Source organism: Manihot esculenta, chromosome 11 (assembly GCF_001659605.2).
Source record: "Manihot esculenta cultivar AM560-2 chromosome 11, M.esculenta_v8, whole genome shotgun sequence".
NCBI lineage: Eukaryota > Viridiplantae > Streptophyta > Magnoliopsida > Malpighiales > Euphorbiaceae > Manihot > Manihot esculenta.
The window spans coordinates 9,012,639-9,083,250 of record NC_035171.2 but is presented as its reverse complement, the minus strand read 5'-3'; the positions used below and the strand labels follow the sequence as shown (position 1 = coordinate 9,083,250).

At 34.7% G+C, this 70,612-nt stretch overlaps 7 protein-coding genes across 17 annotated transcripts; 2 read left to right on the top strand and 5 right to left on the bottom strand.

The window, feature by feature from the left end:
• Positions 1-1,240: 1,240 nt before the first annotated feature.
• LOC110625762 (40S ribosomal protein S12) lies at positions 1,241-2,885 on the bottom strand. The gene is made up of 4 exons (XM_021771386.2): positions 2,783-2,885; positions 2,406-2,694; positions 1,612-1,677; positions 1,241-1,489 (listed from the first exon to the last, which is right to left on the bottom strand). The coding sequence occupies exons 1-4, from the start codon at positions 2,788-2,790 to the stop codon at positions 1,430-1,432; spliced, it is 423 nt and encodes a 140-aa protein (XP_021627078.1). The 5' UTR covers positions 2,791-2,885; the 3' UTR covers positions 1,241-1,429.
• Positions 2,886-4,015: 1,130 nt separating this feature from the next.
• Positions 4,016-13,839, top strand: LOC110626804 (protein LPA3). 2 transcript variants are annotated; one of them, XM_021772907.1, is made up of 12 exons: positions 4,016-4,372; positions 6,103-6,133; positions 6,415-6,507; positions 6,591-6,653; positions 7,058-7,169; positions 9,069-9,154; positions 11,943-12,001; positions 12,098-12,200; positions 12,290-12,350; positions 12,879-12,961; positions 13,041-13,121; positions 13,571-13,839. In XM_021772907.1, the coding sequence occupies exons 1-12, from the start codon at positions 4,053-4,055 to the stop codon at positions 13,628-13,630; spliced, it is 1,152 nt and encodes a 383-aa protein (XP_021628599.1). In that variant the 5' UTR covers positions 4,016-4,052; the 3' UTR covers positions 13,631-13,839. The 2 variants fall into 2 exon arrangements, with proteins under 2 accessions (XP_021628599.1, XP_021628600.1); XM_021772908.1 differs by lacking the exons at positions 12,879-12,961; positions 13,041-13,121; positions 13,571-13,839 and adding an exon at positions 12,438-12,872.
• An 18,478-nt stretch (positions 13,840-32,317) lies between these two features.
• On the bottom strand, positions 32,318-33,600 carry LOC110626376. Of its 2 annotated transcripts, none has more exons than XR_002489712.2 (2): positions 33,332-33,600; positions 32,318-33,176 (listed from the first exon to the last, which is right to left on the bottom strand). XR_002489712.2 is itself a non-coding variant. In XM_021772219.2 (2 exons), the coding sequence occupies exons 1-2, from the start codon at positions 33,464-33,466 to the stop codon at positions 32,870-32,872; spliced, it is 483 nt and encodes a 160-aa protein (XP_021627911.1). In that variant the 5' UTR covers positions 33,467-33,600; the 3' UTR covers positions 32,318-32,869. The 2 variants fall into 2 exon arrangements, 1 of the variants encoding a protein (XP_021627911.1); XM_021772219.2 differs by having other exon boundaries at positions 33,291-33,600.
• A 1,661-nt stretch (positions 33,601-35,261) lies between these two features.
• Positions 35,262-39,440, top strand: LOC110626377 (ER membrane protein complex subunit 6). Its single transcript, XM_021772220.2, has 5 exons — positions 35,262-35,649; positions 37,511-37,652; positions 37,774-37,969; positions 38,676-38,695; positions 39,114-39,440. The coding sequence occupies exons 2-5, from the start codon at positions 37,540-37,542 to the stop codon at positions 39,142-39,144; spliced, it is 360 nt and encodes a 119-aa protein (XP_021627912.1). The 5' UTR covers positions 35,262-35,649; positions 37,511-37,539; the 3' UTR covers positions 39,145-39,440.
• Positions 39,441-44,682: 5,242 nt separating this feature from the next.
• Positions 44,683-46,562, bottom strand: LOC110626371 (probable CCR4-associated factor 1 homolog 7). Of its 2 annotated transcripts, none has more exons than XM_043961839.1 (2): positions 46,031-46,562; positions 44,683-45,614 (listed from the first exon to the last, which is right to left on the bottom strand). In XM_043961839.1, exon 2 carries the CDS (start codon positions 45,531-45,533, stop codon positions 44,835-44,837), a length of 699 nt encoding a protein of 232 aa, XP_043817774.1. In that variant the 5' UTR covers positions 45,534-45,614; positions 46,031-46,562; the 3' UTR covers positions 44,683-44,834. The 2 variants fall into 2 exon arrangements, with proteins under 2 accessions (XP_043817774.1, XP_021627906.1); XM_021772214.2 differs by having other exon boundaries at positions 44,683-45,791; positions 46,031-46,559.
• A 7,385-nt stretch (positions 46,563-53,947) lies between these two features.
• On the bottom strand, positions 53,948-62,313 carry LOC110626647 (factor of DNA methylation 1). Of its 5 annotated transcripts, XM_021772681.2 has the most exons (8): positions 62,190-62,233; positions 62,062-62,109; positions 59,913-60,810; positions 59,176-59,357; positions 56,043-56,132; positions 55,660-55,947; positions 54,511-54,729; positions 53,948-54,422 (listed from the first exon to the last, which is right to left on the bottom strand). In XM_021772681.2, the coding sequence occupies exons 3-8, from the start codon at positions 60,808-60,810 to the stop codon at positions 54,195-54,197; spliced, it is 1,905 nt and encodes a 634-aa protein (XP_021628373.1). In that variant the 5' UTR covers positions 62,062-62,109; positions 62,190-62,233; the 3' UTR covers positions 53,948-54,194. The 5 variants fall into 5 exon arrangements, with proteins under 5 accessions (XP_021628373.1, XP_021628372.1, XP_021628375.1 ...); XM_021772680.2 differs by lacking the exon at positions 62,062-62,109 and having other exon boundaries at positions 62,190-62,313; XM_021772683.2 differs by lacking the exon at positions 62,062-62,109 and having other exon boundaries at positions 62,184-62,262.
• A 4,009-nt stretch (positions 62,314-66,322) lies between these two features.
• On the bottom strand, positions 66,323-69,757 carry LOC110625974. 4 transcript variants are annotated; one of them, XM_043961476.1, is made up of 2 exons: positions 69,069-69,757; positions 66,323-68,712 (listed from the first exon to the last, which is right to left on the bottom strand). In XM_043961476.1, exon 1 carries the CDS (start codon positions 69,614-69,616, stop codon positions 69,263-69,265), a length of 354 nt encoding a protein of 117 aa, XP_043817411.1. In that variant the 5' UTR covers positions 69,617-69,757; the 3' UTR covers positions 66,323-68,712; positions 69,069-69,262. The 4 variants fall into 4 exon arrangements, with proteins under 4 accessions (XP_043817411.1, XP_043817410.1, XP_043817413.1 ...); XM_043961475.1 differs by having other exon boundaries at positions 66,323-66,896; XM_043961478.1 differs by having other exon boundaries at positions 66,323-66,778.
• Between the last annotated feature and the right edge of the window lie 855 nt (positions 69,758-70,612).

Sequence of the window (70,612 nt, the reverse complement as noted above, 5' to 3'; positions counted from 1 at the left end):
GATAATTTATCGTTTTTTGACCTTTTGGTTCAAGATTGTAAACTGCTTTTATCTAATTATGAGAAAGCAAAGTGAGTTTGGGTTGATGTCTCTACTCCTTACATTGTTTCTATATTCTCTTTGAATTAATAAAGTTTTTTTATTCTTTTAAAAAAATTGTAAATTTATTTTTTAAATGAATTTAAATTTAATTTTTATTTTTTAAAAAATTAAATTTAAATTAGTAAATATTTACCGTGTTATAATTCGAGAATTCTTTAATGTATAGATTTGAAAACTAACTCATAAAATATTTTTATTGAATTAAAATTATTTTGTAAATTTATATTTTTAAATTAAAATTTATACAGTAATGAGTCTTTTGAGATCCATTTCGATTGGAGTATATGATTAAAATTATCATAGTATTGTCAACAATCTAGTTCTATCCTTAAATCTAAGTGTTTTATCTCTCATAAAAAAGTAAAATCTAGAGTAAGAGTTAGCTTTCAAAATTTCATATTGATTATAAAATATGTGTACATGAGATTTACATAGAATCCATAAATGTCAAAATTATCATGATTTTGACTATGAATCCAATCATCTTCCTAAATTATTGTGGTAACTGTCCAAATTCAATTCTATAAAAGCCTATCTCACACAAACTAAATTTAAGTTTGACAAAAAAAATCCAAATTCAATTCTATAAAAACTTATCTCTACGCAAACTAAATTAAAGTTTGACAAAAAAAAAATATAAGGTATTAATATTGGAATATTATTTGTTAAACAAACTAAATTTGAGTTATTAATAATAAATTCTAATTTGAAACAAGCCAATCTCTAATAGAATTCAAGGTTGTTCAGCCCCCATGTTTATAACCGTTCGATTAATGAAATAAATGTGTTGTATCCGATGGTCATGAATGATTATAACCATGCTTTAGGAAAATTTAAAAATAAAAAATAAAAAACTACAGAAATTTTATTGTTTTCAATAATTAACTAAATTTTGCCAAGTTATTTGCCAAAGGGGGAGTACACTCGAAAGTTAAAAATCTCCAGCTACGTCTTTTTATTAGTTCCCTTTCCCTTCCTACTCCATCTCTCAAAAATTATTCTGAATTATCATGCGTTGCTATAAATAATTTAACAAATCAAGATAAAAAAGAAAATCTAACTGCCATCTCAATCATAACACTCTCACCATTCAATATCATCTAAACAATCAACCACGGATTTACTTTCAAACCCAAAATCGTGCTAATGCAGCATGTCATATATCAAGAAAATTGGTTCAACCACAATAGCAAGGAACAATCCAGTTGCAATTAACTGAAGCTAGCAAACACTCAATACCCCCAAAAGATGAGGGTACATGAAAACAACAAAAGGTCTCTACTTGTATAAATTTTCAATTCAGCCCAATAAACGTATCCCCTGCTACTCAGTGAGACTTAACATGTTGCTGGACAACATTGAGACCTTCACTCTCCTCGCCATAATCCTGCAACACAATCATGGAAAAGTAAGATTAACCTCTTAGCACAAAAAGAAAGATACTATAAACATTAGTTTAATCAAAAGAAGGGCCAGTTCAAACATGAACTATGATGAATAGAATCACACCTGAACTACGGCACATGAACAACCCACTACCTTCCTAGCCTTGCCTTCAGTATCAATCTTGCACAGCTGCGGTAATGACCCAAGAAATGTCATCAAATGGTGTTGAAATAAATTTCACAAACTAGATCCAGAAAATGAAGATTTCAAGTCAAGAATTAACGGGAAAAAAAAAAGAAGCAATCTGTAGTTCAACATACAAACATCACAAGAACCATTAAAGAATTCATAATTAAGCAGAAATGCTTGATTTTATCAAAGAAATTAGATAGCTGACACAGTATAGCCATCTCAAGTAATAGACACCGATTCAAACTCTTCCAAACAATTCGTTTCATTTAGGCTGATGCAAAAGTTAGCACATGTACTAGAGCCTTTAATCAATCAACATGACAAATGAAATCAAGACACTCAAAAAAGCCAATTCCAACATATCTAAGCATCATCGAACGTAAACAATCTCATACCCATTTCTCAGACATCATAATTTTCCTACTTGTAGTATAGTACAAAAAATCATAATAAACTGCAGAAAGGATGTCCGCTATTTGTCTTCCAGCAAACTTATACATTCTCAAATGATAAGGCAAACAAGGAATAAGAAATAAAATCTAAATTTCCAACTTACAAAGGAAGCCCAATCATAATATTTGCACCCAGCATCTACAATAAAGTTCCCATCTCATGTATAAATCTATGGATCTCATAGCTACACCTCGAGTAATCAGACAAGCTTCTACTAATTAATTCAGATATAATGCCAGTATATACAAAAACTAGAAATGGGTAATACTCACACCAACCCACTCGCCGAGAGTTTTAGCACTGGGAACTGTTAAGAGGCCAACACCATGGTCAGCACAAAGCCCTTTGACGAGCTTGATATAGTCCGGCTGGTTGCAATCCTCAGCCAATACACAGAGTTGGGCAGCATGCTTTTCGATCACTTTGGCACCTTCATGAAGACCTCGAACAAGCCCACCATGAGCAAGAGATTTTCTGAGGACTAGCTGCAATGCAGTCATCAAGTCCATGGCCTCGCCAAGAGGCTGAGCCGGAGTCTCAACGGCGACGGCGGCATCCTCACTGTTCAAGTTACAGATTCATAATTAAAGCAGAAAATCCCCATAAAAATTGTAACAAAGTGAACATGATAACCAAGAAGAAACCTTACCCTGACATTATTTTCCTGGAAAATTAGAGGATTAGAGGCTGAGATGATGAGGAAGATGAGACGTCTGCGTCTTCTAGGTTTTACTTGAAAAACTAGGGTTTTGAGCATGGTCTCTTGCTTTTAAAGGTGTTCTTTAGATGGGCCTTGCTGGGTTAGAACTTCAAATGGGCCTCGCTCAGAAATGGCCCAATGATAAAATCTACGTTTGAAAAAATAATTTTTTTTTCTTTGTGATTATTTTCATTTTTTTAGTTTAAAAGTAATAATCAATTTTTATATTATTATAATGTAAAAAATAATAGTGAATAATAATTTTAAAATAATTTTAAAAAAATAAAAATTATAAAAAAAGCGCATAATTAATAATATAATATTTAGTAGAAAAGTTTATCATTATATTTTTGATAACAAACATTAAAATTATTATTTATTCACAAGTAATTAAATTTTAAAAAATACATTAGCTACTTTTATTATTATTAAACTATTTTTAATATATATATTTATTTATATTAGAATTATAAATAAATTAAATTACTTATAAGATATTTAAAATTCAGTTCAATAAAAAAGTTAATTTAGCTGTTGTTGAAAAAAATATTTTGAGAAAAACTATTTTATTATTTTAATAATATTATTATTAAATTATATTAAAAATAAATTTAAATTATTTTTTAATATTTTTTATATAATATTTTAAAATAAATATTTTTCTCAACAATAATCATATCAATAATGCTAAACTAGTCCTTACAAATATATAAACTAAAATAATATTATAGACTAATGTAAAGTTATATTATTTGATAATATTAACCCTTATAATAATATTAATTATTTTATTTATAAATAATTATTTAAATAATAGGTAATTAAATATTATTAAAAATTTGTTTAATTATTTTATTGCATTTACTTACCATTAATATTAACCTTGATTATATTTCACGCAAAAAAATTAATTAATTTTTCTATTTTAGATAATAAAAAAATATTTATCAGAATCATTTGAATCAGTGAAATTAATAATATTATTTGCAAAAGTATTGAACTAAATATTGTAAATATCCAAATATATTACTTAATATTTATTATTTTATATTAAAAATATATTATTATCTAATACTTTAAATTTATTTCTCATTGAGTAATAATATTAATTTTATTTTTTATTAAAAATTCAAATTTAGTATATATATATAATTTTATGATATTATATTTCTTTTACGGCCAAGGATGAGTCGGCCTATCTCAACCAACGAAAACTGAAATGACCATGCCACTCATGGCCTTCTCGCTTTCCTCCCTCTCCGCCCCTAGCTCCTCTCTTCCTCTTCTGTCTTTCCCTCGCTCTACGCCACTCTTCTCTCTGTCCCCTACTCTCCCAAAACTTCCTTTCACCTTCAAAATCCACTGCGCCAGCACCAACAAACAACAAGACTCTCAGTCACCAGCGACCTCGAGTTTCGACCCCAAAAGGGGAGTAGCAGTTTACAAGCCCAAGTCTTATGAAGTGCTCGCCGCTGATGCTGCCAATTCTCTCGCTTTTGCTCTCCAGGATGGAAAAATCCGCTTGGAAATTGATTTCCCGTAAGTTTCATTTCCTCTCACTTTTCAATTTTTGGCTTTCATTATTTGATTCTTTTTTTTAACTTTACCAGTTTGATTATGTTAACTTTCAATGTTTTTTAGTATAAATACTTATCTCTTAATTTTACTCCACAAGTATGACATGGCTGAAATAGTGTTGTGCTGGACTCGCAGTTCTTTTAGCTTTAAGCCTTTTGAGAATAAAATTTGTTTGGCTTAAATTTGATTTTGGGCGTGAGTTTTTAAACTCAATTTTTTATGCATATTCTGACCACACTATAAACTTTGGATGGCTTTTAAGTTCTACACAATTGTACCCTATATGTTGTGAGTTTGTCTTCCTCATGATGCTTAAGAGGCAAGATGAGGATAAAGTTATGTGTATCTAGTTGTTAGTAGAATGATAGGAATTCTGCACCTCTTGCTTGGTAATTTTATCTGGGTAATTTACAATTAGTGTGTGACATTTGGCAAAAATATATTTAGTCACATTTATTCTTTATATTTTCAAAATCAAGTAAGTTAGTCCCTCACTTTTTATTCCTCTAACAAAATAATCATTGCTGATAATTTTATGGGTCTATAAATAGTAAATACTAATGCATATAGTTTAAGCACAACTATTCCTAATAATTTAGGATAAGATGCATATAAAACATTTTAATAAAAAAATATATTTATTATATTTTGAAATAATATATTTATCATATATTTTAAATTAAGTATAAATATAATTATTTAAATATAAAATACATTAATTTTTTTAATGAAAAAATACATCAACTATTTAAATATGCAAATTGAAAAGTGATTAAAATTTTGATTTTAAAAATACATGGACCAAATTGTTTCTTTTGTTAATTGTTTCATTTGAAACCTGGGTTAATGGTAAACTAATAGCAGTAACTATTTTGTTGATGGACTAAAAAGCAAGGGATTAGCTTGTTTGATTTTAATACATAGGGACTAAGTAATATATTCTGCCAAATGTTGGGGACTAAATTATAAATTTTTAAAAGTATAGTACATGCTCTTGACTTTGTTTCTTTCCAAAATATCTTTCTATCGTGGATAGAAGTTTCCATTGAGATTGACAGCCTTGCCTCTTGTAATATTTTTGTGGCAATTTGGCTGGTTAAAGGAATCACATCTTTTTGATTCTCTAAGAAAGAGTTCTCTTTCTTTTTTTCTTGCCCTTTCAGCAATCTTCCATGGTGAAAGACTTAGGAATATTTGAAATTTTTTTTCATTTGTTATATGGTGCAAAAAGCTCTCGTCACTTTGGCACAATTGAAAAAGTATTAAGCCATCACTAATCTCATTTAATTCTATAAGTATTTTGAAAATCAAATCTAAAGAACAAGATTTGGAAGTAGGTTAGAGGTCATCACTTACTTTCATGTGTGATCATGACAGTCCATTAAAAAAAAAGAAAGAAAGAATTGCATTACAAAATATCAATTGTGGATTGTGTATATAATTGGAATTGCTCTTTGTGTAAGGATTGGTGGCTGTGGGCTTGAGGAGTCAAGATTTGGGTGGTTGCACCATTCTTTGATTATCAAATGTCTAATCTCCTATAACATTTTCTAGTCAATTGTTTCATATTTTTTTTATTGCTTTTTCATTATGTACTAATTCTCTATAATTTTGCCTTTAGTTGGTTGAGTGCACCATTCTTATGTTTACTCATTCTCTATGTAATTTTTCCCTTTTGGTTTACATCACAGGCCCTTGCCTAGCAACATTTCTTCTTATAAGGTACTTCTTTTTGTTCTCAAGTACATATTGTGGTTTCATTGATTTTGCCCGCTATCATTCACTAATAATTACTTCTGTTCTGTAATGGAACCTTACATGGTTTTGAAAAATCTTAATTCATTTGGCTCATCAGAACTATATTATATGATATTCCTTATCAAGCATGATTGTTGGGGTTCTGCTAAACTTTGTTGTGAAAGGTGGTTTGGTGGATATCATAGCAAAGTCAAAAAAAGTAAAGAATGAATAGATTTATAATTTCAATTCCTAACCATGTGAAGGGATCTTCAGATGAGTTCATTGATGCCAACATTCAACTTGCGTTGGCTGTTATCAAGAAGCTCCAAGAGAAGATGGAAACCAGAGCTTGCATCGTATGATGTGACTTCCATATATTATCTTCTTTATAAATCACATTAGAAATTAGAATGGGTTAATGTAGCATATTTGATTTCAGGTGTTCCCTGACAAGCCAGAAAAGCGCAGGGCTTCTCAGCTTTTCAAAGCAGCTCTTGACTCGGTAACATACTAAATCATATCTTTAATCTGAGCTACTAGAGGTTGGAAAGCTTTATTGGTCTGATGACTGTTCTAATTGGCAGCCTTGACTTTTTCTAGTACTTAGCTTCTCAAGGAGACAATTTTTTTAAAACTGTGGCTGTCACTTATAGGGGGTCAATAGATAGGATTCACTAGTCAAGCCTATGTCAGATGAAGGAAAAGAAAGTTATCCTTTCAGTTTCATGACCAGTATGCTATATTAATTTTCTAGTACTGTGGTGATTGGAACCTAAGATATGCTCCCAATTTCGACATCCTTTATTCAGTTAAACTCTAATTTATTACTATTAACAAGTGAGGAGAGAGAGAGAGAGAGATAGAAATTGATGTGTATTAACTCCTACATTTTCTTTTCTGTTTCAGATTGATGGCATAAGCATAGGTTCACTTGATGATCTCCCCAGTGGTGCCGTCACCACATTTTTCAAGTCAATAAGAAACACCTTAGATTTTGATTTTGAAGATGATAATGAAGGTAAACTAACTGTAGGAATCTATATCAGTGATTTGTTTTCATCTGATTTTCAATTTTTTTGGTGGAAATCTGATTTTGATTTTTCTGTAATTAATTACTTCCTCAATTTATGTTATTTGAATCAATTAATTACTTCTTCAATTTATGTTATTTGAATCGTTTTGTTTGTGATTAGGCCAATTTACAAGGGTCAATGGGTTTGGCATGAATCTTAAGGTGGATAGAGGTTTTTATTGTCTAATGATGCAGTATAGGATGCTTAGAATTTTATTTAGGAATTATGTTAGTTTAATTTTATTATGAAATAAGGAAGTTAATATGTTTTATTATTTAGTAATTCTATTAGTATTAGGATTAGTGTTTTATTTAGCAGTTTATCTTATTTAGTGTTTCTAATTAGATTTGAATTTAGGCTTTCATTATAATTTGGTTAGGACTGCGAGCTCTATAATTAGGGCTAGTTTCTATATTTTAGCAGTTTTGTCATCATTAGTGTTGAGAAAACATAAAATATTTTAGGGAACTAGTTTCTCCCTAATATTTCTTTCTCATTATTCTTGAGAATTAGATTCTTACTCGATTCATGTTCCTTTTGCTCTTCAAAAGTTATGGCTTAGTTTTCTCCAACCAAGGGAGCATGATGCAATATAGGAAGCTTAGAGTTTTATTTAGGAATTATTTTGATTTAGATTTGAGTTTAAATTTAGAAAGTTCATTAGTTTTATTTTTCAGTAATTCTATTATTATAGGATTATATTTCATTTAGGGAGTCTATATTATCAGTATTCCTAATGAGATTTGATTCCTGATCCTCATTTGACTGCTAGTTTTATAATATTGTCAGTAGCTGTTTTACTGTGGTGTTTATTATTACGATTAATAAAACTATTGATGAGTATCAAGATTAATAAAATTTTTGAGAATTTGTTTCTCTCCTGTCTTGTTTGGAGAATTTGTTTTCCCTAGTTTGTTTCTCTTCCCCTAGGAATTTGTTTCCTTGGATCTGTATTTGGCTCTTAGCCTAACTTGTTCTACATCACTCAATGGTTTAAAAAATATAAATTGAGGTGGAATGTGGAAATTCTTTAATGTTTTCACTAAATGATTTACAATAGAGAAGTATTATCCACTGGTAAAATTTTGTGGTTCAATTGGTGTTGGATTTTTGTGACATTACATGGTTCTTGAGTGGGCATGAGAAATGAGTTCGACAGACTATGGATTATTATTTTTGTACCTTCCATAGGCAATACATTCTTATTTTCTTCATTGCAACTAGATAAGAAAGAAAAGAAAAGGCATTCACCTATTTAAAGTATCTGGGTGCAGTAATTAGAACAAATATCTACTTTTGCCTTGGTAGCAGCTCATGAGTCATAGAAGTTCACAGACAGTTAGACATAGAAGTTCCCAGAAAGTTAGACATGATAATCTATTTCAGTTTTTAGCATGATGTGTTTTGATGATTAGGCGCAGAGGTGGCATATTTAAGGAAAGGTGGTATTTAAGAATTTACATATTTAAGGTTCTCGCTTGTTTTCGAAAGTTTATGGGTTATCTAGAATGGAAATGCTTGCAAATATATTTTGAGTGGTGACAAAACGACTTGATGCTCAGTAATTTGAATTTTAGATTTGCAGTCTTCTCATGTCATTGTGTTTCTTATTATAAATACTTGCCTTTTCTTTAACTTGTGTTAAATATATTTTTCCAGCAGTAATGGAAATCCGACTTATTCTAAAGAATTTTTCGCCTTAGATTTTGATATGCTTGCTCTAGTTGCCATTTTTTGTGTTTTTTAATTAAATTTATTCGTATTTCTCTCAAACCTCCTAGAAATATTAAAGAAATAGAAAAGATTTGAGCTGGAACATTCTTTGCCCTCTCTTCCATTTGCAGGTCGATGGCAGTCCAATGAGCCACCAAGCCTTTATGTATTTATTAATTGTAGCACACGTGAACTTTCTGTTATAGAGAAGTATGTGGTAAGGTTTCCTTCAAAAATTACCAATTTTCTATCCATTGATTTTGATTTTGATCCCAGCAGTATTATCTTTTAAGTTAACATATCTGCAGTTTTCAATACTTGTACTGCTTTGTTATTATTATATTTTTTTATCCATTTATTACTTGATAAGCACATCAATTATGGTCTCACAGACTCCAATCCTCTGTGTTGATTACTTGTAAACGTTATTTCTGCCCATACTAAATTCGAATGATGTTTGAGCAGATGAATTTAATATGCATGAGTTGGTAGACTAATGGTTGCATTAGATAATATAAGAGTTGAGATGATATGTAAAGCATAAATTTGTATGCAAACTGTTACAGTCCTTTGCTGTGGATCGTGTTATGGATTGATGAAGAGCCGACTAGGAATCAGGAATAGGAGCTGAAAGCACTGATTTTTTTTTTTTGACCTATGGTGACAGTAATTCAGGCTTGTTAAGAGAGAACCGGTAATCTCTTAGAGACAAACTCTATTTTGGAATTTTTCAAGCTGGTGTTTATTAATCTGCTGTCAACTTAAATACAAGTTGTGGTTTTAACTACCTCCTAAAAAAAGGAATTTACAACAACATTTTGGAGGCTAACCTCCTATAAACCAGAATTTGGAAATAACTAAACAAAATATGACAGACGACATGCATAAGACCCATGATCTTTGCCACTATCCACTACTATACATAGACCCATGATTTATAACACTACTCACTACTGGATCGCTTCCCACTACTGCTTCAGTTGTGGATAACGTGGATAACTATCCACTACTGCATCAGTTGTGTGATTTGCTGACATTACTCCCCTCCACTATATGCTTGTCCTCAAGCGCAAACTCAAGAATTTTCTAAGAATTGTTCAGCTAATAGCTGTTCCGTTATGATATCTCTTGGGTTATCATCTGCTAAATCTAGCTAGAATAATTTCTTGCACCGGTATTCTCGAACAAAACGTTTGTCTCAATTAAAACAAAGTCCGTTCTATCATCGTTTCTTCATCTCATCGCAATTCGAGTGCTTAATTATTCGGATACCTTTTGCTTCCATCGTTTGTTGAGATGAATGATTGGTTGAAGAATTTATGGCGCGTGTGGACCAATTTTTTCGTTTATAGAGTCTTGAAATGCTCATGCCTGTGACTAAGTTTAGTGGTCGGTGAAGTTCCACCTCCACAGCTATTCTTGCAACCCATTGAGATAAAGTTTTTTTCTTTTTATCCTAGAGGAGGCTTCCAGCTCGAGAGACTAACTTTAAATTGGGTTTGGTAATCAACAATTGTTCATTTCTGCTTTAATTTTGCTAGCTCTACTAATTTGTTACTACGGATCGATGGTCCAAAATGGAGATTGCATTGGTACTTGAATTCTTTCCAAGTCAAATTAGGAAAATACTGCATTAACTGCAAGAACCACAATTGAGTTGTACTTTTCAAATGAAAAGAAGGAAAATTGACCTTTTCTTCTGCAGAGGTTTGTTGGTGTTAAAAGAAGTTCTTCACCTACTCAGCCATCCTAGTGGATTTTCTTGATCATTTAAACAAGGAAAATCTAATTTGGTGAATTTTTGCAAGAATAAGGCAAGAATTCGATCAAATTGCTGTTGAATTGAGTCGCTCATAACCTCTAGCTCTGATATGAAAACATTACAGCCTTTTGCTGTACGTCGTGTTATGGGTCGATGAAGAGTCGACTCGGAATCAGGAATAGCAGTTGAGACTATAAGGGACACATTATCCATTTCCATAACCGATGTGGATTCAACAACAGTAATTCAGGCTCGTTAAGAGAGAACCTCTAATCTCTTAGAGACAAACTCTATTTTGGAACTTTTCAAGCTAATGTTTATTAATCTCTTATCAACTTAAATACAAGTTGGAGTTTTAACTGCCTCCTAAAAAAAATAGGAATTTAAAACAATATTGTGGAGGCTAACCTCTTATAAACCAGACTTTGGAAATAACTCAACAAAACATGGAAATAACTAAATACCAACACATAACATGGTGATAGCATGCATAAGACCCATGATCTTTGTCACTATCTTGATCTTTGCCATTACGCACTGCTATGTATAGACCTATGATCTACTTTAGTTGGGTGGTTAATAACTACCCACTGTTGCATCAGTTGTGTGGATTGCTAACACAAACGCATTTGCAGATCTTCTTTCTGGCCCCAAGTAAAAAATTGAAAAATTATTTTCTGACATATTTTTAGAAAATGCTGGCCTATATACGCATGCTACAACTACGTATTTTGTATCTTCATTGATTATTTTAGAACTAACTCTGTAAAACAAGCAACTTTTTTTCCTAACTAGGGCTCTTGATCCACATCCATGTCTTGTCTGTAAAATTCACATAAATCAATTAAAATGAATGCATGGACATATTTATTTATTTCTAGGAATTGTACCATTCATGTTTACTTAGATACTGCAACATTGACATTCAATGACATTATATGCTTGAAAATGATAGATCTGGTCTCCAAAAACAGAGAAAAGGTTTGGGTTTAAATCAATATCTGGGTGTCTTTCATCATTATTTACAACATCTTCTCTCAAAGTTGTTAATAGTCTCATTTCAATTATTCGGAAAGTCTATAAAATCTTGAAGTTATCAGTTTCTTAATTCTATCAAGAACTCCAGAAATAATATGATATCATTGTTAGTCACAAATTTGTCAGATATAGGTGGCAGTTATCTCTGCATGCATCCAACAATTTGTAAATGATTTTTCACCTGATTTCACTAATTAATTTGCAGGAAAAATTTGCCACTTCAACCCCAACACTTTTGTTCAATCTTGAACTGGATACATTGCGGTGTGCTTTTTTCGTGGCCTAAGTTTGTGTTAAACCTAATTCATTATTTTCGAAGCTAGACCTTTTCAATTAAATAAAGACTGCATCCTTTTTCAGTGCTGACTTAGGGCTTCTGGGATTTCCACCCAAAGCTTTGCACTTCCGATTTCTATCTCAGTTCACCCCTGTATTCTATATTCGAATAAGGGAGTACTCAAAGGTTTCTCTTTTTCCCATTGATCTTAATATCTTCTCTGTAATTTATTTTTGTAAATTGACGTCTTCAGCAATTGATTGTTCTTAATTAAGACAGTAGCAGTAGCACCTTTTATCGTCAATTACAGTGGAGCATTGTTTCGTCAGTACCCTGGTATGAACTTAAATCTTAGAGTTGAATCAGTTTTGTTGATTGAATAGACAGTTTATTTGTTTCTTCTGACTTTGAATTTGCTTTTAGGTATTACATTGAGTGATATTGAAAGCCTACGGTTTCATTTTATAATGGTGAACATAAATGGGAGAACAATAGAGCAAGGGTGCAACTACGTCAGTTAATCATTATACTAGGAGCAGAGCTTACAATCAGCCACCACCACTAACAACATACATTAACTGCTAGCCATCATTTGACAAAAGCTAACCCAAATCACAGCTATTGAACAGAGAAAAGTTGCTCATAGTTATGGGGAGTTCATAGACTAGCCTTTGTACTTAGGGAACAAAAATAATCCTTTTGATTGTCTAGCCTGATGGTCCTACCAGTAACTGTCGGGCGGTTCTTCTATTTCATAGTTGATCACTGATTTCATCATTATTAATATGTTTCCTATTACCTCAATTTAGATTTTAATTTTATTTCTTGTCCATTGTTTAACTTGTAACATGTGCAACTGTGCAGGTCCTTGGCAGGTGATGCTTAAACAAGCAGATGGTTCTTATGCTTGTGTAGCTGAAAGTGCAACACGCTTCACACTTGGCGAGGTATTTGCTTGTTTAACTCAAGAAGTTCCATTCACTTTGTGTGGTTACAAATAACTTAAGGTTGTTTGGTGTTCTCCAGACCAAAGAGGAACTACTGAGAGTCCTTGGGCTGCAGGAGGAACAAGGAAGCTCACTAGAATTTCTTCGCAGGGGCTATAAGGTAATCCTGACTATCTGAGTAGTTTCTTCTGGTCATAAATTGCTATTTTTACTTTCCTCTAGAAGACATAAGTACAAAAAGGGGAATAATAATAAATTTTGTATTCCCTATTCTTATGTTATTTTCAACCAGCATCAAGTTGGAAAAATAAACAAATCTACAATGGTCGCAACTTTATTTTCCTCTTCACTGAAAATTTTGAAATGCATGTGATGGATGCTTGGAAAAATAAATGTGGATTTTTGTATTAAAGGTGTGGACTCTAGGAAGTACATTTTAGTTTCCAAATATTGCTTGCAATAAGACTGCAATCTCATTTCTTCTTTAATCTATACTCTAACTGGGTCACAAGTTGAAAACCTCAGCCTTCCCTGGTTGTTTATGCGGATTTGTACATGTATATTCACTTGGGAGCTCCAATTTTTAAACTGAAATTATTGACTTTGCAGTCTGCAACATGGTGGGAAGAAGATGTTGAATTGGAAGCGTCTTCTGAATGGCGAAGTTGAATACGAGGAGCAGCAGCCAGAGAAGCACCGGTAAAAAAGAGTGAAAAGATAGATGGCATAGTTATAGACATAATGAGGCCTGAAAATTTTCATATTATTTCTTTTTTCATTCATCTTTTCCCATGATAGGAATTACATTATAACTTAAATGTAGTTATCTATGAATTTTATCATCACCCTTTTAAACTATTTTATATTCTTTTATGCAACCAAGTATGTAAAGGAGGCAAAGAAAATTTATAACTTAATGTAGTTATCTATGAATTTTATCATCACGTACTTTGCAAGTTGACACTTAAATTGGCCAAACTCTAAAGTTATGCGCGATATTTAATCTTTCTTAGAGCTAAGTCGGCCTTAAAACTATCAAAAGAATCCAACAAAATAGATGAACTAAACAAAGGGCGACTACAACGGAAGCAAAATAATCACAAGGGACTAAGAAAGAAATTTGGTGTACAAGAGTTGCAAAGGGGATACTTTAATTCACTAAAAAAGATTACAAGGACCAAAAGGTAACTTTACAAGAACTACAAAGGTTACACTGGGAAGTGGAGAAGTTGGTTTTCTACGTGCTCAAATGAGAAGGAGGTGATGAGTATTTATAGGCCTCCATCACCTTTGGCCAAGAATTTTTATAAGGAAAAATTGCTATTTAATTTTTATGATTTTGAAAAAATTTATTAATTAATTTATTAATTTTAAAAAATATATTAAAATATATTTAATATTTTAAAAAGTTTAAAAGTCAGTCCTTTTATTAATTTTATTGTTAAGTACTATATTATTTAGCCTTTATAATTTTAAAATATTTATTAGTTGATCTTTTAATTTTTTTAAATTTATTAATTAATTTTTAATATTTTAAATTTTTTATAATATTTAACGGTTAAAATTAACAGGGAGACTAATTAGTAGAATTTTTAAAATATTAAAAATATTTTAATACGTATTTTAAATTAAGAGATCAACTAATAAATTTATCTTCTTATAAGAAGTAAGTAATAATTTTTATTTTATAATTATTAAAAATAGACTTATTAGTTCAAAAAAGCTATAACTTTATAAGTTTTTATATTTATAGCTAAAATTTTAATTTTGAATAAAAAATCTTAATTTTAAAATTATTATAATTATAATAATTTATTAAATTAATTTTGATCATATTTAAATTAACTCACGTATACACTATGTGAGTTAGAATTTTAAATCTTAATTAATTTAAATTAAATTTTGATTAAGATTTTATATTTCTAATTACCTAAAAAATTTTAAATAAAATTTTTATTTAAATAAAAGAGAATTATAGAATTTAAAAATTAAAAATTAATTTTAATTAATTAAATTGCTTATATGATAAAAAATAATAATATGTATGAAATTTAAATTTTGTTAAAATTATTATAATTATAATAAATTTAAAAATTAAAATTTTTATTTAAAATTAAAAATTTTAACTATAAAAGTGAAAAATTATTGTAGTATGTTTGAACCAACAGACTTTAAAAATATAAGAAAATATAAGAAATTATGCCATCCACGCAAATATACCTCTAAGTGACCCAATTAAATTTTTCCACATTAAAATCTGCCAAAAATCCCTCAGAAAATGCCAAATTTTTCAGTTTTCCAGATTTGTACCTTCCATAAATTGGCCAACTCAGCTGTTTGGTCAGTGGCACAGTGTAGTACTGTTAGGCTTAAGACAATAGGGATGGCAGGTGGGCGGGTTTTTGCGGGTACCCGATCCGTCCAAATCCTATTAGAACGGATTTGGATATTTACAAAACGAATTTGGACAGATTCGGATTTGAAAAATTTTACCCGTCTCGGATTCGGGTAGGGTTCGGGGTTAGGTGATCGGATACCCATTACCCGAACCCGATTAACTATACTTTAAAACTAACCCTAAATTCCCTTATTCCTAATTCATTTTCTCATTTTACTCGAGCTTCTCTCTCTGTCGCCTCTCTCCCCCCTTCCCTTCCCATAATTTCCAATCGACACCTCTCCCCCACTTCACTGACGACTGTCGGCAGCTCAGTCGGCACCGGCGACATCTCCTTTCTCTCCCTAGCGACGATAAATTTTCTATCTCCCCAGTCAGCGATATCTCCTTCTCTCTCTCCAGTCGGCGATATCTCCCACTTCCCAGTCAACGCCTCTCTCCCCAACTTCCGGTCAGCGATATCTCCTTCTCTCTCTCATCTACTCGTTCCTCTCTCCCCCACTTCACTGACGACTGGAGACAACCCGTGCCTCTCCCCAATCGGCGTCAGCAACATCTTTTTTTACTGAAATCTCTTCGGGTATGTTAACTTCATTTTTTTATACTGCATAAACACATCAAAGATACATAGAAATAGTTTTTTAGAATTTATAGACTATTAATCTAATTATTTAGATATTGTTAAAAAATCTAACTATTTGCTATTTGGTTACTGTTGATTGTTAGAATTTATGGACTATTAATCTGATTTATGGACTAAAAATTGCTATTAAAGATTTTTTAGAATTTATAGACTATTAACCTGATTATTTAGATATTGTTAAAAAATCTAACTATTTGCTATTTGGTTACTGTTGATTGTTAGAATTTATAGACTATTAATCTGATTTATGGACTAAAAGTTGCTATTAAAGATTTTTAGAATTTATAGACTATTAATCTGATTATTTAGATATTGTTAAAAAATCTAACTATTTGCTATTTGGTTACTGTTGATTGTTAGAATTTATGGACTATTAATCTGATTTATGGACTAAAAGTTGCTATTAAAGATTTTTAGAATTTATAGACTATTAATCTGATTATTTAGATATTGTTAAAAAATCTAACTATTTGCTATTTGGTTACTGTTGATTGTTAGAATTTATGGACTATTAATCTGATTTATGGACTAAAAGTTGCTATTAAATATTTTTAGAATTTATGGACTATTAATCTGATGATCTGATTATTTGCTATTTGATCACTGTTAATCTGATTGTTAACTAGGTGAACTTTAGTGGTTATTTTAGTTTGTGGTTATGTATTGATTTGAATAAATTTATATGTTGATTAAGTTACTATATTTGTTCTTATATAGGGATGGCAACGGGTAGGGTACCCGCGAAATTGGGAATACCCAAATCCGAACCCGATTATATATAAAATTTCCAAACCCGTCCCAAACCCGTTTAGTGCTTTAATTTTACTACCCGTACCCGTTCCAAATCCGTTTAGCAATACCCGCACACTACCCGAACCCGACCGAACCCGATTTTTATAATTCAATTCAATGATAAAAAATTAAAAATTTACATATTATAACCCAAATAACAAGCTCCCTATTTTTATAATTCAATTCAATGATAAAAAATTAAAAATTCACATATTATAACCCAAATAACAAGCTTGAATTAGGAAATTTAAATATACTAAAAGTAAATAAATATATTACAAATTCATCATAACACAACCATTAATCAATTATTTATCCAACATAACATTTTGAACAAATGAAATGTTTCAAAAGTTCATTAAACTACATTGATTGAACATAAAATATATTTAATTGGTCATTTCAATCTCCAACATCAAATTGTGCTTGAAAAGCTTCAAAAAAATAAATACAGAAAAATTAGAATACCACAGTTGCAAAATAATACACATTATCATAAAAAATAATGAAATAAAAAAAGAAATAAAAATCAAACTTACATATTAAAATTATGAAATACATGATTTAATTCACATCATCCTCAGCATCCCGTAAACAAGATTTACTCTCATTTGAACAACCAGCTACATAGTAATATAGAAAAAATTATTAACATTTATTAGTTTTACATTAAAATAAAATAAAATAAAAATAAAAATAAGAGTTTATTGTTGTAATTACCTTCAATTTCTGACCATAACCAATTTTGTGAGCACATCAATGCTTCCAAAGTATCTTCATGGAGTCTACTTCTATGAATACTAACAACTCTACCTCCAGTACTATAAGCAAACTCAGATGCAACTGAAGACACAGGTACAGCAAAAAAATATCTAGCAATCATTTGTAATGTAGGATATTTTATCCCATTTGTCTTCCACCAATTAAGAATATCAAATTCTTGCATCCATGGCAAAACAAGCTCTTCAAGATAATGATCTAATTCAGATTTCACATGAACACTAGTGGAAGAAGAGTTAAGAAATGCAACTAGATTACTAAAGTCTTTCTTCAAAGAACCTTGATTTTCTGAAATTGAAATAGGTGGAACTGAAGATGAACTTTGAGATTTTGGCTTGAAAGCTCGAGATTGGTAATCATTAAGTAAGTTGTAACAAGTAACCTTAACTTGCTCAATCTCATGCGATGCATTATCACCATAAATCATTGGAAAATAGTATTCCACCACTTTTATCTTGTACCGTGGATCCAATATGACAGCAACAGCCAAAACAATGTGAACCACACTCCAATATTTTTCAAATTTTTCAAACATTCTAGCAGACATTGACTTTATAACATCATCATCAGAACTCATCCATTCCATTATTGAATTTCGCAATTGGCAAATCGAAATGAAAAAGCAATTAGAAGTTGGATATTTCCTCCCAGAAAATATTTCAGTGATGCTATGAAAGGTTTCTAATTTTTCTGCAACTCTTTTTGCCATTTCCCAATCATCATAAGTAGGCACATCCTTGTAACTTTTTTCCCTAATTTTCAATCTAGGAAAAACATCTTTGTACTCAATTGCAGTTTGAAGCATATGATATGTTGAGTTCCATCTTGTTTTACAATCTAAACTCAACTTTTTTGTACAAGTAATCTTCAATTGTCTAGCCATTTCTTCAAATTTTTCTACTCGTTGAGGAGAAGCTACCCAAAATACTACACTATCCCTAATCCTTGAAAGTGAACTCTCAATAGTGGCCAACCCATCCTTAACAACAAGATTTAAAATATGTGCACAGCACCTCATATGCAATACAGTCCCATCACATAAAAGATCACCAAACAATTTATCAACAACAATAGAAACCATACCATCATTAGTAGAGCAATTGTCTACAGTGATTGTAGAAATTTTGGTCTCTATATTCCACTTGCTAAAAGCCTCCATTAGATATTTGGCAAGCTCCTCCTTAGTATGAGGTGTTGGGACATACACAAATCTATATAATAAAAATAAGAAAAAATTAATAATCCATCAATTTAAATCTTATTGAAAACAAATCTTCATAATAACAAAGATAGAGAGATAAGAAATTTACCGCAAAATCTGATTTTGTAGCACCCAAAAGTCATCAATATAATGTGCTGTGATAGACATGTAGCCTTTCTTTTGATTTGATGTCCACATATCAGTAGTGATTGCTATTCGACTCTTGAGTTTCTCCAAAGATTTGTATAATTTATTAAACTCAACATCGTAGATATTCAAAATATCTTTCTTAATGCTATTTCGAGAAACCATTTTGAAGAGTGGTTGAAGGCTGGCAACAAACTTTCTAAATCCCACATGTTCAGTAATGGAAAGTGGATACTCATGTAATATAATGGCACATGCTAACTCCCTTCTTGATTTTTCTTGAACAAATGTAAAGTTTCCAAAATGCACTTTTCCATCATTTCTTATATCCATAGAAATCTGCTTTTGCTTCTCTAGACATTTGACTATGTCTTGATTGCCTTTCTTTGCACATTTCTCTATATGATTGTGCAAAGACTTAGTCCCATTTTTGCTATTAGCTTTGAGGCTTGTTTTACAATAACTACAAATTGCCCAATCATTCCCACTATGATGGACTTTTTCAAAATGATCCCAAACAGTTGATGTCAACTTCCTTTTCTTTCCCAAATTGCTAATTGGAGGAAGACTTACAGTTGGATTTGAAGCGGCTGGCAATGAATGAGAGGGATTGATTGGTGTAGATGGCTCCAATTGAGAATGGGTGGAACTATTAGCGGGCTGAGTGGTTGAAGAAGGTTGAGAAACAGTAGTAGCTTTACAGCTCGCTACATCTTCGGAACTATTAAACGTTGACATTTTAAATATCCTAAATATGAAGAACAATAACATGTATTAGCAAACAATACATAACCATAAGAACAAATATAGTAACTTAATCAACATATAAATTTATTCAAATCAATACATAGCCACAAACTAAAATAACCACTAAAGTTCACCTAGTTAACAATCAGATTAACAGTGATCAAATAGCAAATAATCAGATCATCAGATTAATAGTCCATAAATTCTAAAAATCTTTAATAGCAACTTTTAGTCCATAAATCAGATTAATAGTCCATAAATTCTAACAATCAATAGTAACCAAATAGCAAATAGTTAGATTTTTTAACAATATCTAAATAATCAGATTAATAGTCTATAAATTCTAAAAATCTTTAATAGCAACTTTTAGTCCATAAATCAGATTAATAGTCTATAAATTCTAACAATCAATAGTAACCAAATAGCAAATAGTTAGATTTTTTAACAATATCTAAATAATCAGGTTAATAGTCTATAAATTCTAAAAAATCTTTAATAGCAATTTTTAGTCCATAAATCAGATTAATAGTCCATAAATTCTAACAATCAACAGTAACCAAATAGCAAATAGTTAGATTTTTTAACAATATCTAAATAATTAGATTAATAGTCTATAAATTCTAAAAAACTATTTCTATGTATCTTTGATGTGTTTATGCAGTATAAAAAAATGAAGTTAACATACCCGAAGAGATTTCAGTAAAAGAAGATGTTGCTGACACCGATTGGGGAGAGGCACGGGTTGTCTCCAGTCGTCAGTGAAGTGGGGGAGAGAGGAACGAGTAGATGAGAGAGAGAAGGAGATATCGCTGACCGGAAGTGGGGGAGAGAGGCGTTGACTGGGAAGTGGGAGATATCGCCGACTGGAGAGAGAGAAGGAGATATCGCTGACTGGGGAGATAGAAGATTTATCGTCGCTAGGGAGAGAAAGGAGATATCGCCGGTGCCGACTGGGCTGCCGGCAGTCGTCAGTGAAGTGGGGGAGAGGTGTCGATTGGAAATTATGGGAAGGGAAGGGGGGAGAGAGGCGACAGAGAGAGAAGCTCGAGTAAAATGAGAAAATGAATTAGGAATAAGGGAATTTAGGGTTAGTTTTGAAGTATAGCTAATCGGGTTCGGGTAACGGGTATCCGATCACCTAACCCCGAACCCTACCCGAATCCGAGACGGGTAAAATTTTTCAAATCTGAATCCGCCCAAATCTGTTTTGTAAATACCCAAATCCGTCCTAATAGGGTTTGGGCGGATCGGGTACCCGCGAAAACCCGCCCGCCTGCCATCCTTATTCTTATGGTTATGTATTGTTTGCTAATACATGTTATTGTTCTTCATATTTAGGATATTTAAAATGTCAACGTTTAATAGTTCCGAAGATGTAGCGAGCTGTAAAGCTACTACTGTTTCTCAACCTTCTTCAACCACTCAGCCCGCTAATAGTTCCACCCATTCTCAATTGGAGCCATCTACACCAATCAATCCCTCTCATTCATTGCCAGCCGCTTCAAATCCAACTGTAAGTCTTCCTCCAATTAGCAATTTGGGAAAGAAAAGGAAGTTGACATCAACTGTTTGGGATCATTTTGAAAAAGTCCATCATAGTGGGAATGATTGGGCAATTTGTAGTTATTGTAAAACAAGCCTCAAAGCTAATAGCAAAAATGGGACTAAGTCTTTGCACAATCATATAGAGAAATGTGCAAAGAAAGGCAATCAAGACATAGTCAAATGTCTAGAGAAGCAAAAGCAGATTTCTATGGATATAAGAAATGATGGAAAAGTGCATTTTGGAAACTTTACATTTGTTCAAGAAAAATCAAGAAGGGAGTTAGCATGTGCCATTATATTACATGAGTATCCACTTTCCATTACTGAACATGTGGGATTTAGAAAGTTTGTTGCCAGCCTTCAACCACTCTTCAAAATGGTTTCTCGAAATAGCATTAAGAAAGATATTTTGAATATCTACGATGTTGAGTTTAATAAATTATACAAATCTTTGGAGAAACTCAAGAGTCGAATAGCAATCACTACTGATATGTGGACATCAAATCAAAAGAAAGGCTACATGTCTATCACAGCACATTATATTGATGACTTTTGGGTGCTACAAAATCAGATTTTGCGGTAAATTTCTTATCTCTCTATCTTTGTTATTATGAAGATTTGTTTTCAATAAGATTTAAATTGATGGATTATTAATTTTTTCTTATTTTTATTATATAGATTTGTGTATGTCCCAACACCTCATACTAAGGAGGAGCTTGCCAAATATCTAATGGAGGCTTTTAGCAAGTGGAATATAGAGACCAAAATTTCTACAATCACTGTAGACAATTGCTCTACTAATGATGGTATGGTTTCTATTGTTGTTGATAAATTGTTTGGTGATCTTTTATGTGATGGGACTGTATTGCATATGAGGTGCTGTGCACATATTTTAAATCTTGTTGTTAAGGATGGGTTGGCCACTATTGAGAGTTCACTTTCAAGGATTAGGGATAGTGTAGTATTTTGGGTAGCTTCTCCTCAACGAGTAGAAAAATTTGAAGAAATGGCTAGACAATTGAAGATTACTTGTACAAAAAAGTTGAGTTTAGATTGTAAAACAAGATGGAACTCAACATATCATATGCTTCAAACTGCAATTGAGTACAAAGATGTTTTTCCTAGATTGAAAATTAGGGAAAAAAGTTACAAGGATGTGCCTACTTATGATGATTGGGAAATGGCAAAAAGAGTTGCAGAAAAATTAGAAACCTTTCATAGCATCACTGAAATATTTTCTGGGAGGAAATATCCAACTTCTAATTGCTTTTTCATTTCGATTTGCCAATTGCGAAATTCAATAATGGAATGGATGAGTTCTGATGATGATGTTATAAAGTCAATGTCTGCTAGAATGTTTGAAAAATTTGAAAAATATTGGAGTGTGGTTCACATTGTTTTGGCTGTTGCTGTCATATTGGATCCACGGTACAAGATAAAAGTGGTGGAATACTATTTTCCAATGATTTATGGTGATAATGCATCGCATGAGATTGAGCAAGTTAAGGTTACTTGTTACAACTTACTTAATGATTACCAATCTCGAGCTTTCAAGCCAAAATCTCAAAGTTCATCTTCAGTTCCACCTATTTCAATTTCAGAAAATCAAGGTTCTTTGAAGAAAGACTTTAGTAATCTAGTTGCATTTCTTAACTCTTCTTCCACTAGTGTTCATGTGAAATATGAATTAGATCATTATCTTGAAGAGCCTGTTTTGCCATGGATGCAAGAATTTGATATTCTTAATTGGTGGAAGACAAATGGGATAAAATATCCTACATTACAAATGATTGCTAGAGATTTTTTGGCTGTACTTGTGTCTTCAGTTGCATCTGAGTTTGCTTTTAGCACTGGAGGTAGAGTTGTTAGTATTCATAGAAGTAGACTCCATGAAGATACTTTGGAAGCATTGATGTGCTCACAAAATTGGTTATGGTAAAAAATTGAAGGTAATTACAACAATAAACTCTTATTTTTATTTTTATTTTATTTTATTTTAATGTAAAGCTAATAAATGTTAATAATTTTTTCTATATTACTATGTAGCTGGTTGTTCAAATGAGAGTAAATCTTGTTTATGGGATGCTGAGGATGATGTGAATTAAATCATGCATTTCACAATTTTAATATGTAAGTTTGATTTTTATTTCATTATTTTTTATGATAATATGTATTATTTTGCAATTGTGGTATTCTAATTTTTCTGTATTTGTTTTTTTGAAGCTTTTCAAGCACAATTTGATGTTGGAGATTGAAATGACCAATTAAATATATTTTATGTTCAATCAATGTAGTTTAATGAACTTTTGGAACATTTCATTTGTTTAAAATGTTATGTTGGATAGATAATTGATTAATGGTTGTGTTATAATAAATTTATAATATATTTATTTACTTTTAGTATATTTAAATTTCCTAATTCAAGCTTGTTATTTGGGTTATAATATGTGAATTTTTAATTTTTTATCATTGAATTGAATTATAAAAATAGGGAGCTTGTTATTTGAGTTATAATATGTAAATTTTTAATTTTTTATCATTGAATTGAATTATAAAAATCGGTGTGGGTATTGCTAAACAGATTTGGAACGGGTACGGATAGTAAAATTAAAGCACTAAATGGGTTTGGAACGAATTTGAAAATTTTATATATAATCGGGTTCGAATTTAGATATTCCCAATTTCGCGTGTACCCTGCCCATTGCCATCCCTATCTGCAAATCAGCTTGCGTCGCCAACAATCACGTCCAAACCTACACGCGCGCCTTCATCCTGGCGATTATTGTCACGGGATAAGTGTTTCAATACTCGAAATTCACCTAAACCGTGCGGCACTTGGTTGCTGGAACTAAGTTCAGCCTATCCAACTGCTCAATACAAGAGCTGTAGTGGGTGAATATGGCAGCAGAAGCTAAATTGGGAAGGAAAGATTGCTAGTGAGCACAAGAGAATGATGTGGCAAGGAAGAAAGATTGTATTGCTTGAAAGAGAGCTTTACAAGTGTGAGTGCTTTAGCCAAATCTTCAAGGCTGTCCAAATGAATCTCTATGGGGGGTATTTATAGGCATCCCCCACCTCCTATGTACAATGACAGAATTGCCCTTTTCTGGAACATTCAGGGGCTTTTTGGTAATTTTACAACCTATGGAGAATTCTAGAATTGTCTGGCAAAGCTTCCCAACAAAGTTCTGGAACCTTCTGGGCTGTTCTGGCACTCTCTAGGCTGGTCTGGGAGCTTCTGGGCAGTTCTGGGCTAGTCTGGAATCCTCCAGTGGCCAACCAGATGTTTCTGGCCAATTCTTGCACGTTCCGGGCCCGTCTGGAAGTAGCTCCGCTGGCCAACCACGGTCCGCTGGCCAACCACGATTCGCTGGCCAACCACGATCCGCTGGCCAACCACGATCCGCTGGCCAACCACGATCCGCTGGCCAACCAGCTCTGCTGGCTAACCATACTCTGTTGGCCAACCACGGCCTGCTGTGGCAATTCTTCCTTCGCCGAAAATTTTTGGATTTTAGGGAGACTTAGGAAATGGGGTGACATGCTCCCCCGGCTATTCCCGCGACGCCCTCGTCGCGTTCTCCCAATAATCTTGCACCTTGTCCTCCTGTTGCCACAGGGAAAGTTCACTTTCCCAGCTCGCCTCAGCATCGGGGAGCCCTTTCCATTTTACCAAGTATTCTTTATATGCTGCATGAGACCCCCTCTGCGGTATTTGCCTATGGGCTAGGATGGCTTCAACATCGTGATCCAAGACGGTTGAGACAGCGGTTGGTGCTCTTTGTGACTTATTTCGGCTTGGATCACTTTCATCCGGATAATAGGGCTTTAGAAAGCTCACATGAAATACTGGATGGCACTCCAAGTAGTGTGGCAACTTGACCCGATAGGCCAACTTCCCAATTCGTTTTTCCACTGGGAATGGCCCCTCGTACCTTCGTAGCAGCCCCTTGTGGATCTTTTTATAATTTCGGATAGTTTGAGGGAGGAGTTTCACCATAACCAGATCTCCTTCCTCGAACTCTATATGTCTTCTCTTCAAATCAGCCCACTTTTTCATCTTTTTGGCTGCTTTTGCCAAAGATGCTTTTGCTAGCTCAAGCTTTTCTCTCCAAGCTTTGGCAAAACGGAAGGCACCTGGACTTTTTCCCCTGTATGGCACTAACATGTCGTAAGGTGCAAGTGGCTGCTGTCCCGTTGCTAACTCAAATGGGCTTGCCCCGGTTGATTCACTCTTCTGCAGATTATAGGAGAATTGGGCTATGTCCAGCAGCTCCAACCAATTCCTCTGGTTGGCAGTAACATAATGCCTTAGGTACAGCTCCAACAAGGCATTTATACGCTCGGTTTGTCCATCTGTTTGGGGATGGAAGCTTGTAGAGAAATTGAGATCAGTCCCCAAGATTTTGAACAATTCTGACCAAAATTTCCCCACAAATCGAGTGTCCCGATCACTGATGATGGACCGTGGTATTCCCCAATACTTCACCACGTCCCTAAAGAAGAGTCGGGCTGTATCTTTGGCATCGAATTTTTCTGGTAGTGCAACGAACACCGCATACTTGTTGAATCGGTCGACTACTACCATAATGTTGCGGTACCCGTTCACCCTTGGCAATCCGATGATAAAATCCATAGAGATACTCTCCCAAGGTCGCTCGGGAATTGGGAGAGGATCCAGTAACCCAGCTGGCCTTTGCTGCTCTATTTTATCCTGCTGGCAGACCAAGCAGGTTTTTACATATAGCTCAACGTCATCAAACATCCTGGGCCAGTAGTAAGCACGCTCCAGCAAGGCCATGGTTCTCCTGGCCCCAGGATGGCCTGCCCACAGGGAGTCGTGGCACTCCCTCATGATCTCCTTCCTTAAGCCCCCCCACCTTGGCACAAAGACACTGCCCTTCTTGGTTCGGATCAGGCCATTATCCAACCAAAATCTCCTGGTCTTCCCTTGCCTTGCCAGCTCCACCAGCTGCTTGGCTTGATCGTCATGCATCATTCCCTCTTTGATGCGATCCAGTAGGGAAGAGCTGGGTTGGGCGGCAGTAGCAGCCAGCTCTGCCTTTCTGCTAAGGGCATCAGCAACTAGGTTGGCCCGTCCAGGCTTGTACTCCATCAGGAAATCAAATTCTGCCAAGAAGGCTTGCCAACGGGCTTGTTTTGGGGAGAGCTTTTTCTGCGTGAGAAAATAACTTGTGGCCACATTATCAGTCTTTACCATGAACTTGGAACCCAACAGATAGTGTCGCCAAGTTCGAAGGCAGTGGACCACAGCGGTCATCTCCTTCTCCTGTACGGTGTATTTTCTTTCGGTCTCATTCAGCTTGCGGCTCTCATATGCGATCAGATGCCTTTCTTGCATTAAGACTCCCCCAATTGCGAAATCAGAGGCATCCGTGTGTACCTCAAAAGGCTTAGAATAATCTGGCAAAGCCAGTACTGGTTCTTCCATAACAGCCTTTTTCAATGCTTCAAACGCATTTTGACTTCGGGCATCCCACTTCCATGGTTTGTTCTTCTTCAACATGTCAGTGAGGGGTGCAGCAATGGCAGAATATCCCTTGATGAACCGTCGGTAATAGTTCACAAGGCCAAAAAAAGATCTCAACTCGGGCACCCTTTTCGGTGGCTCCCATTCTTGAATGGCACGGACCTTAGAGCTGTCCATTCTAATCTTGCCATGCCCGACGATGTGCCCCAAGAAAGGGATCTCTTGTTGTGCAAAGGAGCATTTCTCCTTCTTCACATAAAGCTCATTGTCCCTCAATACCTTGAAGACTTGCTTCAAGTGTTTGACATGCTCATCCAACGTTCTGCTATACACCACTATGTCATCCAGATAGACCACCACAAAGCGATCCAGGAAGGGCTGGAACACTTTGTTCATCAAAGTGCAAAACGTGGCAGGAGCGTTGGTTAGACCGAAGGGCATGACTCTGAATTCATAGGACCCGTACCTTGTAACGCATGCTGTCTTCGGCTCATCGCCTTCCGCAATTCTGACTTGATAATAGCCTGACCGAAGATCCAGCTTTGAGAACCAACGAGCCTCACCAAGCTGATCGAATAAATCGGCTATGAGTGGGATGGGATACTTGTTCTTCACAGTCACTTTGTTCAAAGCCCGATAGTCAATGCACATTCGAAGAGAGCCGTCCTTTTTCTTTTGAAAGAGGACCGGTGCACCGTAAGGAGCTTTGGAGGGCTGGATATACCCAGCATCCAGCAACTCTTTCAACTGTCTGCGGAGCTCTTCAAGCTCGGGAGGTGCCATTCTGTAAGGAACTCCAGCAGGTGGTTTTGCCCCAGGCTCCAGCTCGATGTGGTGATCAACCTCCCTTTTTGGTGGGAGTTTCTTGGGCAACTCCTGTGGCATAACGTCAGAAAATTCGTCCAGGACTTGCTTGATGGCAGTAGGCAATTCTGGTGCAGGGGACTGCTCTTCCTCGGGTTTCAACGCCACTAAATAGGTTGGCTCGGACCTCTTCACGCCTTTGGAAAGCTGGAGGGCAGAAAGAGTGCTGGTGCCAGCCTTCCCTCTCACCAATGAGATAGTGCAAGTGTTGTCTCCTTCTAAGATGCACATGCTATTGGTGAAGGGGATGGTGACAGCCTTCACTCTATCCATGAAATCCATTCCAAGCACACAAGAGTAGTCATCCATGGTGACAATGGAAAAGTCAAGAGTTCCAGACCACTCACCAATTTTTACTGGGACATTGTGTGCTACTCCATGTGTGGGAGTTGGTTGTGAGTTTACTGCCTTCAGCCAGCCTGTCTCCCTTTGGAATGGTATACCCAGTTTCTCTGCCGCCTCCACTTTCAAGAAATTGTCCGAGGCACCAGTATCAACCAAGGCCTGCAACATTTGTCCCTTCATGCACACAGGAGCAAATAGTCTGCCTTTGTGCTTGGCTGGAGCTTCAGTTGTCTTGGCTGGTTTGGCTGCCACGGCTGCCAATTGTAAGGAGCCCATGCTGGCACCCTCCTTTGGCTGCTGATTGGATTCTTTCTCGGTAACTATGGCCGAGAGGGTGTTGCGTTTTGGGCAGTCATAGACCCGGTGTGGCCCATCACATAGGAAGCATTTCATGGGAGGCCTCTCGGGTCTCTTCCATCCCTTGAAATTCCCCTCCTTTTGTCCCTCCTTAGACTTCCACTTCTTTGGAGGACCTTCTTTGCTTTTGGGTGTGGCTTCAGTAGTATTTTTGCCTTTGAATGGCTTTGTTGGACCCTTGCCCTTGTCCCCCTTTTTATACTCAACAAGGGATTATGCTATGGAGATAGCAGTGGCAAGGTCTTGAGCTCCTCTACGCTCAATCTCCATTTTAACCCAGTGCTGAAGCCCATCCATGAAGGCAAATAGGGCCTCCTCATCGGGGTAGTTGGGGATTTCCAGAAGAATTTCAGAAAATTCTTTAACATAGTCGCGAATCGTACCTTTTTGAGAGAGCCTCCTTAATTTTGCCCTTGCTTCCTTGGCAGCATTGTCGGGGTAGAATTGGCGCTTCAGCTCCCGCTTGAAGTCTTCCCATGTGGCCATGGTGCATGTACCCTTCTCTATATCAGCCTGCCTCCTTCTCCACCAGACCATGGCAGTGTCAGCCAAGTACAACGGGGCATGATCAATTTTTCGGGCATCCTCCACGATCCCTGACGCCTTGAAGTACTGCTCTATGCTCCACAGAAAGTTGTCAATATCCTTGGCATTGCGCGTCCCTTTAAACGCACTAGGCTTGGGCACTTCCACCCTTGCTGTAGGAGCTCCCAAGGTGGATGATGTGGCTGCCATTCCACCTTGGACTACCGCGGAGCGCATCAAGGCCATCTGCTCCTCAAGCTCCTTGATCTTCCCCATCATTCTATCCAATTCTGCCCGCAAGAATCGGTTTTCCTCCCTTATGGCAGCATTATCTTCGGCGTGGGCATGCCTAAGAGACTCCGTCTCACTTGCTAGCTTGTCGACGGCGGCGTCGAGGGCACCCTGCAACTCCTCTCGGAGCTCCTCCATCCCTGAGCTGAGCTCCTCAATGCGGGTGTCAACCTCCTCGAACTTTTCCTCCTCCTCGATAAGAACTAGCTCAACCTTTGCAAGGCGGGTCTCCATGTCGCCGAGCTCTTCCCTAGCCCGGGCAGGTTCCCTTGACTTGCCCCTGCCTTTCCTTTTGCCGCCAGCATGCTCCTCAACCATGGGAGCAGCGCCTCCAGCAGTGATCTTACTTGGATCAGACATTTTCACCCGAAGAGCAAACCTAAGCTCTGATACCACTTGTCACGGGATAAGTGTTTCAATACTCGAAATTCACCTAAACCGTGCGGCACTTGGTTGCTGGAACTAAGTTCAGCCTATCCAACTGCTCAATACAAGAGCTGTAGTGGGTGAATATGGCAGCAGAAGCTAAATTGGGAAGGAAAGATTGCTAGTGAGCACAAGAGAATGATGTGGCAAGGAAGAAAGATTGTATTGCTTGAAAGAGAGCTTTACAAGTGTGAGTGCTTTAGCCAAATCTTCAAGGCTGTCCAAATGAATCTCTATGGGGGGTATTTATAGGCATCCCCCACCTCCTATGTACAATGACAGAATTGCCCTTTTCTGGAACATTCAGGGACTTTTTGGTAATTTTACAACCTATGGAGAATTCTAGAATTGTCTGGCAAAGCTTCCCAACAAAGTTCTGGAACCTTCTGGGCTGTTCTGGCACTCTCTAGGCTGGTCTGGGAGCTTCTGGGCAGTTCTGGGCTAGTCTGGAATCCTCCAGTGGCCAACCAGATGTTTCTGGCCAATTCTTGCACGTTCCGGGCCCGTCTGAAAGTAGCTCCGCTGGCCAACCACGGTCCGCTGGCCAACCACGATTCGCTGGCCAACCACGATCCGCTGGCCAACCAGCTCTGCTGGCTAACCATACTCTGTTGGCCAACCACGGCCTGCTGTGGCAATTCTTCCTTCGCCGAAAATTTTTGGATTTTAGGGAGACTTGGGAAATGGGGTGACATTATGCATGCCCGTGTTACTGTTAATCTCTTTACGTAGTGCATCGTGCTCCGAGTGCACGCCCCATGTGTTCCTAGTACGCGCGTCTCTAGCGCGCTTGACAGCCAAGTGAAGTTTAATCCACATCTATAGGCCTGTGAAATCCTGCGTTGTGCTTGGCCATTTCACCCTAGCGCTCTTTGCGCGCCCTGCAGCGCCTGTTGGTCTGGCTATCAAACGAGGTTCACCTTGGTCTCTCTGTAGGCCTGTCATGCCTCAGCACCTGTCTGGACGCCAGTCAGGTCCTTTCACTGCAGCTACTACCACCCGTCTCCAACAGAATTGCTTCTCTTACAGTTTTAGCAAGTCCAACACCTCAATCATATTCCAACCTCAATGATTAACCTGGTCTTTCTTTTGAAAAGTTGTTCAATATAACGTTGACGTGATGGAAAGAAAAGATGTATATTTATTAATAAAACTTTGAAAATAAATTAATATGGGTTTGAGCTGACATTCAATTAAGAAAATGATTAGATTTTTACATGTTAATTAGGGGTTCTCAGTGGAATTTTCTAGGCAACAATTAGCAAATCATTTTCGATAGGGGCCTAATTGAGAATGGTGTAAATTTAAAAGTACAATACTTCAATTTGGTTAATGATATTGTTATCTACAAATTTTTCTTTAAATGGTTTAGTACTTAATAATAAATTTATATATCCATTCCCTCTCTATCCTATACAGATAGAATAATTTTTATTTTTTATAATATTTTTTATTAGCTTTCTTCTATATTCTATTTAATTAATTTGTATTTAAAATAATAAAATTTATCAATCTTAGTAATAATTTAGCGATAAAAAAATATTGTAATCTCTTCTAGTTAGATATTAATGTAAAGTTGCTTTCTTTAAAAAATCAGATATTTTAAAAAAACATTCTTTAAATATTTATATCTTGAATTAGCTTTAATAAAAATGGAGTTCATAGGGCTCGCTTTATAAAATGGGACAAAAATAAAAATAAAAATAAATATTTTTTTAGATCTTTAACCTTTCGTTTAAAATAGAAAAATTCATAATAATTTAATTTAATTAATTTTCTTTTTAATAATTATCTTATTTAAAATAGAGAAATTCAATTTTTTTAATTTAAAAAATTTCATTTAAAAATAAATATAAATTTTATATAACTCTAAAAGAATTAATTCAATTTTTTTTATAAAATAAATCATACCAAATAAAAAATAAAAAATTTAAAAAAATGCTTTATTATTATTATTTCGTCTCTCTTTTTTAAGTAATTTTATTTTATTCTTAAACATTAAAATTTTAAAAGTACACTTTTAAGACTAAGTTATCTATTAATTTTTATTACTATCTAATCTTTTCATATTGTATATTTCTTTTAAGTAGACACTTGGCATTCACTGTAAAAAAAACAATCAGCAGATTTATTCAAAATCCGTCGTTAAAACGACGGATTTTCTACCGTCAAGGTATTTAATCTTTACATATATATATAGTCTTAAAACTTTAAATTCAATATTAATGTTAAAGTTGATCTCATCACTCTTTATATATACTTATAGAAAATCTATATTTGCTTCACAATTATTTTCAAAATTAATATTGTCCGCTTATTTATATAAATTAAAAAATAAATTATATTTTAATTTTTAAATTTTAATATAATTAATGAATCGGTTCTATATTTTTAAAATTAAACACGTACGCTTTTTTATTTTTATTTTATCTAAATATAACGTATCTTGTGTATTTTTTTTATTAATTCAACTATAAATAGCTATTTAAATATTTAAAAATTACTTTTTTTTCAAAATATTCTTATAAATTATATAATACATATAAAAGTAATTTTTATATTTAAAAATAACTTCATGAAAATACAAGCCATTGCTATGCTAGTTCTAGGCCACCTCCAAGAGCTGTCCTTTCACAGCAGCAACAACAGGCTTCTTGCAATCTGTACTAGTGAAAGAACATACTAAAAACATACTGATCTAAAAACACTATCAAAAAAATTTCTCCAAATTCATTTTAAATTGTAACAATGAATTCAATAGATGATAACGGATTAAAGTTAGACAAGTATCTTCAATGGCCTTAACGACAAGATCAACATATATATCAGGCACAAGTGAAACATCTCTCGCCAAAGCACACACAATAATTGAAAGCAACTTAGAGCAATCAAATTTCAGGACCAGCTTCTAAAGTAGCTAAATTGATCAAATCATACCAATATAGTGAACCTTCTACATAACACCGATGTCCAATCCACCAAAAAATTTTCTATTCTTGCCTTCATCGATAAACAAGAGATATATTACCGCCAACTAAAGAGTTAATTCAATTAACAAACAATTGAATACTTGTTGAAAAATAGATACTGGCCTGCCAAAACGATAGCTTGAACGTCGTTTCTCCTTGTGGCCTCATCGAACTTCTCCTTAAACCCGCAATAACTGCCGTAGCAAAATTCGACAAAAATGAATCACAAAGGAAGTTTAGCTATGCAAAATTCATAGCGATAATCCTATAAATAAAAAGAAACAAAAGAGGAGGAAAGTAAATCAATCAGGTGTTTATTTGGAAGAGCTAAGGCATTAATGGGAGGATTGAACATGGAAATGACAGCTACGCCGTCGTTTCCAACCTTTAAGGTGACGTGAGGCTTTGCCAATTACTTCTGGTGAAAAAAGGAAGAAATTGGGAGATTTTTCTTGGGAGGGAATGGTGATGACATAGCTTCGGTTTTTGGGAGATCTCCGGCACGCAAATCATCACCACCTCCAGGCGTGTCACTACCTCCACCATCATCTTAAATTTTAATGCTAATTGCTTTATGGATTCGGGAGTACTTTCACCTATCTCTTCACCTTCATGGTCGAGGTATTTGGTGAAGTGTGATAATTGTGGGTGTAGCTGTTCTTTAGTAGCTTCCTCCACCAGGGATAGTTCCAGTCTGTGAAACGAAAATATGATGATGAGTTTGAGGAAGGAAATCGATTCTATATACCTGGATTTGATCTCTTCTCAAATCCACGTGTGCAAATTGAGAATGAATGTGCTGCATTACGTGAAACAGTTAGTAGCAACAGCAGGCAATACAAGATTTACATGCTGAACTGGAAGAGGAGAGAAATGCCTCTTCAACGGCCGCAAATGAGGCAATCTCAATGATACTGAGGTTGCCGAGGGAGAATCCAAATGGAAGCAAGGCAATTCAAGTGTTTTGCAGAGAAGATGGCTCATGACCAGCAGGAGTTTTTGCGTGCTGGAGATGATGGGATCGCTTCGGGTGCAGGAGGTGATGGGATGGTAAGGGAAGGGTTGGGGATGATGGAGATGATGTGGGTGGAGATGGGATGATGTCTGTGGAGATGGCGATGGTTTTATTAAAGGATATTTTTAGAATTAAAAATATCTTTTCTTTTTTTATCACATTTTAGAATCGAACAGAGAGAATAAAAATATAAAAATTTAAGTATTTATTTTTTTAAAATTTAAATAATTTATTAAAGCTATTAAATAATTTAACTATTCCTCGTACAATTATTTTTTAAAAAAAATTAAATTTATTTTTATAAATTTAAATAGTTTAACATATAATTTTAATTATATAAATAAAAATAACTATCACTTATTAATAATAAAAAAATAATTATATAAAAATAAATTAGATAATGAAGGAATGACTTATATTATAAATATTTTAAAAATTAATATATATATATATACACACGTAGAAGTTGAGAACTTAAAAATTATAAATAATTTTTTTAGATTGAAAAATAATAGAGAAATATAGTTGGGATTTTATTTATAAGAAAAATACTATAAAGTTTTAAAAAATTTATTAATTCGTTTCAATGAAATATCAAAATCACTCAAATAATACATTTTTATATGTTATGAAATTAAACTGTTTAATAATTTATTAAAAAATCATTAATCAATTTATTTTAATTTTATTAAAAAGGTAAATAATAAAAATATTTAAATTAATAAATACTAAATAATATATATAGTTAAAATTATATGAATTAAATAATAAAAATATTTATGATAGATTAATGAATTTTTTGATAAAATAATTAAAGAATTTAATTTTATAACATATAAAGATGTTTTAATTATATAATATTAAAATAGCGATAAATTAATGAATTTTTTAAAAAAATTTTAGATATTTAATAATAATTTTCTTCTTTATTTATAATTAAAGAAAATGGTAGGTAATTTAAAAAAAATTATCTAATTACTTTTTAGAAATGAAAAATAATGTATAAAAAAAATTAAATATTGAGTAGATAACTTATCATAGATATTTGAAAAGAAGAAAAATCTAAGTAAAAGATTTTAAAGTTGAATTAGAAAATAATAAATGGAAAAATCCTCTAAAAAATTTTAATAAGAAAGTTTTATTATATCCTCTAAGAAAGGTAATATATTATGAATTGCTGCTCTAATATTGTAATTTATGGCTTAACCTTGGTGATGTATGTTGATTTAATGTTTTTAATTTGGGATAAATTAATTAAGGATTTTTAGTGTTAAAAGTTGGGTGTATTAATTAACAGCGGTATTACGTTACACACTACATGATATTTAACTTATTTTCAATATTTAAAAAAATACTGTTATTATTACTAATAAATTAATTTCTATATTTTTAAAAATTTATTAAAATATTTTTATTATTTTTTATCAATAAAATATTATTTCATCTATCTATTTTTATTAAATTTTTAATACTCAATTTTACTTTTAAATAAAATTTTTTATTTAATATTTAAATATTATTAATGTCAATTCTATATTTTTTTAAATATATTAAAATTTTCCTATCTTTTCTCCAAATTTACCGAAAATCTATACTGTATTCTACCAAGATCAACGCTTTGATTGGAAAAATCAAGTTGTTTATGTGTTTAGTTCCCACCAAAGAGAAGTCAGACGCAATGCAGACAGTTTTAACTGAGGGTAAATTGGTCTTTTAAGCTTTGATTAACAGAGGAGGTGCTCTTACCTATCATATAATTTCCCTCGCACTGTAATGAAATACACTTTGCTTGCACTGCCCACCTCCCCTTCCCCTTTCCGTTTGTTTTTTTTCTCACATCGTGTTTTCTTCTCAATCTCCCAGTCCTAGTTGCCGCAAGCTTGTTTTGATGTCCATGCGATAGTCACCGTTGCTCTTCATCGCCTTTAACAATTTATTCATTGGGACAAGGAGCAGCTTGTTTCTTAGTCAAATCTATTCTTCGATTTCAGCTGGACAAGGAGACGCATCACCATCTGCACCGATTCTGTCGGCTGTGTCTTCAGTGCTTCGATCGTCTGCTGCTATCAATTCTTCTGTGCTTTGGTCGTTTCTTTCATCCAAGCAATCTATCCTTAGATCGATTATTCTTTAGTCGGCTATTTGGTTTGAGGTATTTTTGTGTTTTTCTCTATATTTTTTTTTATTGTTCTTTGATTTGAGTTATATGAGTCATACTCTGGTTCCTTCTTTGTGCCTGTGTGTGAACGTAGCAGCCACAGTTTCTCTCTCCCATGATATCTAAATCATTTTCAGTCAAAGAGGGAGTGAATGAGAGAGAATTATGACTCTTCTACAATTCTATTAAGTTATTTTCGAGAACAAAATACATGTATGTTTCAGCTGAATGGAATGTGCACAAGTAAACGAGAAAAACTATTGATGTTTTTGGGATTTGATGGCTGGATCCTTGAGGTGAAGTCATAACATTAATGGATGGAGTAGAGCAAAATTAAAGGAGGACCAAACTGGTAAAGGGAAATGAACAATGCTGCCATGCCTGTAGGAACATATGTGGATGAAATAAGCAGATATTTGACTAGAAAATCTTGTACTGTCTGCCCCCCATGTTATGGGTCAGCTAAACTAACCTGATCATTCAAAATTCATGCATCAAAAGCTCTTTATGGATCTCTCACAAAATCCAATTCTACTATGCCAAGTTCTTCTTGATAAGCAATCAACATAATTGTGATCAAGTATAATTTCTTATGCCAATGCTGTGTGGGATGAAACTGCATTGGTATTGGAAGTAAACTTTAGAATTGATTTTTCTAATTGGCTGAAGAGCTGCTGCTGGTGAAAGTTATAGCAGATATTTGCTTTATTTACTTCCCATCTTCCCCTCTTTATGGTTGGATAATTAGTATTCTGTTATGAAAAAAAAAATTGAGGTGCTAATATAAGTTATGATGCATTCTTTATTGCTTAAATTTGAGATGTATAATTTAAAGTGTAATTACTGTTAATATACAGTATGTATTAGAATTTGTATCATTTGACGGATTATTTGTTGTTTACACGCTTCATGTTTTTGTAATTTGTATTTTCTTTTTATCTTGTAATATGTTATAAACTCTTTCTATTTGTTCATGTTATCAGTATCACTAATGCTTAACAACTCATGAGAATGAGAATTTGTTGTGAAAACAGATTTGGTTAATCTCTAACTCTAGATTGAGCTAGAGCTCCATGTTATTGACTATCCAGCTCGAACTCAAAATTTCTAATGAGCTCATTTTCAAGCTTAAACGTGCAATCAACTAGTAGAATAAATGAGTTGAGCTCGACTAAGGCTCGTTAATGTGATAGACAAGCTTAGGATGAGCTAAGCTCAAAATGAGCTCATGCTCTAATTTTAGAGCTCGAATCGAGCTCCAGCCTATTATTTTTTTTTTTTTTTGAGCCGAGCCTAACCTTTCTGAAGCTCGGCTCCGCTCGAACTCAATTACACCTCTATTTCCACCACTTGACTTCCACATTGCAACTCAACTCTTGTTTCTCCATTAAAATCTGGCTCCTCCATCACCTCACCAATCCTTCCAGCCATCTTCACTTCCAATTCCCAGCTGAAATCTTCATATCAACTAGATCTCTCTCCCACTAAGCTGTACCAGTTTTCCCTTTACCAATATAAAAGGCCAGCTCACAAGACCTGCACAACAACCGTCATCTCCTTTTCGATGCTCACTCCCTTCTATTCCAAGTCTCAATAGCTTCAATACACATTGTTAACAAAAACCCAGCTCCTTCCGCATCATTCCCATTAACTTCCTAGTCTCACTACTGTCTCTCCATTCAAAATCTGTTTTCTAGAGTCCTGACATCTTCACTTTATTTGCTATTGAGTTTTTCACATTGAATCTGTATGTCATGGTTACTTGAGTACCTGTTTCTTTTTGTAATGAATAATTAATAATGCCATCAATGTTTATATGACATGAGCTGTACATTTGTTTTGCTTCTTAATTCAGCATATATTAGTCATTTTAAAGTAGAAGGTATGGGACATAATGATTCTGGTGGATCCGAGAAGAAATCAAGTGAATCTGCTAATGATATACAAACTTTCAATGCTGAAAATTTGCAAAGTAACATGAAAGTTATATATTACAGGTTTGTTTCAACAACCTAAAAGGACTCATCTTTCTGATGAAATTTGTGATGTGTCTCTGTTGATCAATATGGAAAGAGGCTCTGCCTGGAGCATAAATTCTAAGCTTTATTTTCTTTGCAGCCGGACATTTTTGGCTATCATCAGTGGGGTGATTGCTGGAATTTTGGGATTCACGGGTTTGACTGGATTTATCTTTTATGTCCTTATCATGGCCATCACTTCACTAGGACTCGTAGCCAAAGCAAAGTTTTCTGTTCATTCATACTTTGACTCTTGGAACCGAATTATACTTGATGGCTTTTTTGGTGGGCTTATGGTATGTTCCTCAATTTAATTACTAGTTTTTTTTTCTTTATTTGTAAATTCTTATTTTTCATTGGATAAGGTTCTCCTCTTTGGTAACATTTTCTCTTTGTATTGTCTGTGATTATTGTATTTTTATAAGTAAAGGCCTTTGTTGTATGTGAGTATTCTTTATCATATTTGAAATAGTTAGTATCACTTGTAGTTCTACTTTAGGAATGGATTCTCCACAAGTTGATAAGCCGGTCTATCAATTATTACCTGAGAGTGACTACTGTCACATTCCTTGCAAATTGACTTAGGCACGTAGTCAATTCACAAGGGATGTGACTGCTTTTTCTACAAAAAGTGAATAGCAGGGCTTGTTTTTACTTTGAGATTTTACAAGTCTTGAATATTAATGCTAATTTGTTGTGTAACAGAGCTGAATGGTGATAAAAGTTCCATAAAGCTGACTCCAACTTGTTTGGGATTAAGGCTCAGTTGTTTTAGTGGTGTTGTTGAGATATGGCTTTATATTTCTTAATTTTTCAGATGCCACTTTCTGAAAATTCGGTTGGTCATCCATGTCTGTTTCTGAATTTTATGTGGCAATTTCAATAAAATTACTATCGTAATGACATATTCAATTTCTGGGTAATATTCTTCTTCTTGATATCTTCTGTTTGGTACTTCAATAACTGACAATATCTTCTCTTTTTCTTTCTGTTTTTATGCAGTCGTTCGTGCTATTCTGGACGTATCCTTCATGTTTCACTTTATTATTGATATTTTACAGAAAACTTTCTGAAATCTATGATAGCACAAATCTTTAAAGTTGTAATCTTGAAAGCAAAATGTGAGCTACATGAGTTTTATTGAAGATGACATTATCATTGCATTTGCTGGTGGTGAATCCTCTATGGGTAGCTGTAGGGATTAATGAGTATAGTTCTACGCTGAACATGTGATGAAAACCGCACAAGAGGTGGGAAAATTATGTGCTCTTTGGGTGTGTTGCTTTTTCCATTTAATTCTCAATATTTGAAATCTACATGAATTTTATTTTTCCCTTTTGCCTCGTCAATTGGCATTATCAACAGTGCTTTAGGGAACTTTAAGCATCTTTTGTGTAAATTTTCTGAAGATTCAGGTATTTATTTCCTTGACATGAAAAGCTTTGCATATGATATCGTGCATATATTCTGACAAGGGATCTGTTACATCTTGATGGAAGGAAAGCCAGTGCTAGTGCTGCTGCCGCTGCCGCTGCTGCTGCTTGTGACCTCCAGTTTATATCACACACCAGAGCTTGAACGTATGTTTGATGTTTCTATCAATTACCAAATTTATCCTTATAATCATTTTTGAAGTTTGGTTCTGTGGATTTCATACTTATAGGCTTGACTGTAGAATATTGCAAGGAAGCTGCTTTGTGTTGTTTCTGATGCTTTTCTAAGTTATACGTTGAGGATTGTTCAATGGATGTATGTTTTAAGCTTTAAGCTTGTCTCTGTATTTGCTTCTTGTTTCTTACTTTCTCATCAATTAAGATTATGGGGAAGACTGCTTGTTGAAAGTTGCAGAAACTGCACAAAAAAGCTTTTAATTATTGTGGGAAATTGCTCCCTGAATCTCCGACCTTGGTAGTTGGACTAACTTCACGCTTTCATGGGACTTGCATCAAAATCAAGCTAGCAAATGTGAATTGCTACATGCTGTCTCGCTTTGACAATATCTACGTTAAAGACCTCAAACTGATGGATGTTGCTTAATCATTGAATGGTATGTTTTCAAGGTTCATGGTGACTCTGGGACTGGTTATTCACATTCCATAATTCTTATCTGGTTCCGTGGGAGCTGCTCCTGTACTTTATGCTGTGTGCAAGGCCCTTGTCTCTTTTAAGACACAAATGCTATTTTCAAATGTATTAGTCAAATCAAAGAGTCTAAGAAACCTGCAGACGAGAGAAAATAATAGCGAGTTGCTGCAAATATTTTCAGCATATGAGACTATAGCATTGCATGCTTACTGCAACATATATGGAAGTAGTGAGACCAATATGTTCAACACATATGCAAATACCCAATAATTTCTAATATGAAGAGAATATTATGAAACTTCACATTATTTAGAATATAATAAAATATAAAATATTAATAAGAGAATATTATCAAATTCAAGATATCATTACTTCAATAAAAACTCAAATATACTTCAAAACATTAGAAATATATATCATGATATTCTGAAATGAATTAATAATAATAAAAAAACATACTCTTAATAGATTTACTTCAAGAAAATTAAGAACTTAAAAATATTAAATCATGGCGTTTTCAAGTTTATATAGAATTTTATATCTAATGATAATATGTGTATTGACAAATATCTTATTTAGAGTTCTCAATATCTTAATTGTATCATGTTATGATAAGCAAATCGACAAATATAATATAACACACATTATCTTCTAATATTTAAATAAATAAAAAAATCCTCTATAGTTATAAAGGAAACATTTTTTCTAACAAGGGAAAGGAAAAATTAGATAGAAATGCTAATTATCGTCATTATTACTAAAATTAAATAAGCATTTTAAACTTTAATTAACATAAATGTATATCCTATTATAAATTATTATTTAGTGTTTATATGTAACTACAAATAAAATAATTATATATATATATATATTAATGGAAAAATAAATAGTAGAAATATATTATATTAATTTATTTGTAAATAAATAGAAAAAGACAAAAAAAAAAAAAAAAAAAAAAGAGAAAACTCTTCAAAATTTTACTTAGCCTAATAAAATTAATATTTTAAACACAATTTTGAAAATCTATAAAAGCCTAGAGCCTACAAGAGATCAATAACTACAAAGTCCGCTTCCATTCTGTTTCTTCTCGTTTTCTTGCTTGATCTTCTACAGATGAGTAAGGCTTTGCCACTTTCTACTGGCCTTTGGATTGTTGATGCTTACAAAGAGAAACACAGAAAACAGGGAAGCCATCAGGTAAGCATATGATATAATTCTCAAGTAAAGCACATAAATGCCTGGATGAACAAATCAAGGCAACCAAAATCAACAAAGTATGGATTAGCATCTAGCACCTGGACTGGCACGCACACATGGGACTCAGAACCGTGCTGGTTGGTTAACTACAGAATATATCTTATGGAGGACCTAAGACTTTCAAATTACAAAAAAAATCAACAGCATAATACATGGAGCTTCAACTGGACTTCAAAGGGTGATTTCAACTTAATTTTCCTGGCGTGGAACTACAGTGAATATGTATATTAATGCATTCAAATATGTACGCACTATGCACATTCTTGACACAACCCTAATACTGGCCGTAACGATGTCCATTCCCTTTTTAAGAATGCAAAAGAAAGAGTGATCTGGGAATAAACCTGATAGCAGATACCATTTTCGTCAGAAGAAGAAATAAAGGGGTGCCCGAACTGATTTGTAGAATCACTGAGAAAGTTCAGACAAAAAGCAATACCTCACCTTATGTGAGAGGTTAAAAAAGCAGGCAGATATTATTCTTTTAAACGGCTCCTGTTCAAATTATTGATGAGCATAATTCCTCTTTCGCCTCCCTGTAACTGTTGAAATCATCTTTCAAGCAAGACCATCAAGGGTTAATGCAAATTACTCCACCCAACAAATATTAAAGGTATTACTCAAGGTTAGCAACGACTGACATTGTTTTATCAAACAGCTCCCAGATTGAGAGCAATCTTGACTTCTCAATATGAGAAATAATTCACAAGCAAAGCATACTGGATACTAGAACAAATCAAGGCAATCAAAATCAGCAAAGTATGGATTAGCATCTAGCCCCTGGACTGGCACACACAGAAAAGTAAAACCTCAGAACTATACTACCTCATGCTTTCAAATTACAAAGAAGATCAACAGCATAATACATGGAGCTTCAAATGGACTTCAAACAGTAATTTCAACTCAACTTTCCTGGCTGGAACTATGATAAATACGCATGTAAATATGTATGCACTAAGCACATTCATGACACAACCCTATTAACGGCCATAACTTTGTCCACTCCATACAAAAGAAAGAGTGATCTGGCAACAAACCTCATAGCAGATACCATTTTTGACTGAAGGAGAAATAAAGGGGTGCCGGGAACTGATATAATATAATCACTAAGAATGTTCAGACCAATTCTTCAATTATGTGAGAGGTTAAAAATGCAGGTGGACGTTAATTCTTTTAAACAGCTTCTATTCACATTATAGATGAGCATAATTCTTGTTTCGCCCCCCTGTAACTGCTGAATCATCAGGGGTTAAAGCAAATTACCTCCAGCCAACAAAATATTCAAGGGTATTACTCATGGTTAGCAACGACTGACATTGTTTTACTAAACAGCTCCCAGATTGAGAGCAATTTAGACTAATTAAGATGAGAAATAACTTGATAAATAACTAACACCATCACTATTGCACCAAGTACAAAGTCATCCTATACTAACATATTCCCTCAATTTTGTTGCAAAAGAAAGACAAAACAGAAGTGCAAGGAATAACAAAAGTAAAAGGAGAACAATTAGAGTTCAATTCAGAATCTAGGATCCATGTACAAGTCACTAAGAAGTGCGGTCAGCTTACATTAAATCTCTAGGCCAACAACTTCACCAAATATTTCCTTAGCATGGTTGTCAAATTGAAATTCATATAGAGAATCAAAATCTTCGAGAACCGAGAATCGAATGATATGATTCACTAAAACTTTTAAAAATCAATTAAAAATAATACATGTTTTAAAAATAAGTAAAAAAAATATCATAATGACATACTTTGATAAATATAAAATTATTATTTATTAAATTAGAAATATTTTTCATAATAGAATAACATATATGAATTATATCATTTTTTTTTTCTTATAAATTATGAACTCTGAAATTGTCAACGATAGTTACCATTATACATATACCGGAATTCTCATTTAAATTTAATCAAATGATTAAATAGTAAAAAAAAGATAGCATATTAAAATATCATAAATAGAAACTGTTATAATTTAACAACTATAATTAATTAACTTAACTGAAAAGAAAAAAAAAAGACAAAAAGAAGGAGAGTGAAAAGAATGGTTGGTGGAAGAAAAATAGCTAAGAGAAGGTTTTATATATACTTTCTCCAGTAAAAATGAATAAGATATTAAATTTTGAATATTAAATTTTGAAAATATAAGGATGTGAAAACTTTTTTGATTCACCTTATTCACTATCAATTTTTTTTTATTTAGTCATAATTCATGTACTCTATAGATTTGAATCGCTAGAATATAGAATCGAATAGAAAAATCATAAGATTTGAATCAAGAATTGTAAAAATCAGATATATTTAAGATTCACCCATAGATTCGAATCGATTTGTTGGAAAATAGATTCGAATAGAATTGTAAGATTCTGACAACAGTTCCTTGGTTCAATTCAAAGCCATGAAATTAAATTTACTTCTAAATCTGATATTTTCAATAAGCATCATGTAACTTCTTCATGCATCTCTTTCGAAATAAATAAATTATAGAGGAAGTGGAAAAGTCAACCCAATTTGTCAAATAAAACTAACAGGTTAAGATGAAATACCGAGACTAATGCCCAGACTAATAACAATATTACACAGCAATCGAGTTGTGGACAGACAGAGACAGAACATATTAACATTCATATAATCACCAAAGTTACAACAGATATCAGCTTTCTTGAAATGTGGATGGAGATCAAGTATAACAGGATACTGAGACCAATAACCAAAAGAGAGCAGATGCTATTCATTAGAAAAACACCAAACTTGATTAGCAAGTCATAAGATGTCATATAGAAATATGAAAAATACCTGAAGAGTGATTTTTCAAGTCAGTAAGCAGGACTAGCTGATGAGAGCTGAATTACCCCAAATGACAAAGCCTAAGCCACCCCAATCAAAAGTCATAATACTAAAACATTGTTTGAATTATAAATATAAAGAACAAATGAAATCAGATATACAAATAACAAAACAAAAAAGCAAATTGAAGTATTCCTTAATAGCCATTGTACTTTGACTTGCCAAATAATAAAGCCACTAAAGTGTGAAAATTGCTTTATAACTAGAACTAAAATAGCAACTTACTGACAAGATGAAAGAGAGAGAACACAGAATAATTGAAAACTAGAAAAAAGAGTCCAGATGCTTTTGCATGTAGATAATAAATAAAATGTCATATCATTTATAAAGAAGCACCAAATCCATCTAGCATAAACCACCAAACAGTTCTTACGTTATATGTGAAGTTAAACCCATTGATTAAAACTGCACATAAAGATGCAGCATGCCACAACAATTGGTAACAAGTCAGAAGAAAGGAAAGCAAAATGCACATACATAAAATAAATAAATAAATAAACATCAAGGAGAGGGAAAAACAAAGATGTTGACAAGAGAAAGATGTACAGTGTCAAACTAGACTTGTGCCAAATAATCACTGAAATGACCAACAAAGAAACATGGCCCTCGAATTAAATTAATAGATCACAAAGTAAAATTTGCTGTTTGTACTGATAAAGAGAATTATCAACACTGTATCATCATTTGCTCTATAAATTTTATGTTCACCATGAAAGTTGAAATTGCATGGATTAATTGATATTTGCAAGCAACCATGATTCTAGCAACATGCCACAGTGACCAACAAGTGCTGCACAAATGCAAGAGAATATTAAAAATATGAAAACATTCATAATAAAGAAAATATGATGACAAAAGTTTACACGATTTGTTGGTGTCCAGCACACATATACAGTTGAATGAGCATCTTTCTAATCATAATTTTCTCCTTTTTTAATTTTTTTCATAATCAACGAGTATTCTATTCATTCTCAACACCTAAACCATACAACACTCCTGTGTACTTTTCCAAGGAGCCGCTAAAGAAAGTCTCCTTTAATTTCCTGAATGTACAAGCTGTGAGCAAACTATCTGAACCTGCTTGATGGCATATCCCAACTCTCTCCACTTCTAACAACTCTGCGAGCTTGTTCAACCCTCCATGAAGGCTATTGCTAAACCTCATCAAATGCTTGATATCATATAAGGTTGGGAAGTACATGTTGATCAAGTTAAAGAATCCCACTTGCGTGTCGGGCAAATTCTGGCATGTCAAGAGCTTAAGCAAGTAGCCAAAATCATAGCCACTATGGAAAGTCACCCAGTGCACACTATCATTCAACACAATCCCTGATGACATCAAGAGCTCAGAAAATTGCATCGCATCAACACCCTCCTCATTATTCTTCTTAAAATCAATCCCACTTTGGCGCAAAAGTTCGATTGAATCATTTGCAAAAACATCCTCGTTCACATTGAATTCTCGAAAATTGAACTGCCAAATGCAATATTTGTCGGTTCCACATGTGGGTAAATTCCCTTGATCGTCTGAAAATGTAAGACCCAATTGAATTAACTTCAACAAATCGACATTATCCTTCAAAGTTTGATAATGATACTCATTGCTGTTCCTGAAATTGCCCACAGGGCGCAACACAATGCCTGGGAATTCCGTGTCCATCGCTATATATGGATAGTCGTCAACAATTTCACGGATAAGTGCAAATTCTTCTTCAAGATTGTCATTCCACACCTCGCGAATCTGGATAGAATCGCCTTTTAGCAACAGCGACATTGGACTCAATAAGCGGAACAAGAGCACGCAAATAAAGAAACAAAATTGCTCAACTCAATCCCAGGTCTCTAATCAAGTCAGGAATCCAATATTACGAAGAAAACCTACTAAAATCTATTGCAAACTCAGTTGATATCGCTAAATCTGCAACAAAAGATATCAAAAGATTCAGCTACGAATACTAAAACCCCTTAATCAATAAGAAAACAACAAATACCAAGGCCTCAAATCTTAAGACATAAGAGATCTTAAAAACTATAGTTAAAACAGCAAACCCATGTAAAGAAATGAATAAAGATCTATAGAATCTCATGATAAACCCAAAAAAAATAAGAAAAAGAAAAATACCCAATAAATGAAGAACAAATAAATGGAAATCTGACCTGGAATCAGAGAGATTTAAAGCATCTGATTGCAGATCTTAACCTGCAGATTCTAGAGAGAGATACGAACATTTATATAGCCAAAATCTTTAAAAAAAATGGAAAAAGAAGAGGATTAGAAACGACGAGGAGGGAGAAGAGGAAGGTCTATACGCTTTCCCTTGTTGAATGGGAATATAAAAAGCAGCAACAGGAGGAGATGGCGAAAGCGAAAGTGATATTATCAAATTTTTGTAAGGTCAAAAATGAATTGGTGCTGGGTTTTTTTTCTGATTTTGAATTTTCCTTTTTTTTTTTTTGAATTTTCAGATTAATTGGTAGTGTAACTTTCATTTGTTTGCAGATAAAAACAAATAATTTTCCCAAGAAAAAGCTCGAAAGTAAATTTTCTTTCTCCTGGTAAAAAGAGAGAAAGCTTAGAGGGAAAATGCGCTATTGAAGGCTTTTTCCCCTTTCTCACCTCCTCATCAACATGAGAAGGGAGACGATTTCTCTTCTTACTTTTTATGAGAAAATTAGGTTTAGACAAGACAACTCTCGTTTGTTTCGGGACAATCTATTTACTTCATTTCCCCCCTTTTTTTCCTCTTCTTTTAAAAAATAATAATAATAATAATAATAATAATAATTAATAGAAAATTAATATTATTTTATTTTATTTTTATTGTCAATTTTAGAATAGTTACACGTGCCATTCCTTAGATTTGGGCCGCAGTTCAATTTCGAGCAAGTTCCGATTTGATATTAGTGATGTTGAACCGTAATTTAACTGAGTTTTGAATCGAACCGTTTGATCTTGGTTCCAATAATTCTAAATTAATAAAATCAACAAATGTTAAGGTTGAATCTGATCCATGAGAGGACTGATTTCAAAAAAAATATCATTAAAAATTGCACTAATAAATTTTATAAAATTAGTTTATTTTTATTGAGATAAAAGAGTTTCAGTTAATGGGATTTAAATAAATTAAATGGTTCATATTAAAATATTTTTTTAACTTAATTATTTTTTATATGAATAATATTCAAACTTATATGTATTAGATTGAGTAGAGTTTGAGAGTTTAATTAGTTAATATTTATTTAAATAAAATTATTTAATTTTAAATTTATTATTTTTAACTTGAGACTAATTAAAGTCGTAAATTAAACGAGTTGCTCTTAAATTATTCAAAACATTACTCAATAAAAACTCACTAATTTTGACTCAATTTTTATATAAATTAAATTTGAGTTTATTAATATTTAGTTTGAGAAGTTTGAATTTAAAAAAAAAATTAATAAATTAGATTTAATTTTTTTAAAATTTGACTTTTTTTTTTTGAGGGAAATGCGTTGTTTTATTAATTTAGATCAGCTAACAAAACAACATTTAGAAAGTTGGGTGGAACACCTCTCCACGCACCAACAGAAACAGGATTTCTAGTAGCCTGAGCTAAGCAATGGGCAGCCGAATTAGCTGTTCTTGGAACTGCAGCAACTCCACAATTACCACGCCAAGATCTTACAAGAGTTTTGATATCATTAATAACAGCACCGAAAGACGTTAAATCCAGCAAAAAAGCAGACTCAATCGCATGAACAACATCCAAAGAATCACCTTCACAGCACACATGTGTCCAACCTTCAGCTTGAATCCAACTAAGAGCTTCTTTGAAAGCAATAGCTTCAGCCACTCTAGGAGAGAAGAGACCAACAATTCGGCTATTCCTAGCAGCTACGAACCTGCCATGTTCATCCCGAGCAACAAATGCCACACCTGTAAACGCGTCATCCACGTTCGTAGCAGCATCAATATTTACTTTTATCCACCCAAGATCAGGGGGTTTCCAAATTCGTGGCCTAGCAATTCTCGCACCTTGTTCTCTCTTCTCTTGAACATTCTGCCAGTCACCTAGAGTGCGTTTCGCAGCAAACCAAGTCGCAGCAGGAGTTTTAAATTTGTTCGCCCAAATAACAGAATTACGGCTATTCCAGATAGCCCAACAAACAACCAAAATCATACAGACATCCATATCATTAAACAATCTCATAACTGCCACAAGCCAATCAAGAAAACTAGAGCACTGCGGCCGAAACCAACCAGAGTTAGAGAAGGACCAAACCTGGCTTGCAAAGTCGCATTGGACAAGCAGGTGAAGAGATGATTCATCGTAGAAATTACAGAGTGGACACGTCAAAGGCACAGACACCCTCTTCTGATGGAGAGCTGATCTGGTTGGGAGGATGTTGTTTCCGGCCCTCCAAATAAAATTCTTTACCTGTGGTGGTAGATGGAGACGCCAAAGTCATATCCACATAAGGCTAGCACTTTGTTCCACTCTCGATGGGATCTCTTGAATAAGACTGCGATAAGCAGTTTTTACCGAATATATGCCATTTCTGTCCAAAAGCCAGAACCATGAATCCGTTGCACTCCTACTAACGGGAATCGAGAGAATATATTTAGCGTCCCTCTCATTAAAACTCTCCTCAATTAGCTCCTTATGCCATCTACCATCTTGTAGCAAGTCTTCAACCATAAATACCCGTTTCTCTGGACTGAACTCAGTAGTGACTCTCATATTATCAACATCCTGGATCCAAGGATCGGACCAGATAGAAATGTTTCGCCCAGAACCAATTCGCCAGCAGAGACCTTTCCTCAATATCTGCCTACCCGCCAATATGCCCCTCCAAGTGTAACTTGGGTAAACCCCTAGCTCAGCCTCCATAAAACTCCTATTTGGAAAATAACGCGCCTTCAAGACCTGGGCCATCAAAGACTGGGGATTTTGTATTAACCGCCAGCCGATCCTACCAAGCATAGCAATATTAAATTCATGGACCCTCTTAAATTGCATCCCCCCTCGAGACTTATGTTTGCATAAGCGTTCCCAGGACATCCAATGAAGATTAGGATTTCCATGCTCATTCTTCCCCCACCAGTAATCAGCAAAAATTTTCTCTAGCTCCTCACAAGTACCAATAGGCAATAAGAACAATGACATAACGTAATTTGGGATAGCTTGAAGGACAGTCTTAATTAGCACTTCTTTACCCGCTTTAGATAACATCCTATTCTTCCAAGAATGAATTCTCTTCCAAACTTTATCCTTGACAAAAGAAAGGATCTCTTTCTTATTACGACCAATTGAGGTAGGAAGGCCCAAATAATTCCCAAGATTCTCATTCTCCCTAACATTAAAAGTTTGGCAAATCTTCTCCCGAAACTCCACTGGGGTATTCGGACTAAAATATATTAGGGACTTAGCAAGATTAACAGCTTGCCCAGAGGCCATTTCATAGGTTTGTAGCATATCTCGAATTATCACAGCCTCATTTTCAGTAGCTTTAAAGAACAGAACACTATCATCAGCAAAAAACAGATGGCTAATCTCTGGGGCCCCCCTTCTCACACAACAACCATGAATTTCCTTCGCCGCTACTCTACTAAGAATATACCTGGACAGCACCTCAGCACACAGTATAAACAGATAGGGGCTTAACGGATCACCTTGTCGTAAACCACGCGAAGGAATCACCGGTCCAATCAAATGTCCTTGTTGGTAAATTTTATAGCTAACTGTGGAAATACAGGACATAATAATTTGAACCCAAGCAACAGAAAACCCCATCTTAATCATAACATCTCTTAGAAACCCCCACTCTAGCCTATCATAGGCTTTACTGATATCTATCTTTAAGGCAGCCTCGCCCGCTCTACCTTGTCTCTTACCACGCATGTGATGCAACACTTCATAAGCTATAATAGAATTGTCTTGTATTTGACGTCCAGCAACAAAGGCGCTTTGATAAGGGGAAATTAGTTTTGGTAGCAAGTGCTTCATCCGATTCGCTACCATCTTGGCCATTATTTTATAAAGGACTTGGCAGAGAGCAATCGGTCGTAGGTCCGTCATCTGCTCTGGAGTTTGTTTCTTAGGAATCAAAACAAGTAAAGTTGTGTTCACCTCATCTGGAATTCTCCCACTCGCGATACAAGAAATGCAAAAATCAGCAACATCACTCCCTATAATATTCCAGAATCGCTGAAAAAATCCCGGATTCAGACCATCATCCCCAGGAGATTTCTCTGCCCCCATATCAAAGACTGCTTCACGAACTTCTTCTCTTGTGAAGCCCCGAAGCAGCTCCATATTATCCTCATCAGAGACAGCTCTTGGCAAGTAGTTGAGGATCAACGAAGAATCAGAGGCTTGGGATGTATACAGCTCCGAGAAGTAGTCAGAAATAACTCCTTGTAGACCATTTTCCCAATTACACCACACACCCTCCTTATTACGCAACTGCTCAAAACTATTTTTCTTTTTCCGCTCAGTGGCTCTAGCATGAAAATATTTTGTATTTCTGTTCCCCTCGCGTAACCACTCAACCTTAGCTCGTTGCTTCCAGAAAATTTCTCGTTGCTGGAGCAGCTCACCAAATCGAGCCTTAGCTTCCAAAAATTTACGCCGATCCTCAGTCCCCCTCTTCCCTCTAAGACGAGCAATCTCTTGTCGACAAGAATCAATACTATCCTTAAACTTACTCTTATAAATCTTCCCCCAACGGTCTAGGGCTCGACTACAAGATGCAAGTTTAGGAATGACATTCACAGTTTGCAGGTCATGCCAACAATCCTCCACCAGAGCAACACATTCAGGTTCCTTGACCCAAGCATTTTCAAATCGAAACAATTGAACTCGCCCTCTTCGAACATAAATCCGGAAGGTTAATAATATGGGCAAGTGATCAGAGGAAGATATATCAAGTACAGACGCAGTAGCGTGGCTAAAGAGTTGTTTCCAACTAGCATTAATCATACAGCGATCAAGCTTAGCTTCAACGTGGTCCCTGCCTTGCCGTCCGTTATCCCAAGTAAACTTATAGCCATCACACTTAATATCCACAAGCCCAGCATGCCCAACTGCCTCCCTAAATCCCTGAATTAGATGATTAGGTTGGCCCAGTCTTCCAACCTTCTCACTAAGCCCCATAATATCATTGTAATCCCCGATGCAGACCCAGGGTAATGTATTACAGGAGGCTAGATATTTTAATACATCCCACGACAAATTCCTTCGGTTCCTATCAGGCTCCCCGTAAAAACCTGTCAACCGCCAAGGATCAAGACCAAAAATTCTAACTTCAGCATCAATATATCTAGGTGATGATCCCAATAAATGGATAGCGTCAACACCTTTCCAGAGGAGGGCAAGGCCCCCACTACGCCCATGACAATCAACAGCAAAGAAACCATCATAATGCAAAATATTTTTAATTTCCTCAAGTTTCAAAGACAAACAAAGAGTTTCAATTAAAAAAATAAAATTTGGCCGTCTCTCCATAGTAAGCTGTCGAAGGAATTGGACAGCTTTATCATTATTGAGTCCTCGGCAGTTCCAGCTTAAGCAACTCATTTCTTGCGGCGGGTCTGGAAACCAGATCCCGCCTTCCCCCCGTTTTTTGAAGCATTGGGTCCCTTGCTTGAATGGTTACTTGTAAAACTAGAATTATCATTAAAAAGATTATCATCTTCAATGGGCTCAACATCACCTCCCGATGGGCCAATCTCCTCTCCCTCCAGAGGCTCTCCAAGCCCAGTTCTCCTTCTTTTAGGGTCATTAATTTGGATAGAATCATCCAGAATCTCCTCTTCTATCATTGACTTATCTGCATTAACTAAAGAAGGATTCACTTCTTTTAAAACCCCCTCATCCCCGCCTTTCATTCCTCCCGAACTATTGGGATTCTTTCCTTTAGCGAGATGGTTGACTCCCTTCGAATCCGCCTTTCCTTTTCCATCACCTCCACCACCAAACCCACATTCCTTCCCGCCGGTAACCGCCTCCTCCATGCCAGGCTCATCCCGGAGCCATTTCGAACCAATCAAACTATTAGTTCGCCGGTAGCTATCCCGTAAGTGGGGGCCAAATTTTCTGGGTATGAGAGCACCATTAACACTAACTAGGAGAGGGCAGAATCGTTCTCCATGGCCAATAATCCCACATAAAAAACAGAATGTAGGGATTCGTTCATAGGTAAAACTGATACCCATAGCCTCTTTTGTTTTCTCCTTCTTCAGTGTCATCGATTCTTTGATTGGTTTACTGAGATCTAACCGCACTCTAAGCCTCCAATACTCACGCCATTTCATCGTAAAATTTTCTGGGTCTGCCTCGATAAACTCCCCCAACGCATCCCCCAAAGTCTTCATCACACTTTCCGAGCGAAACCCAGATTTCAGGCCAAAGACCTTTACCCACATATACATATGATTCAGTGGAACATCCCATGGATTCTCAAAATCACCAAGTTTCTCCATTATAAGAGGATTGTTATTAAAGGTCCAAGGACTCATATCAAGAATCCTATTCATATCGACTTTATGAAAGAACTGGAATACATACAATCCTCCATTGATTTCTCTCACAGACATCCCCATGGCAGGTTGCATAAGTGCAGCCAAAGTATGCTTCATTGCCGTAAAATTGACCGGTCGAGCGTTTAGGAAACGACCAACAACGCAAAGGTCCGAATCCCCATACTCCTGCCCCACTTCGTCATCCACAATCACCACACCCTCCTCATCATCTTCTAGAGTCAAACTAGCCATATCAACAGAGGCACGATCCGTCTCCATCCGTTCATCAGCCATAACAGAAGTCAACGAGACATACAGAAAACGATAAAACTAAGAAACTTGTCACAGAGACAAGACAAAAAACTTGTCACAGAGACAAGACTTACGCACGTGAATTTTAAAATTTGACTTAATTAGTTAAATTCCTATAGATTAAAGATAAAATTACAAAATTATATGTGGGACCAGAACGTTAATTGAGTTTATGAGTAAAAATTATGGGTTAAAATATATATTTAGCTAAAAGTAAAAGAATCCTTCATTAGCATTAATTTAACTGTTAGATTTTTGTAAAATCAGAGAAATTGTAGTTTGGCATTTTAGTTAATCTAATTTAATGGTCACTACATATATCTGAATAAATTGATATACAGTGCGCATATCCCTCAGATAAATTCCGTACATCTTGTTATACTTTAAATTTAACTTCATGATTTTGCAATTGTGGGTTTAAATATTCTGGATAACTAATATTTTTAAACTTGCTAAAATTTGAAATTGAATCAAATCAAATTTTTTACATGAAAAACCAAACCAATTTAATTGAATTGATTTAATTTGAATTTTTTTTTTCAGTTTTAAGCTGAAAATTGCACAGGCCTATTCCCTGCAGTTGCGATCTATTAACGATTTTAGTAATTCAAATTTCGCTTTTATCGATATTGAAACAATCCAACAGTAGAAACAAAATTGCAAACTTTTCTTAAAAACAAAAATCTCATAGTTCGGACCAATCCACTGTTTACAATCTGATTCAGGTTCAACGAGAAACGGGTCCTGATTTCAGCTCATTGATCAGTTTGACCCAAACCGAAAGCTGGCGAGCTCTACGAGTCTTCCAGTAAAAACTAAAACAAATCTACTTATAGCAGAGACAGCAATAGTGATGAACCAGGGATTTCCTCGCCTAATTTGATCAAATCCAACTTTTATTTTTATTTTTTCAAAAAAAACAATTGTAAAGATGAAAAAAAAAATCCAGATTTAAACCATGTTCCTCTGGCACAGACTGATTTTGACCTGTTTTGCTCTGGTTCTGGAAAAATTATTACATGTATGTACAACAGTTACCTGCTAACTATTGATTATAGTAAAACCTCCCTGAAACCCAGCATAATCAATAGCTATAATACAACTGTTTTATATACAACAGTAGTATTATAAAATTTCTCATGGTTCTGGTAAAACAACCCAGTTCAGACCAGGCTGTAATGGGTCTACTCAGAGCATTCACCTCACGTCTCATTTGTTCATTTCAATTACTGATTCAATAGCTAGCTTCACAAATCAAATAGCAAATTCCTTCCCAGGAGGGGGAAGAACTGATTAAAATAGTGCAACCTCACATTAAAATGAGATTCAGGTGGTCCAGGTGGCATTATGATCCAGTGCATCTGATGCACTCGATAATTTAAGAGAGAAAAATAACAATACTACTGACAATATCAGTAACCCAACCAAAGGCGAGATACTAATGCTAGTTTATCCAATAAAACAATTACAAGCAATGGCTGTTCTAACCTTAGCATCAAGGTCTCTTCATCTCTTGCGCTTGGGGCTCTTAATATTCTTCACAATAAAAGCAATCACCTCCTTCAGCGTGGCTTTCCTTCCATCTTTGAAGTTCCAAAGCTCAGGAACTACATATCTCCCACTCGGATTATACTCATTTAACTCTTTCAAAGCAGTAATAACTGCCATGTATATCTCATTTCCCCACTCCTCCTTGAGATTTTGCAGCTTCTCATCTTCTTCATTTATTATTTCCTGCACTAGGTACATCGCATGCAATTAGACTGAAAATTGAGCCTCTCAAAGGGAGGATGAAGACAGAAGACGAAGATGAAGTTTTTACCTGATGATTCCCTTCAATACTGGTGATGATTTTAAATGGATGCCAGTCAGGATTCTTTAAATTCTCCTGCCACAAGCTGCATAGAGTAGTGGCCTGAACCTGAGCTTCCTCTTTTGGAAATCTTTGCGGGCATGTTTGAAGGAACGCCCTTTCATCAATTTCTCCCATTCTCTTTATTCCAATATTAGTCCTAACTGAGGACAATGTATCTTTCAAACCCTAAAAGAGACAAAAAGAAAGATTTTGATATTATTCCCTTACACCACAAAGAAAATTTATCTAAAATCCAGGTCCCTTTGATATAAATTTTAGGAAGGGAACATTAACAAAAAATATTACAGATTCATCTTGCAGGCCAGAGAGTTAAGTGGAACGAAATCATCAGTTTATTTCAATTGATCAGTAAAAAACATCCCAGAAGAAATTGTGACAATTGGTTGTCTTGTCACAGTCATTCTGTGTTAGATACCAGCTTCTACGTGTATAAAGACTACAACTAATAAATTGTTTTTAAGAGAGAGAATCCATGTTTTCCCATACTTCTCTCAAATATGCAATTCAGCTGCATTTTTCTTATATTGTCAATTTGGTCATCAACTACTACCTTTACTATGGGGTCCAATTACTTACTAGTTAGTAGTTACCCATAAGTAGCTATTGACTTTGCCCTGTGACCTACTGAGTGGATCATTTAAGTTAAATTCCAAGCCTGATGTATGAATTTGCTCCAGAATTAATCAGGAACGGACTATTTAATCCTTGATCTTATCCTTGGTCTTTTATTTTCAAGTACAACCTATCTGCTTCCTTAACTTGTATTTTAGTAACTAATAGACTCAATTTTTCCAACATGCAATATAATTATGCTACATGCACAAATGCAAGCAGAAAAAATCAAGCAAACCAACATGGCATTTTATTTCTGCATATAAATACTGTCTCTTATTCAATGTAGTGACATACAATCCATGATGCGGGCATCCATATTTGGGTTACAAAAAACAATAAGTTGAAATAGAACAACAATGATAGTTAGGATTTTCCCATTAATGAAGGAAGAAATTTAAGTATATGGGCTCCGTTCCATATTTGCAAAAAAAAAAAAAAAAAAAAAAAAAAAAAGAGGAAAAAGGATTAGCAAATGAATACCTGAATTAATTCTTTACGTGCTTCTTGAAGCTCATCATTGCTTTGGCGCTCTTTCACAATAAGAGTTTGATTCAGAGATTCCACATCACCCAAGTCCTCTACTTTCTGCTCCAACTCATCATTCATTTCCTTCATCTTCTCTTGAACAGCACCATCATTGTCATCACCAAGATGCTTCATCACCTGAAGTTTTCCTTTTAACTCTTCAATTTCCATTTCCAACTTTTGTTTGGCATCTAACTGCTTTTCCAACACAAGTATCTTATTTAGACACTCTTCTTTCTCCCTCTGAAAATTTATAAATCTCCATCAGCAAAAGCAACAGAAACGCTATCATGATAAAGCAGTGTAAATGACAGTGTGCATTACAATAAGAAAAGCACCTTTTGCTCTTCAACCAGCCTTAAGACATTCTCATCAGCCTTTTTCTGCTCCATGGATGCCAAATGAAGTGAATTGTTTCTCACATCATTCTAGAAAGATAAAAAGATGTCGTCACTTGTGAGCACAAAACGTCATCAAACATTAACAAGTTATCGATATTCTCTAAAACATTCTAACTTGTTATAGATTATAGGAAGTAAATATATTAATACAAGAAATAAATATTGATAGATGGGTTAGTTGCTTAATCTTAGGGAATGTATAATCATAGATTTAATTTTCCTTCCTGTTTAGATACCGTCTTTTATATATAAATAGGTTGTAATCTTTATTATGAAAGACAACAACAAAATATTATATTTCTACATGGTATCAAAGCCAGGTTCATAGAGATTTATTTATTTTCTCTCTCGTCAAGTCTTAAATTTTTGGAGACTCATGACTCCTGTTCTTTTATGTTATACATCTAGGATAATATTTGTCTCTCACCGTTTACCTAAAGAGGATGCCAAAGTCACCTTGCAGCTCCCTTGACAGATTTGGGGTTCGTTTGGGTGTTGGGTGGAGGTTTTTTTTTTATACTATTCATTTGGATTACTCTTTAACTTTTGGAGACTCAGGGCTCTGTTCATTTGGATTACCCACAAGAGGGTAACATTTGGAGACTTAGGCTCTGTTCATTTGGGTTACCCATAAAAGGGTAATCTTTGGAGACTTGGGACTCTATTTATTTGGGTTACTCATAAAGGGTAACATTTGGAAACCTAGGACTCTGTTCATTTGGGTTACTCATAAATGGTAACATTTGGAGACTTAGGGCTCTGTTCATTTGGGTTACTCATAAAGGGTAACATTTGGAGACTTAGAGTTTTGTTCATTTGGGTTACTCATAAAGGATAACATTTGGAGACTTAAAGCTCTGTTCATTTGGGTTATCCATAAAGGGTAACATTTGATGACTTAGGGCTCTGTTCATCAAGTATTGTTCACGGAAATTATTCATCGGGTACTGTTCACGAGTACTGTTTGTTCATTGAGTACTGTTCACGGATTCGAAATTCTATTCACAGTAAGGTGGTTAGTCTTATTAATCATTCTGAATTTGTTAAAGAATTAATGGAGTATTTAGAATTTTTATATTCTGGCAAAAGGAATATTTCTCGTATTTATGATGTGTGTAAGGCATTTTACCAAGTTGAGAAAATGTGGTTTCCCGTTCTAGTACTGAACCTAAATGTCGAGTCATGGCTAAAACCGTTTGTGAAGTTTTGTGGGTACGTCAATTATTGGAAGAAGTTGGATTAACAAATTCGGTGTCTGCTAAGTTGTATGGGACGAGTTGATTATATATGTAACAAGTCGGGCATGATTAACGTTTATGCTCCAACTTGAGGGGGAGTGTTATAGATTATAGGAAGTAAATATATTAATATAGGAAATAAATATTGATAGATGGGTTAGTTGCTTAATCTTAGGGATTGTATAATCATAGACTTAATTTTCCTTCCTGTTTAGATACCGTCTTTTATATATATATAGGTTGTAATCTTTATTATGAAAGACAACAACAAAATATTATATTTCTACATGGTATCAAAGCCAGGTTCATAGAGATTTATTTATTTTCTCTCTCGTCAAATCTTAAATTTTTGGAGACTCATAACTCCTGTTCTTTTATGTTATCCATCCAGGATAATATTTGTCTCTCACCGTTTACCTAAAGAGGATGCCAAAGTCACCTTGCAGCTCCCTTGACAAATTTGGGGTTCGTTTGGGTGTTGGGTGGAGGTTTTTTTTTATACTATTCATTTGGATTACTCTTTAACTTTTGGAGACTCAGGGGTCTGTTCATTTGGATTATCCATAAGAGGGTAACATTTGGAGACTTAGGCTCTGTTCATTTGGGTTACCCATAAAAGGGTAATCTTTGGAGACTTGGGACTCTATTTATTTGGGTTACTCATAAAGGGTAACATTTGGAAACCTAGGACTCTGTTCATTTGGGTTACTCATAAATGGTAACATTTGGAGACTTAGGGCTCTGTTCATTTGGGTTACTCATAAAGGGTAACATTTGGAGACTTAGAGTTTTGTTCATTTGGGTTACTCATAAAGGGTAACATTTGGAGACTTAAAGCTCTGTTCATTTGGGTTATCCATAAAGGGTAACATTTGATGACTTAGGGCTCTGTTCATCAAGTATTGTTCACGGGAATTATTCATCGGGTACTGTTCACGAGTACTGTTTGTTCATTGAGTACTGTTCACGGATTCGAAATTCTATTCACAGTAAGGTGGTTAGTCTTATTAATCATTCTGAATTTGTTAAAGAATTAATGGAGTATTTAGAATTTTTATATTCTGGCAAAGGGAATATTTCTCGTATTTATGATGTGTGTAAGGCATTTTACCAAGTTGAGAAAATGTGGTTTCCCGTTCTAGTACTGAACCTAAATGTCGAGTCATGGCTAAAACCGTTTGCGAAGTTTTGTGGGTACGTCAATTATTGGAAGAAGTTGGATTCACAAATTCGGTGTCTGCTAAGTTGTATGGGACGAGTTGATTATATATGCAACAAGTCGGGCATGATTAACGTTTATGCTCCAACTTGAGGGGGAGTGTTATAGATTATAGGAAGTAAATATATTAATATAGGAAATAAATATTGATAGATGGGTTAGTTGCTTAATCTTAGGGATTGTATAATCATAGACTTAATTTTTCTTCCTGTTTAGATATTGTTTTTTATATATAAATAGGTTGTAATCTTTATTATGAAAAACAACAACAAAACATTATATTTCTACATAACTCATGCCAAAGTATCATGCAATTATTTCACACATCACTAATAGAGCTTTCTTGATTCTCTTAAACTGAAAAATTCAAGTAATTTGTCCAATATGTCAAGACATGCAACATTTTATTGTCTCCAGGAAAACAGCTATAAATTCAACATGATAACCAAATGAATGAGTTCAACATTGGCACAAATCTAACACATGATAATGCTAACCAAAAAGTATACCTCTCAATTCCGATCAATAGGAAATGAGCTGGAAACAAGGGTATTAAGACAAATAGCTTAATAGTGAAATTTCCTAATGCAGAAATGGTGGGGAAAATTTTTACCATTTTCTTCTCTTCATCAAGTTTTTGTCTCTCACGCTCAGTTAGTGCTTCACGTTTGTTCAATTCTTTGCTCCAGGAATCAAGTTTCCTCTTCTTAGTCTCTATTTCGTTATTCAAATTTTCAGCCTCTTCCAAGATTCTGTGAAGATTATCACGTGCATGCCGCTGCATCTTCCTTGATTCTGATGAACAATTGGAAACCATCATATATGGAACACCACCCATCTCATGGATCATAATTAAAAAAAAAAAAAAAAACCAATGGCACAATGGTGGTTTTATCATATATCAAGGCTTACTGAACCCATAAACAATTTTCAAGATCAAAAGACAGCCTTGAATTTTTAGTGACTTTAACCCTTTTGGTTTCAATGCACAGTCTGTTCCAGTGGTCAACAAATAGTAAATCCCAAACAAGAGCTATACCTTTTCTTTGGTGGGGAAGAAAATAAAAAAGCTAACAAGTAATTTTGATCAAATAGTGTCACACATCATGGAAACTAAGCATCTATCCAGAAGCATGGCTAAAGACCAATCTGGCAGTGCTTTTAGAACAACAGCTGGCAAAGTACCTCCTTCTACACTTATGGTCAATGTATTCCAAAAGGAACACATAAGAAGCTGTTTTTTGTAAAAGTGGCTAAGGCTTTTGCTAATTAGTGGTTGCAAAAATCGCTAAGCCCTAAGCATAATCATGTAGACTTTAGACACACAACACACACATATACAGGACATACCTTCAAGGAAAGCATAGTGTAGTTTGTCTTTCTCTTCAAGCATCCGACTTAAGGACAAGGTCTTCTCATTGTATTTGTACTGGAGTTCACCCAAATTTTCATTTGTTTGATCAATTTTGTCAGCCAGGTGTGCCACAACGGTATTTCTGCTTTCAGTTGTTTCTTGGACAATACCCGAAATTGTTCTAAGCTTCCCTTCCCTCCGAAGATACTCTCCTATTGGTCCCTCAGAATCATGATCATCAGCACGAGCACACCAGCCATATATACTTGACCCAGGATGTGTCTTTTGTGCTTCCCAATCCTTTTTACCATGATGGGAAGTTTCAAATGATTTTTCAAATTCAGTTGCGTGCACAAAGCCATTCCAATCATTGTTAAATTTCACCACAGCCTGTCCAGTTTGCTCTTGTTCACTCCAGAAAGTATAAACTTCCAAAGGTTGATATTGAGAAAACTTTTTCAACCAATATCCACTCTCATATAATGCATTATCATCCTTTGGATTAGTCACAATATTAACTATTATTCCCATCCAAGGCCATACAAAAACATCAACTTGCTCTGGTGTTTGATTGACAGGTTGTGGCACAACTGGACGTTGAATTTGATCTGCTTCATTTGCTAGGTCAGTTTCCAAATACATTGCTAGGGCAAGGTGGTTAGCCTTTTGTTTTCCCCTCCTGTTGGCAGAACCCTTAGCCACACCTGATGCATGTTGAAGCAAATCCTTGAACTTGTAATCCTGCTTCTTTTTCCCCGAACAAAATGGACATCTTAAGGTGCCATTTACCTTTACTTTGTATTTTCCAGTCTTTAACTCTTCATATGGCTTGTCCTTGTAGTCACTGATCTCTGAGTCACTGATGTCAGATTCTTCTTCAGAACTGTGATCCATCTGACCAATGAAAAAAAAAAAAAGAAAGATAAAACAAAATTAGCAAACAGTTGATGTGTTTAATTGATACTAAATACACTAGTAATTATCCAAGAAGCAAACCGTTGCAAGGGACAGACATGTTGATCAATATGTATTATTACCATCAAGTGGTATTAAACAGGAAAACCCACATGCTCAATCCAGGGATCAAATCCTTGCTTAGAATAAAAAATAACTCTTAACCTTTTAAGCATAAAAACTAGGGAACAATAAAAAAAAAAGTATTTTGTGATTTAGCTCATTTTCACTTCAAGGACTGTAGTTCTATTCGTGTCAAAGTAGTAATTTGCAGTATCCTGCCGTTAGCAAACAACCGCAATCTCTAGACACTGTCGGGACATGCTAATGTGCCAAACAAAATATAATTATAAATTAAAAGGAAAAAGTACAAAATGTACCCTATGATTTCTTTCATTTTCATTTCAGGGTATGTGGTATGCGGTTCAATTTGGGTTAAAGTAGTACCTTATGATATGATTAATGATATCTACATCAACATTCTTAACAGCATCTCCAATCTCTTATTGTTTGTACGGCACTATACCACAAGGTAGTACTTTAATACAATTTGAACCACATGAGAAAAACCAATAAAACCACTAGGTACATTACTTTCCCCTAAAAACTAATGCAAAGGCCATAACAATACTAGAATTCCTATTTCATATTCCCATGCAAAGAGAACTTTTAAATCCAATGAAAGCACAGGTTTTTAGTTTATCAGATTGCTTATTTATTTGTCCTACAGCATCATACATGATGACATTGCACACATCAAAATTTGCAAGACAGAAGACACAGAAACCTCCAAGGAGAAGGGAAAGGATTAGGGTTCTAATAAGACAAGGGTTATTCTCCTATCATACCTCATGGACATGCAACGTATGCAGGCACCACCTATATAACATCTATACTCACAGATTAGAAGAAGAGATTGAAATATTCAAAATAAAACTTAAATTCCACGTTTGGAATCTCTACATTACCTAAAAAAGGGAACTTTACCATATCATATCAGCCTAACCTCAATTTTCCTCCTAAACAATCTCATTCCCAATACTATACAGTACAAACCATAGTAAAAACCTAATATTACCTAAACTTCGTCAACAAACAAGCTCATATAGTCATATTCCCAAATAAAACTCCAACTCGATACACATTTTAAGTTTTGTTCACGAATCTTAAAACCAAAACAAGAACTCTAACCCTCACTCATTCAGTAAAACCCTTGATCACGCCGGTCGTTGTCTCATCCTGCTACCAAACGGAGCTCATTGTGAAGAGAGAAAAATCGAACTCAGAGAGACAGAGCTTAGAGAGAGTCTTACTCTTACCCGTGAATTTTTTAGCTGTATTTCTCTGCTGCTTCTTTCCGTGCCCTCTGATTTCGGGAGAAAGTAGTCTAGTTGAAGCACGACAGTCGAGCCCAGTGGACATCACTTATAATTACAAGGGAAAAAGCCACGTGTACGGCTAGGGAAATCCTCAACCGTTGGATTTTTTTTTTTGAAGATAAAAAAAGTACAAAATAATACTTAACTATTTTATTATAATTTATTATATACTATTTTCACAAAATAATATATTATATTTTATTATAATTACATTTTGTTCGTTATTGTCAAATATTATAAAACACTTTTCAAAAAATTGTTATCTTTAAATTTGAGTTTTTAAATTTTAATAATATTAATATTCCAAAAGTATTTTACAAGTTCACTAGCATTTTTATTTTCAAAATTTTTTACAACATCCATTTTTATTATAAAATTTTTGAAAATATCTTCTTTCATATTACCAAAACACAAAGGCTACATAATAAAAATATCTTATAGTGCTACATATCTCTATCACTTAGATTCGTATTATAATATTCGGCTAAGATCCAGCGTTGAAATTCTAACCTTCCGACAGAATCTCCATTGGAACCCGAAATCTCAAAACTGGAATATCTTTAGGAAGGGTAAAATAAGGTTTTTATAAAATGAATTTGATAATTTTAATATTTTAAGAAAAAAAGAAAAAAATTTTGAAGAAACTAGTTTTGGAAGAAAAACTCAGGTTCGGCCGCTGAATTTTAAGTTCGGCCGTCGAAAGTAGTGCCGCCGTAGGATCTCCTCCTTCGGCCCCCGAAGGTGGTTTCGTCCAGCCACCCATAAGAGGCCTTCAGCCCGAAAATTGGAGAGTTTTTCTCTCCATTTTCGGGTAGAGGTGAGTTATTGCCACTCTTTGATATTTTTATTGTTTTTCCATCAAATCTTTCAGAAATTCACGAATTTTATTTTATTTTTGAAGATTTGAACTTGAATCCAAGTTTTTAAACCTTGGAGACCTCCGGAGATCGTTTTTCTCTCATCTCCAATTTGGGTTGCTGCTACCCTTAGATCTCCAAGAGGTAAACCTAGATCATTGTTTTTCTTATATTTTAATCAAATTTTAAGAAGGGGTAAAGGGTTAAAAATGTATGAAATGGTTAGATCTAATGTTATAGGGTTTGAGTTGGGTTGTTTATGGATGTCTGCTCTTGTGTTGTTTTAATTGTTGTTTGTTGGAGTTTATGCTAGTTTTATGCCCCTTATGCTTGATGAGTGAATATGCATGCTTTTGAGGAGTTGGGTGTGAGGATTTGAGAGTTTTGGAGGCTGTATGCATAGGGCAGAACCGGGTTCTGCCTAGCTGGAGAACCCAGGTTCGGCTGCCGAACCTGCTTGTAGAGGCAGCCTTTTGGCCGCCTAACTTGCCCCCGAAAGCATGACTTTCGGATCTGTGAAGGGGTTTCGGCCGCCAAACCCGCCCCCAAAAGTCCCTGACTTTTGGATATATGTGGAGTTTAGGCCGCCGAACCTGCCACCGAAAGTCCCCTGCCCAGCCTTCCTTTGCTTGATCCCTATGCATGTTTTGATATGTTTTAGGGGGGTTTTTGGGGAGTTGTTTAGAGTCTTGTAATAGTTATGTTTGGTCCCTCATTAGAGTCCAACTGTGTAGGATTGGACCTGAGAGACCGTAGAGGCCAGCAGTGAGTCAGCTGCTACAGTGTTAGGCAAGCGTCAGCTAGAATTGAGTAGAACTGAACTATCTTTTCAAAATAACTGAACTTTTAAACATGTTCATGCATCACGAATGCCATGTTTATGTATTAGGATGTTTGCATTAGAATTCACGAATATGATGCATTGCATAATTTACTGTTGATGTGGATGGATGTTGGATGACCCACTAGCCCTCGATATGATATGATATGATATGATATGATATGACACAGAAAGTCCAGGTCGAGATCCATTCTACGCCCTGGCAATATGTAAGAGAAAGTCCCTGAGACCAATGCCCCTGGCATTATGGATATGTAATGTTATATTTAAGCGAAAGTCCTGAGGAGCTCCGTCGAGGACCGGGCACATTGGATTATGTAGAGGGTTATTGGTGACAAGTCTTTCTTGATGTGAATTGTTTGTGATGTGACGCATTTCATACGAGTATATGTTTATTAAATTGTTTTTATGTTCTGCTCACTAGGCTCTTGTAGCTTATCCCTTTCCCCTAACCCCAGGTTTGTAGGGTCAAAGATAGCTCGGGAAATCGGCATAGTAGCTGATATAGTTTAATGTAATGGAATAGTTGTGGACATGTAAATTTAATGGATTAGAATTGTGCTTGGCCATAGTTTTCTTTACCTTGTAATTCATGTTAACATGATTTTTATGTAAAAGTTTTAGTTATGAGTTATGTTTGAACCAAACTTGAGACATATAATGTTTACCATACTAGAGCATTTGATGAGGGCTCTAGCATGGGTTCTATGTTTTCAATATGATGCATGTACAGGTTGAGTTTGGTTTCATAGAATGTTTAAGTTTTTGTTTTGATGTATGATCATGTATGGGTTTTTTTATCAGGTACACAGGATGTACAGTAGGCTTGCTACGGGTTTCGGCGGTCTTAAGTCAATATGAATCCTAGCACCGGTAGCGGTCCGGTTTTTGGGTCGTTACACGTATGTACGGATGAGTTAGAGCACTCCTCCATATCAGACAGCCATTTAATTTTTTTTGGTGTGCGTGCTGACAGAGCAGCAAAATGACTAGACTCGCTTTCTTTACTTTCAATCACGTCATCGAACTAGGCTTTTTTAGTAGCCCCGCGTGTAATCAATCTGATCCACTTCACATCACAGAGTTGTGTCATGCGATATTGAACAGATCTACTTGTGTGTAGTCTGATGGATTTTAGACCCGTATCTTACTTCATGGTCCGGCCTCGTTCATAATGAGAGAAGTTCGGTGATCATCAAATTTTATAAGATAGATAAAAAAAATGGATAACATGAAAGAATTAAGTAAAATCTTCAATAAAACTGAAGCTATATAAAAGTAAGATAATTAAATGTTATCTTTACAATTAATTTAATTTTATCCGATATTTTTATTTTATAAACTTCACTACCATTTGGGTTTCAATGCATATTCTGTTCAAAAGGTCAACCCAATACAATTACCACCAAATTTACCAAAAAAAAAAAAGAAAAGAAAAGAAATCAGCCAAGGCAACCCACTGCATTATTGTTAATTTTGATGCAAGCAAACACATTTCTTACCAACTGTTCATCATCCTACCAAACACATTTCTGCTTCAGCTCTATTTCTTTTATTGAAAATAATTTGTATACAGAAAATATTTTTTTATTTTTTTAAAAAATAACTTATTTTCTATTTTTGCGTTGCAATATTAAATACAAATAATATTAAAAAAATTTATATACCGAAAATTTAACTGTATTAATAAAAATTTTAAAATATGAAAAAATTAACATTTTATTTTAAAGGATGAAATCATTTTTCTCAAACATTTTTTTAGTGAAATAGAAGGAGAGTTAGACAATGGTCATTCTCAGCTGCCCATTAGATACTGATTTATTCAGACTGACGTATGGACATTTGGGTTTAGGTAGCTTATATTTTGAGATCCGTTTAGGTAGCTTATATTTTGAGATCTAAAAAAAGGTCCGTACGTATGAACGTGCCAGTATATCCCTCTCTATCAAGCGGCCATTTAATTATTAGCGCGTACGCTGATAAGGCTATGAGATGAGTGAGCCTGCTCTGCTACCTCTTATCATATCGTCGGACTAGGCTATCAGACTATTTTCTAGTAGACCTGAGCGTGTGGTTCGTTCGGCCTGCTTCATGTCACCGGACTGAGGCGCGTAATATTGGGCTGATCTGCTTGAGAACAGTCTGATGAATTTTGAATCTGTATCATTCTACAGAGTCCGACCTCACCCCAGGGTATAAGAGGTCCAGCGGTCATCAGTGACCAACGAGAAACGCAACTTAGCTTTGGAGTTTTGACTATGTGCCTTTTGCTTTTGGTGTGATTCACTCAGTTTTTTTCTTTAAAGAATTTTAAAAATATGTATCATTAATTGTTTTAATTCAATTGGGCAAAAAAAAACTTTGCTGAGTTCTTAAAAATATAAGTTCATTTAATTGAACAAATAATTAAACCACTACTAAAGATGCATACAGTATTGGTCTGACCAAAAAAATCCCAAAAAAAAAAAAAAAACCATCTCAGAATCTTTAGAAAGTACTCATATACATATCCTTGTTCCAATAATTAATGAAATGGGGATTTTCTGCAGTTCATAAATAAATAAATAATACATGGGGATTTTACTGGGTAGACAGTGATGCAATTTAGAACAGTTAGTACAAGCTAAAATTTGAGTTTTCTGCTCAGACATGCATCCTAAACTTGAAGATACGACATCGTCTGGATGCAGTCAAACTAAAGATGCATCAATGATCCCATTGAGATTGTTGGGGACAGACACAGCTGCAAACACCTAGAAGGACATATAGTCTACTTCGCTACACCAATCCTTGGAGCAATGTGTGGATCAGGAACTTATTCTGCTGTCAAACTGCCGGATTAATAAGGTGACACTTTGAAAAATATCTCAGCAACAAAAAGCTTCACCAAGGTGATTTTCAAAAAATTTACACAAATAATCTGGAAACTGTCAGGAAGTGCATATGATTCTACATCAGAGAGAAAAAGAATACACAAATTAAATGACTGAACATTCAGTTCTCGTAGGCAATATACATGCAAGAGCAAGAAAACATGAATAGATTGACTCTTGGATCACATCATATATGAAGAGTACTTTTACCTATATGTGGTGTATATGAAAACCTATAACAAGGCCATCTAATATTATGCAGCTTAAACCATTATGAAATCAGTTACACGATTCACAGAATATATGCTGGTGTTCAATAGTAATTTTAGTGAGATACATACCAAGGGGTATATGCCTCTTAAATGTATGTTACAAGAGCAACCAATTTGGCATTATTGTCCTATAAAATGCATGTTCTCATTTTCAGTATCAAGCTTTTCTGTCGACTAGAACTTTTGCCCCCAAGTTGATGACAACCATTGAGGTTTGCAAATAACCATACATTTTCTCCATTAATATCTGTATCCATCCAAATTGCTACATGGATATAGATATAAAACAGTTTTGAGTTTACAATCCACAAGTTGAGTAATATTCTAAAGTAACAAAGCTGAGCAATTTTCAGTTCAAAATCGAGAAACCAAACTGAACAATCTGATTCGGTTCAATCAGTGGAGTTTGGTTTCTTATTTTGATTTTTGGTTCAGTTAGTTTTCTTGTTTGGGGGCAAAAAAAAAAAGAAAAACTGAACTTACTAAAATCATATATAACCAGAACTTCCTCACAATCCCATCTATCATCCTGAAGTCCCAACCTTTAGCCAGCCCTAAATCGTGCAGATCCTCAGAGACCCAAGCCAATGATATCTAACCCATTAATTTCTTCTTCTCTGTTTCTTTTTCTCCTTCTATGTTCTCTAGTTTCTACCTCTCTTCTTTCTCGGATCCAGAATTCCAAATTCATTGTTTTGCTCACCATTCTTTCCCTTCTCCAATCCATCCCTTTTAGTATTCTGCTTACTCATAGTCATCAAAGGTGCACGGTTGGTCACCCATCAAACAAGCATCAACTTCTGATGTTTTGCTTTTGATGTTCTAGCTTGTGGGTTCTTTCAAGAATCTTTGGGTTCCTAGTGTTGGTATCAGTTGGTGTTACAGAGGAATCTTCTGGGTTCAACAATCTGTTGACTTTTGTTGGTCTGTGAATGTATTATGAATATTTTGCTGGTGTTACTAGTTACATATGCTCATTGCTCAATTAATTTGTGTGTAAGGCTTGTGGTTGTGTATGCATGATTTTGGGCATCTGTCTCCCATAACATTTTCACGAGAAAATTGAAGGGAAGGGTCTCTTCTGTATTATTTTTATTTATGTTTATTTTTTAACAAATTTGGTTCTTCTTTCAGCTTCTAGGGACTATCAAATTATTGAGACCAATCATGTGTCCCACAATTTTCTTGTGCAATAAACACAGATAGGAATAAGGATTTGAGGTTGCCATTTCTGCAACAGATTCAGTTTTTTCTGAAAATTTCTGCAATCATCATCCAACAGCCTCACAAATTGTGAAACATGGGATTTAGCAATGAGGAAATTAACAAAGTCATGTCCAACATACAACCAAATGACATTAGAGAAGGGAAAACCAACTCAAGAATAACAGGACCAAGAGTGAAAATCAAAGTCAAGAGGAACACTTTTTTTGGATAGCTAAAATTAAACAATAAGCACACTAGTTGAGATTAGCATTAAGTCTCTTGCTGAGCTAATTGAGAAGGCCAGCTAGTCAGCTCACACTTCACATTTCTCATGAAACAGATCTTCATTTCCCTTTTCTTTTATTCCAAAATTTTCCTTGCTGATCAACTAGAATCTGAAATGCATCTTCAAAACTACCATATGCAGAAGAAAAATAACTTCAGAACTCAAGATTTACACCTCATTGAAAACCAAAACAGTTCAGATTTAGCCCTTTTCTTAATAAAAAAGAACAAGAATTTCCAAAAATAATACTGATACTTGCAAAACAATCTAGCAAGGCATCAAGTCGTCACAATATTAGAAAGTTTGGCATAAGTTCTTGTTAAAAAACAAAAAAAACCTCTTTTGCTCATCATATCTTGCCAGGAACACCATAAAAATAAAATCAAAATTAGCAGTGATGATCAATGTAAATTTCCTCAGCACATTCACATAAATTTTTCGGATTTAATAATACAATTCAGTTGTCAGGAGTAAAGAAACTAACCTCATCCAACCTTTTTGCTGTCTCCATGATATAAACAACACGACATACGAAACCCAGAACTTCACGGTCTTTTCCTTCACTTTCTCAGCAACCAAACGCCACATACTTCCCCAGTGCCACAAATTAACCCCTCTAATAACAACTCCACTCCCAAAGAATCAAATCTCAAATAGATTGCAGCCTCAATCGTAAACTCAAACTGGCAAAATCCTTCGGGCATGACCCTGGCCCAAGTCAGATCCATCAGGGGTTTTTCTCATCGATAGTGCAAATGCAGCTATCAACACACCTAAAACATCAGCAGCTGCATCTTTGGCTGAGGCACCAGCCGAAGGAAAAAAACCAAATTGATCAGCTGCTTCCTTCAAAGCTCCAGCAGCAAGTGAGAGTGCAGAACCTAAGCGGATAGAATGGCGACGGATAAAAGAGTAACGAGTGAAGGAAGCTAGTTTGGAGAAGAAAACGGTTAAGAAGAGACAAAAGAGAATATGATAAAGCTTATCCGGAGCCAGCCACGGATCTTCATCGTTGCTGAATATTGTGGACATGAGATCAGTTCTTCGCTTCTGTAACTGCGGCGAACGGTGAGTGCGAGCAGTTGATGGTTTGTCAATAAGCAGAAATGTTTTAATTCCTTATTTTTTATTAATTAGGGTTTTTTTTTTTAAATAAAACGTTATATTATTGTGTTCCGAGTTAATTATTAACAAAGTTTAATGCGAAAGAAAGAGAGAGCGAGCGCAAGAGAGAAAGCATGAGCCAAAAGAAGACGATGTCACGGTGGGGGGAACAGCAATGTTGGTCGGACGACTGTGCCAAGAGAGCAAAGTTTTCTCCGATAGTGTCTATTAGCATTTCAATTTTGATTGTTTTATTTGATCTAATTTTTATTTAATTTAATTTTTAAATGAAAAAAATTAATTTTTAAATGAAAAATTTGCAACTTCCTAATTATTTTTTTTAAATATGTATATAAATTTTTATAATTAAACTTAATAAAAATATATATAAATATTAAAATTAAATATATTTTTATAATTAAATTTTTATTTTTTTACCGTACAAAGATATTTACAGTAAAAGGTGATAAAGCAAAAAATACACATGAATAAGCCCATCATTAAAATCCAAATAAATTTATCCAACCGAAAAATATAAAATTCAAAACATATTCTAATTCTGAAAAATAGTACTGCCGAAAAAATGACATTCGAACTATTATCACCTTTCAACCACCGTAGGTGAAAACATGTTCAAAAATTAATTGTACACTCAAACACAAAAACATACAAAAAAAACCAAACACAAATGATACAAAGCAAAGTAAGAGGAAAAACAGAGAAATGCAGAACTAGCGAACACAACTCTATCACCAATCCATTGCCACCAAATTTGCTCTTAGGCTTCATTCGATGAAAACATGCCCAGTTGACATGCAGACTCATAGAATCCCGATTTGAGCAAAATAGATAGAAACAAGGGCACTCCTATATTAACCAACAACCAAAAATATTAAAGGAAACTTGATTTATCGAACAGACAAC

Bases quoted from the DNA above. Each gene is read 5' to 3' on its own strand.
- LOC110626647 (XM_021772680.2), bottom strand. From the start codon at position 60,810: ATGGATCACAGTTCTGAAGAAGAATCTGACATCAGTGACTCAGAGATC. The intron at 54,730-55,659 runs GTATTCATTTGC...TGTCTCTTTTAG, and splicing joins CACGTAAAGAATTAATTCAG to GGTTTGAAAGATACATTGTC. The intron at 54,423-54,510 runs GTAAAAACTTCA...TACCTAGTGCAG, and splicing joins GTATTGAAGGGAATCATCAG to GAAATAATAAATGAAGAAGA.
- LOC110626376 (XM_021772219.2), bottom strand. From the start codon at position 33,466: ATGAGCCATCTTCTCTGCAAAACACTTGAATTGCCTTGCTTCCATTTG. The intron at 33,177-33,290 runs GTAATGCAGCAC...TTCGTTTCACAG, and splicing joins GTTGCTACTAACTGTTTCAC to ACTGGAACTATCCCTGGTGG.
- LOC110626371 (XM_021772214.2), bottom strand. From the start codon at position 45,647: ATGTCGCTGTTGCTAAAAGGCGATTCTATCCAGATTCGCGAGGTGTGG.
- LOC110626377 (XM_021772220.2), top strand. From the start codon at position 37,540: ATGGGACATAATGATTCTGGTGGATCCGAGAAGAAATCAAGTGAATCT. The intron at 37,653-37,773 runs GTTTGTTTCAAC...TTTTCTTTGCAG, and splicing joins ATGAAAGTTATATATTACAG to CCGGACATTTTTGGCTATCA. The intron at 38,696-39,113 runs GTATCCTTCATG...TGACATGAAAAG, and splicing joins TCGTTCGTGCTATTCTGGAC to CTTTGCATATGATATCGTGC.
- LOC110626804 (XM_021772907.1), top strand. From the start codon at position 4,053: ATGACCATGCCACTCATGGCCTTCTCGCTTTCCTCCCTCTCCGCCCCT. The intron at 9,155-11,942 runs GTAAGGTTTCCT...ATTAATTTGCAG, and splicing joins CTGTTATAGAGAAGTATGTG to GAAAAATTTGCCACTTCAAC. The intron at 12,002-12,097 runs GTGTGCTTTTTT...ATCCTTTTTCAG, and splicing joins CTTGAACTGGATACATTGCG to TGCTGACTTAGGGCTTCTGG.
- LOC110625974 (XM_043961476.1), bottom strand. From the start codon at position 69,616: ATGTCCACAATATTCAGCAACGATGAAGATCCGTGGCTGGCTCCGGAT.
- LOC110625762 (XM_021771386.2), bottom strand. The intron at 1,678-2,405 runs GTGAGTATTACC...TCATTACCGCAG, and splicing joins CTCTCGGCGAGTGGGTTGGT to CTGTGCAAGATTGATACTGA. The intron at 1,490-1,611 runs GTGTGATTCTAT...ATTGTGTTGCAG, and splicing joins GTTCATGTGCCGTAGTTCAG to GATTATGGCGAGGAGAGTGA.